The sequence below is a fragment of the Lottia gigantea genome (genome assembly GCF_000327385.1).
Source record: "Lottia gigantea unplaced genomic scaffold LOTGIsca_14, whole genome shotgun sequence".
NCBI classification, from domain to species: Eukaryota; Metazoa; Mollusca; class Gastropoda; family Lottiidae; genus Lottia; species Lottia gigantea.
The window spans coordinates 528,130-591,829 of NW_008707617.1; the positions used below are offsets into that span (position 1 = coordinate 528,130).

At 33.5% G+C, this 63,700-nt stretch overlaps 4 protein-coding genes across 4 annotated transcripts in view; 2 read left to right on the forward strand and 2 right to left on the reverse strand.

Moving 5' to 3' along the window:
- Window positions 1-22,883: 22,883 nt before the first annotated feature.
- Window positions 22,884-24,632, reverse strand: LOTGIDRAFT_186050 (hypothetical protein). Its single transcript, XM_009049615.1, has 2 exons — window positions 24,171-24,632; window positions 22,884-23,807 (listed from the first exon to the last, which is right to left on the reverse strand). Exons 1-2 carry the CDS (start codon window positions 24,618-24,620, stop codon window positions 23,070-23,072), a joined length of 1,188 nt encoding a protein of 395 aa, XP_009047863.1. The 5' UTR covers window positions 24,621-24,632; the 3' UTR covers window positions 22,884-23,069.
- Window positions 24,633-30,540: 5,908 nt separating this feature from the next.
- LOTGIDRAFT_157400 (hypothetical protein) lies at window positions 30,541-44,628 on the forward strand (the record flags this gene model as incomplete). Its single annotated transcript, XM_009049616.1, has 3 exons — window positions 30,541-30,600; window positions 36,549-36,649; window positions 44,289-44,628. 3 exons carry the CDS (start codon window positions 30,541-30,543, stop codon window positions 44,626-44,628), a joined length of 501 nt encoding a protein of 166 aa, XP_009047864.1.
- Window positions 44,629-49,160: 4,532 nt separating this feature from the next.
- On the forward strand, window positions 49,161-52,877 carry LOTGIDRAFT_186054 (hypothetical protein; the record flags this gene model as incomplete). Its single annotated transcript, XM_009049617.1, has 4 exons — window positions 49,161-49,392; window positions 50,368-50,472; window positions 51,796-51,913; window positions 52,323-52,877. Coding segments are annotated over 2 exons (240 nt in total), but the record flags the coding sequence as incomplete, so codon positions are not given.
- Window positions 52,878-61,942: 9,065 nt separating this feature from the next.
- The window catches only part of LOTGIDRAFT_157401 (hypothetical protein), a gene marked incomplete at both ends in the record, with an annotated part of 8,976 nt that continues 7,218 nt past the window's right edge, over window positions 61,943-63,700 (reverse strand). Inside the window, one exon of the mRNA XM_009049618.1 lies at window positions 61,943-63,602. Within this exon, the coding sequence (XP_009047866.1) occupies window positions 61,943-63,602 (1,660 nt within the window). The remainder of the gene's footprint in view (window positions 63,603-63,700) is intronic.

Consider the following 63,700-nt stretch of genomic DNA (forward strand, 5'->3'; position numbering starts at 1 on the left):
TACCTTAACAAGGATCCTCTTTACTAGTAGTTCTTGTCCAATTCTCTTGGAATTGCTTTTTATATTGATTACAGATAAGAAACTGTGACCACCAATTATTTGACATAACCAAGCAAATGAAGTCAAGACCTAGTTTTATCAATTTTGCTAACTAATTTGAACCATTTATATTTGCAATGAAGTAAGACAACTGCTCTGGATTATTTGCATTCAGATATTTCTCAGTTGACACATAAACTAGCATAGAATCAGCCTGAGGGTATTATGTTCATGAGATCTTGTTGCTATGCTATGCTAAATTTGTCAAACCTTATTACTTTTTAGGATTCTATTGTCCCTTCAATATGTCACCTCAACCGTGTCCTGAAGGAACCTATAACAATAAAACTAGTATGGAAGTTGTTAGTCAATGTACTAATTGTTCACCAGGGAAGTACTGTGAAGGTCCTGGAAATGTGGTCCCAACAGGTATATTTTCTTACTGTGATTTAAGTTATTAAAATTTTCTGGAACTCAGATAATGAAGTCACTATAAAAATTTAACTTGCTTGAGAGGTTTTGAAATAGTGAAGTGAGAACCAATAAACAGATGAAAAGTGAAAGTGGAAAAGGCCTGGTAGCATCTATAATTGTCTCTGATAAAAATAATCCATTGAGTCACTGTTTAATCACATATCAACAATGTTTTTCTTTATCTAGGTGATTGTGATGGAGGATATTTTTGTGAAGGAGGAGCAACAAGTAAAGCACCTACTCCAACAGCACAATATCCATCAAATGGATTATGTATAGTAGCTCACTATTGTCCTATTGGAACATCTAGAATGATCAAATGTCCTGCTGGTACTATTAGAAACAGCACAGGTTTGTACTCTTTGAGTTAAAAACCTCTTTTGGCAATTCAAAATGAAAAGCATGATTTGGAACTTTTTATCAGAAGCGAATCATGTGACTGCTTCAATTTTTTAAGTTTCTGAGATGAAAATCCATTTTTTCTATTTTAGGAGGAGCTGTATTGTCTGATTGTTACCAATGTCCAGGAGGTTATTATTGTGCTAATGATGGTCAAACAGAACCTACTGGTCTCTGTTCTGCTGGTTTTTACTGTCCAGATAATGAAACAACCACCTCACCAACACCTACTGGATTTGAGTGTTCAGTTGGCTACTACTGTCCAGAAGGGTCAGCCAGTCAATTACCATGTCCTGCTGGTCAATTTCAGATTAATCAGGGTCAATCATCATGTGACCCCTGTCCTGCTGGCTACTACTGTCAGAGTGCTGTATCTGCTGATCTGAAAGATTGTCCTCCTTACAACTACTGTCCAAATGGTGAGTTTGCTGAAATTTTTAATGCCAATGTACCAAAGATGACTCTTGAACTTGTGAACTTTTCACCTACAGTCCACAGAAGTAATGAAAATGCGAGATCCCAAATAAAATCCATTACTAGTTTGGGAATTGAGGCAAAAATATTGAATATATAGGCTCTTAATCGTTGTGAATATTATATATTTTAGGTACTGCCTATCCATTGACTTGTGAAGATGGTACATTTACATATCCCAATCAAACCAACTTAAAAGCATCTAGTGACTGTTTACCATGTGTTACTGGACAGTTCTGTCGGTTAGTAGTTTGCTTTGTTTGTACTTTTTTCTGATATAGTAAGATTGTCAAGCAAATGGGTTTAAATCTTTCCCAAAGCAAATAATATGAGAAATATTTTGAAGATAGTGTGTCATTACTTATCCCAAATGCACAGAACCATAGAAGAAATATATGGTATAGATATATTTATATCTTAAAGTAATCTAGCTTTACATTGGTGAACCATGTCATGGTCTTCAATCTCAATTGGTAGTTAAGGTCTAATCCATGACAAGAGGTTTGTCTGGTAGAAATGATCCTTTGAATGTAAGTTGTTATCTTATGGATTATTCTTTACTTTTCTCTGGTCAGTAACCTAAAAAATACTCTTTCATTTATTTCAGAAATGGACAATTGAATGGTGATTGTGTAGCTGGATATTATTGTAAATCAGGAGCTAAAGAAGATATGCCTAATAGAACTACTGAATATGATCAATGTGTTAGTGATATAGATTGTTCTGGATTCTGTCCCAGAGGTTTCTATTGTCCTATTGGTACCATCACACCCACACCATGTCCTGATGATACTTACAGAGATACTGTTGGTGCTGAACAAGAATCAGATTGTATCAGCTGTCCTGCTGGTTCTCTGTGTCCTGAAGGTATGTACTGAAGAAATCAAAATGAATTAGTTTACTTTAGTGCTTTTAGACAGCCCAAATTTTGGAACTAAAACATGTAATTAACTTCATTTGTGGAGAATTTAGATAACTGCTCTCTTTCTAGGTACTGCTGATCCTCAACCATGTCCTGCTGGTTTCTACTGTCTAGCTGGTAATGGTACTACAGCTTGTCCTAGATTAACCTATAGAAATGATACAGGGGGTGCTAGTATCTCTGATTGCTATAACTGTCATGCTGGTTATTGGTGTAATTATACAGGTAGGAATTGCTATTAATAATGTGTAAAATTAACCCTCTACAGCCCATCATATGGTACGTACTAAACTTTAAGACTTTTTTGTTGTGGGTATCCAAATTGCTACAGGTAGATATAGTAGTATACAATGGTTCAGTTATAACTTATTGTAAGAATTGGTTTTTTAAATGTGCTTTATTTAAATACATTTTATTCTAGGTATGACAACCTACGAAGATAACCTGTGTCCACCAGGATTCTTCTGTCTAGAGGGACAGGAGCCAGAGTTATGTCCAGCTGGTAGAATGAGAGATACACCAGGTGCTGCATCAGTAACAGATTGTCCAAGATGTCGACCAGGATACTACTGTCCTAATGATACTATTAATACTCAAGGCATACCGTGCAGAGAAACATATGAGTGCCCAGGAAGTGCTTCTATTGAGGTAGATTGTCGCCCAGGACATTTCTGTAAAGGAACCACAGGATTCCCACCAATCTGTCCAGGAGGATATTACTGTCCAAATGCCACAGATACTCCAATCCTATGTCTGTACCCTGAGTATTGTCCAGAAGGATCCAACATGACTCTTATCTGTCCATTAGGATATATGGCTAACTATCATGATGGAGTCAGAGACAGTATTGGCAAATCTTGTCGTATTTGTCCTGCTGGTACTTATGGAAACTACACAGACAGATCTAAATGTGACCTATGTCCCTCTGGTTACTATTGCCCGTTAGGAACAGGACATGGTGATTCTTATCCCTGTCCTATAGGATCTTATTGCCCAATGGGATCTGCTGCACCAAACAAATGTCCTGCTGGCATGTATGGAAAAATTTTCAGAGCTGATAACTTTGGTCAATGTGCTCCTTGTCCTGCAAATTACTACAACAATCTAGAAGGTCAGAAGGCATGTCGACCATGTGGAAGTTCTGCCTATTCCGATGCTGGTAGTCCACAATGTACTTGTGTTGGAAAGTTCAGGAACTTCCAGGAGTCTGATGGTTCATGTATATGTATGTCTGGTTATATCTTCTACAATGAAATTGATCAAGAGATCTCTTCTGGAAATGGTGATGAAGACTGCCAAGAGATTGTTGACACAAGGTGTACCCAACAAGAAACTAGGGTAGCTAGTGATCGATCATGTGCATTGGTAGAGAATTTTGACTGTTCTGATTCTTGTCCAGATGGAAATGGTGTATTGGATGTTAGTTTTGGAAGGTTTGTTTCTTATTTCAACTTATGAATACAAAGTCCTTAGATTTCAACAGGGAAGAATTTATCAGTCAAATCCTTAGACTTTCGAATATGTCCATGAGAGAGAAGATGTATTTGACTTGTCCAAAAAGTATAGGCATAAGACTGCACTTCATTAAAAGTGATAGAAAATAATATTGTGTTCTGTATTGAATTTTAGTGGTCTTTTAACTGAATTTGACTAAATAAATTTTAAAATCCTGCCTCTGACTCACTATAGCAACAGAGAAAACACTTAAAATTTAAAATATTATATTGGAAATAGTAACGTTTCTCTAATTGTTGTAGATGTCGTTGTAATCTGTATGTGGAAGCAGATGAGATATGTAATGCAGCATGTAGAGACACCATGCCGTCTGTTGGTCTTCAACTATTATCTGATGGTACTGTACAAATTAATATCCAAGATGCTAATGGTCAAATAGTGACCAAGGTATGTGTATAAAACGATTTTTTTAAGCATTGTAAAGAAAAAAAAAATTACAAACCGGGCTGGATTTTTCACAAAAAGTGGATAGATATTTTCATACTCAAGATCTGATTTTAGAAAAGCAGTAGTGTTCCAAATCTAATATATATGAAATTGATTTTGCAGACATTAACAGAGGTTTATGGTCCTCTAGAACAAACAACAGGAACTAAGAATGTACAAGTTGTTAGTTTTTATGATGATAGAGTAACAGCTAGTTTATATCCTAATGCCAATGATACTGATCAAATCCTCAGTGAGTATTATAAACTAATTTCTAGTCTTCACAAAGTGGAGAAAAAACAGGAAAGATAAATCAAGCAAAGATATTTATACCAATCTTGTTTGGATTGCTTATATTCCACGCCCAAAATTACACTTCAAAGCATATCACTGTGGAAACATTGAAAAATTCTTCCTAATAGACTCTCTGTGAAATTATATTTCAGCATCTGTACAAGAACAGTCAGGATCAGCACCATCAACTAGGCGACGTCTGCTTGCAACCACAGTCCCTAGCAACCAGATTACCAATCCTGCACTCTGTATTAATGTAGATGATCTGATACTGTTTAAGATTTGGTTGGATACTGTCAACAGGTCCAATAGTCACTATCCTATATACCAGAAAGATCATTTATACAGCACCAATCCTTCTTTCGATTATGGACCATTCACTCAGCTCCAGAATCTCATCCTCAACACCAATATAACTATTACAACTTTTGCTTATGTCTTTACTGAAGGTGGTACATATGTGTTTACTGATTCACAATCAAGTAATAGGTAAGTATTTATGGTCTAATTTTTTTCTATATATTTTCAGATCAGATCCATGCCACTTATGTACATTGATGTGTGCTCAGTTCTCTAGGTGAAAGTGATTGCAAGTCCTTTTGCCTCCAATTTTCTCAGTTGTAAGTGTAAATGGGTGCAGATGGTTTGCCAAGAACAGACTGAAAGAAGCATCCCCAGATACTTGTTTTCAACCTGCGTAAAATTTTGACATTACAGAGATGTGATAGTAACAGTAAAACCGGTTGGATCAACCTGTTCACCTGGTACTTCAGCTATAGTACCATCATCACCATCTAATCTGATACAACTGGGTATTAATAAAACTACAGTACAGAATGAAGAACCAGACTGGACTCTTATATATGGTAGGCAACCATGGTTCCCTTTGATAACAGTTTCAACTGTCAACCATTTAGAATCCGGTGGCAATCTTTTGGAGGGGTTAAAGGCTCTGATATGAACTTACAAAAACTGAGAACGTGTACTAGAGATTGGTTAGCCATCATATCTCAAGGTGGTTTGTCCCTGGACCAGCTCGTAAAAAAAGATCATTGGAAGTAAAATGTTTCTTTAAATAACATGAACCAATTAGTAACATTCATTGCATTGCCATTGTCCAATATAAATTATATCGTTTTATTTCAGCAATGTTGGCATTATTTTTATTGATAATACTGATATTGATCATAGCTGTCATTGCCTGGAAACCATCCGATTCCATGTTATATCCTGTCAAACACTGGAAACCTAAATACAGAGCTTTATCAAAATATACACCTTATGATAAAGATATCTTAGCTGAAATCAGGTTAGTTGCCTAGTCCTCTTTCTTTACCTGATAGCTTATCAGTGATGACAATTGTCAAGACTTTGGGCAAGGTGAAAAATAATTAGATATTAGTTTATAATGATAATTAATATTAAGAACATGATAGTATGTGTTTATATAACAATATTTATAATGTAGGTTATTTATAATTATATTTTGATCATGGATATATTTTTTTCAGTGGTAAAGAGCTGGGACCTAGAACTGTTGGAGATGGTGCTGAAATTTCTTCTGATCTCAAATCAGGTTTGTTAGTTAATTACTGTTTAAAACAATGCATAATATAAATATAGGTTATATATATAACATGGAGTGAATATTTTCTAGGTTGAAATTTTTTAGAATTTTTACTTTCCAGGTTGAAATAAGTCAGATTTTTTTTTATCATAAAATGAATTATTTTCTTGGTTTCAAAATATATTTACTACATGGTATAAATATTTTCTAGGTTGAGATAAATATTTTCTGGCTTGAAATAAATGTTTTCTAGGTTGACATAAATATTTTCTAGGTTGAGATAAATATTTTCTAGGTTAAGATAAATATTTTCTAGGTTAAGATAAATATTGTCTAGGTTGAGATGAATATTTTCTAGGTTGAAATAAATATTTTCTAGGTTGAGATAAATATTTTCTAGGTTAAGATAAATATTTTCTAGGTTGAGATCAATATTTTTTAGGTTGAGATCAATATTTTTTAGGTTGAGATCAATATTTTCAAGGTTGAGATCAATATTTTCTAGGTTAAGATCAATATTTTGTAGGTTGAGATCAATATTTTCTAGATTAAGATCAATATTTTCTAGGTTAAGATAAATATTTTGTAGGTTGAGATCAATATTTTCTAGATTAAGATCAATATTTTCTAGGTTGGAATAAAGAGGTTGAATTAGAAGGATTCAATGTAAGAGTATTATATGATAAACTAGAGGATCAGAATCAACACCTAGCTTCTCAACTAGCCAAACAGAAAGATGATCTACAGGGCTTCTATTCACGTATATGTGATCAGAATGAACAACTGAAGAAACTACTGAATGATATTGATCCTAACAAGTTGGCAGAAATGGAGGAACAGTTAAAAAATGGAGGAAAAACATCAGATACCTTACAAAGATCTTCTGCTACAGGACCTAAAGTTGTTAATGCTCATGTTAGATTTGGTGATGTTCATAAACATCAGTTTAATTTTGGTAAGATTTTAATATTATTTGGGACTGAAAAAAAAGTTTTTGTATTTATTACAGAAATGATTATCCTGGTTTCTTGAAAATCATTTAGATCTGCTTCGGTACTAAAATTTATTTCCATTCATTGACTATTTTAACAGAAGCTTTTTCAGAGGCACAGTTGTTTAGATGGTATTTTGTCCAGAAAAAGAGCAAGGCTTAATTTTTTCATAACAGATTCCAGTTGTTCAGTTTTTTTTTGAAGAAGAAGTCATCACTAAACTTTTTCTAATTCTGTCACTATGATAAATTTGTTCAATCATTTTCAATCTTTTATAGGTCAAGGAAGAGAAGTAGAATTAATGGCTGCCCTACAACTATTACTTGATAAACTCAATTCTGGTAATGTACCTCTATCACAAGATGTCTGGGATCAGATACATAATGGTACTACTGGAGAGAAATATACTTTACTTCAATCTGGTGGTTCTCAGGTATTACTTGGCTTTCCTTTCATACATTCAGTCACTCGGCTATATGTGTTAACAATCCACCAGGTGGCTTATGTTGTTTTCAAGCCAAAAGTTTTTTATTTTTTGGTCATAACTAATCCAGTCAATAGCAGAAATACAAGACCATTCAAAATTCTTTTGTGCCATACTTTCAGACACATACTCAAGGTCAAGGTGAACTGTTAGGTCATCATAAAGATGAGAGATTGAAGTTAGAAAAAGATCTAGAGAATGATGAAAGAGAAGCGTTTGGTAAATTATTGGATGATTTAGATGATGAACGCCAGAAGATAGTTAATGATATGACTGATGATCTAAAAATGAAACTTCAAGGTAAACTAAATATTTAATTTTTATGTTTACATCTGAACCAGGATTTCTCTAACCAAAATCTTAAAATTCTTTGTTGATAAAAGCTGTCTTGCATCCTTTGTATGTACTGTGGTGGCTTAATTTGTAATTCCTTGCTTACTGAAAAAGGTTAAGGAACTTCAAACCTTGATATCTTAATTATTGTCACAAAACACATATGGAGCTATGTTGCACAAGCTAAATCATTTCTCTTGAAAAATTTTCAGAGTTGGTTTGTGTTCAGTGACCCACCAATTTTTCTTTTCTTAATATTTGATGGACATGGTTGCATACCATAGTAGTCTTTCTGTGTTTACTCTGTCATGGCATAGAAACTGACCAAAAGTGATTTATTTTCAGGAGAGCTAACTGAAGCAGAAGTGAATAAGATTTTGGCCCAACATGATCAAGAACTTAGCTCTAATCTAGATAAAATAAGATCTGAGAAAGAGAGACAGATGAGTGAATTAAGACGTAAATTGGCGGAGAGAAGAAGAAACAGAGAGAAACTTCTGAAAGATAAACAAACAGCAGAAGTAAGTACATCAACTTCATCTTGCTTTGGAACTTCATTTTCCTAATTTTGAGTTAGTTCAATTACTCCAAGGCTGTAAAACAATCAAAGTTCAAATGAGGCAGAGGAGGGTTTGGTGGATTTAAAATGCATGATTGAAAAGGTTTTGTTGTCATTTGTCTCCCTTACACTACAGCCTTGTTCTTCCATGTCTAAATATTAAATATTTTAAACCATTTCCACTAAAACAGATGTATATTAATAGATGACTCAATAACAGTATTGTTATTTGTTCTATGAATGGTGTCCAAAAATGTCTGAAATCTTGACCTCAAGCACATAAATACCCTTTATCACTCAACAAACTAAATATTTTTCCAGTCTGAGAAAGCTGGTCTACCTGCTCCAGTAAGAGGTCTAGATGATACAGATATTATACTGAAACAAGAAGAAGACCTGTATAATACTATACATAATGAAGAATTACTAGGACAGACATCAGCTCAGATAGATATTGACCATGATTTAGCTGAGAAACAACGACAACAACTCTCAGAAAATATGGCCAGTCAAATAGTAAGAATGATTATTTACTTAGGATTGCAGGGTAACCTAGAAACTTGGGGATTTAGAATACCTCCTCTGTATTAATCAACCCTGTCGGCCTCCTGACAGTGATGCTGGCAGGGCAAAGCTAAAACGAAAAATCTTCAATAATCTGAGGTTTTGTGCAAGATTAAGAAATTTTCCCTCATCGCACACTGCATTGTGTTGTTCATCTTCATTAATCATATCAGGACATAAAACTCCATATCTGTTCATTATATTTAGAGCTCAACCCAAGACTGGTATTGTGACAGTTTCAACCAGAGTTGATCACCTTGGTGTGAACCTGCTGTTCATCCAAGGCTGACTCTTTTCCAATAGATTGCATTGAAATGTTTCAGACATCAAATGGTTTTTTGGCAGTTAAATTTTAATATTTGTCTCTTCAGGAAGCTTTATCAGATCATGATGTCATCAGTCAACAACAAGTTGCTGCTATCCTTGAAGATCAGAAACAACAGGAAGAAAAACTGAGTAGAAAACTAGCTCACCAGAAAGAACAACACCTAGATAAATTACGCCGTAGACTTGAAGATCGTAAACACAAACAGCTCATGAATTTACGAAATAAACAAGAAAAAGAAAAGGCAGAGGTAAATAATATAGATGGCATGACATTTATCAGTCTTATTGCCTCTTGCTCATTTTGAAATCCAGTTTTGTGCAGAAAAGTAGGACGTAAAAATCCAGTTTTAGTCATTATTTCTTTTTGATTTCCTGAGAATTAGAATTATTTTGAGATTCAACATCATTCCATTTCTAGCTGTCTTTAAGAAGATTGGAATCTGAGAATCAAGAAGATTATGACAGGCTATTGGATAGTTTGGACAAACAGCATCAAGCTGAGGAAGATAGCTTGATAACAGAATTGAATCTAGCTGAAACAGAACAGATTAAACAGGTTTCTGAGGCTATTGATAATGAACATACAGAAGATCTTAATATGATACATAGAAACTTAGTGGACAAGGTCAGTATTCTTTTTAGATAATGAATTTCTTAACTTGTTGAACCAAACACCATCTCAACTACCTGTACAAAGATTATTAGATCAATATAAACCTAGTTATATTTCTGTATTTTAGATCAGAGACCTAACACCAGATGAATCTCAGCTAGCTGTACAGAGATTAATAGATCAATATAAACCTAGTTATATTCCTGTATTTTAGATCAGAGAATTAACACCAGATGAATCTCAACTAGCTGTACAGAGATTAATAGATCAATATAAACCTAGTAATATTTCTGTATTTTAGATCAGAGAATTAACACCAGATGAATCTCAGCTAGCTGTACAGAGATTAATAGATCAATATAAACCTAGTAATATTTCTGTATTTTAGATCAGAGAATTAACACCAGATGAATCTCAACTAGCTGTACTGAGATTATTAGATCAATATAAACCTAGTTATATTTCTGTATTTTAGATCAGAGAATTAACACCAGATGAATCTCAACTAGCTGTACTGAGATTATTAGATCAATATAAACCTAGTTATATTTCTGTATTTTAGATCAGAGAATTAACACCAGATGAATCTCAACTAGCTGTACTGAGATTATTAGATCAATATAAACCTAGTTATATTTCTGTATTTTAGATCAGAGAATTAACACCAGATGAATCTCAACTAGCTGTACAGAGATTATTAGATCAATATAAACCTAGTTATATTTCTGTATTTTAGATCAGAGAATTAACACCAGATGAATCTCAGCTAGCTGTACAGAGATTAATAGATCAATATAAACCTAGTAATATTTCTGTATTTTAGATCAGAGAATTAACACCAGATGAATCTCAACTAGCTGTACAGAGATTATTAGATCAATTCAATCAAGACAAAGATATCTTAAATCAAGAATTACAGTTAGATAGAGACAGACAAATGGCTGATTTACAGGTAAAAGATTAGTTGAGATGAGCAGACTTTTATACTGGGAGAAGATCTCATTATCACCTTTTTACTTATATTTTTTTACTTATTACTCTATATTCCTAGTTCTCTAACAGACTCTCTCCTTTAGGAGATCCAAACACTTTTTTAGCCCGTGTCCCCATAGAAGCATTTTTTATTAGTTTCATTAAGAAACATTTGAATGTTATTTATTCAGGCTAAGTTAGCAGCTAGAAGATCACGTAAATTACTCAATGAACAAAGAAAAATGGAGGATGCAGCAGTGAAAAGATTTATTCAGGATCAAGCTAAACAGAGGAAACAAGATAGTGGAAGCCATGATGATATGATAGTTGATGTTAATTTACATCATATGCCACAAGTACAATATGGTGAAACTTCTGAAGAGAAAGCATTGAAGAAAGAACAGGTATGCCAACAATATTTCAACGTTAAATTTTTCTCTAGGTGATTCAATATGATGGAATGATGAAATTGCGTCATCTTTTCAAAGTCATTTATGTATTCAAATAAACAAGACAAGCAGTTTGTATTACGATTGGTATTGAAAGTCTATCAGTAGGGATGATAAAATTTCATTATTGCACCAATGCATCCATGTCTTCATTTAACATCCTTAGATAGGGTAAGCTAATTGGTGCTCAACCAAATATTCCTCGTTATTTCATCTCACTATTATACCCATTACATAATAAATAGGAAAGAATTAAAGAGGACTTGAAGAAGAGACAGAGAGAAGAGAGAGATGAAATATCAAACAAGTTAGATGATGAAGGTATAAATACTGAAAGCAACAAGAGGAAAGATTTAGATAAGGAAAAAGAGAAGCTGTTATATGAAATGAAGAATAAACAAGCAGCTGAATTAGCAGCTAGAACTGACTTAACTGAAGAGCAGCTTGCAGCTGTAAGTTAGCTTAACTTTATTAAATCAGAGCACTGCTTTAAATGGTGAATATTAAGGAATTTGACAATTAGATTTTGTATTTGCTCCATTCTTGTTTCTCATGAGTTTGAAATTAATATCCCAAAATCTCATCCAAAATTGGATCTCAAGTTCACCTTATTGAACTCCTCACTATTTCAAATTTTGATACTGTTTTCAGTTAATGGCATCTCATGCACAAGATTTAGAAAATCTATCAGAAAAACTAGAATCCCAACAGGCCAGACAACAGTTAGCTTTACGTGAGAGACTAGCTCAAAGACGTAAAAACAAAATGGCTGAATTACGCAGACGGCAAGAAGCAGAACTAACTAAAGAAATGTTGACACAGCAATCTGAACTAGATGAAGTCAAATTGAAGAAGGTAAAAAAAAATTTATGTAATAAAAATTCCAGTTTTGCTCACAATTTATTTCCTTGAGATACATTTTATGTGTTTACTTTCACTAGAATTAAAGAAATCCTACCGAAGGTTTGCTTAAGTGCAAAAATATGATTTATGTTGAGAAAGGTTTTTACCAGGACATCAGATATTTTGAAGTGTTGTGGGTTTGTCTGGCTTACAACTTTGAATTGGTATAGTTAAAACAAAGAAATATGCGTAGCTGGATACTATCAAAACTATCCACTTTATTTAGGTAGAATTAGTAGTTTTGCTTTATATAGTACTAATTACTAATTTTTCTACCCCAGATCTAAAAAGACAGTTGTAGTCTTGTGTTGGTACATGATTATCTGTTTTATTTATTTTATAGAAACTTGGAGCTCCAATCTTGACATGAGTTATAACAAGAGATATTTTATTAGAATGCAACGGTCCTGTCCTATGGTCCATTAAAGTAAATTGTTTAAACAAGTGATTTTCATTGTAATTGTATATTTGTATTGTAGGCTCATGAAATAGAGAAGAAAGCTATAGAAGAAGGTATCAGAGAAAATGGACAAGAAGATAGTGATAAAGTTATTCAAGCTGTTTTAGCTAAACGACATGCTCAGGTTTGATTGTTTCTGATTGAATAGTCTTCACAGCTCACTGTCCAAATTTCAGCCTTTAATTCTATATGTCCAGAATTATCTGTGTTAAAATGACGATTCATCTTTTCTTGAGACTATGCCATATAAAGAAATATAATGAAATTAAAAGTGAAATTTCTAGTTGGAGACATATTTGAAAGAATTAGCGATTCTCATTTTCTAGTACTTCTGAAGACTATTTAGATATATTCAAGACTAAAATCAACCACAGAAAATGGCAAATCTGTATCTTGAATGGACTTGTAATCTATATTTTAGGAATTAAAAGATCTTGAAAATAGATTTAACAGTAAAAAGAGAATATTGGTGGATGAAGAATTAAATAAATTATATAATAAACATGATCAGTTAAAAGACAATATGTTGAAACGACACCAACAAGAATTAGATGAACTGAAGGTAAATAATTCAAATAGGATTCAAATAGTAGATATTTTTTACTTTAGCTATGATTTAGCTCTTTAGTCAGAACTCAAAAGTAAAATATACATTGAAATTCCTAAAGTTTTCGTGTTGTCACTAACACAGCCAGAAAAATCTATCCCTACCTGAGAATCAAATTAATGCTAAACTCATGTGCCATTCTAATGAGCAAGTGTACTAGAATATATGGCAATGTAATTTTAACTCAAATGATGAATACTATATTTTTTGGATTCATTATAAACTGTGGATTAATTGTTCCAGACAAAGGGATTAAGTCCTAAAGATTATCAAGAAGAACAGAGTTTATTATTAAATAAACAACAGTTAGAATTAGGTAAACTAGATAAACAGTTAGTAGAAGATGAAAAACAAATTAAAGAAGTTGTACTCAGTGATTGTGAGGTGAATTTTGCTAGAGAGAAATTAAATATGAAAGAAAAACACTATAAGGTAATGTTCACAGCTATTCTTCAATTCCAAATTATACTGTGATTTGAGCAAACATGAAGTGGCAAACAAATCTTTTTTAAACATACAAATTCTGTCATCTGTCTTTAGTAAACTGCATAGTTCAGTAACTATTACCATCCATTCTAAGTAGCCTTTACACCATAGCTATCACCGTTTATAAGTCTCAAACGCAACTCTCATATAACTAAGTTGTGAGTTACATGCAGAATGACCACTTTCATTATTCGCAACTGTTTATCACTATGGTGTGAGGACACGTTAAGATATTTCGGCACTGACTATGAGCTTGAAAGGATTACGTTTTGAAAAGGGATATGTAGTGATAGTATACAGGCAAATTTTTCCCATTAATATTTGTCTTTGAAGTGAAAACATTTCATGTTGCCCTTTTTTGCCATATTTCCCTCCAAATTCTGTAAGGAAGCTTAAGATATAAGTTCATACAAATCATAATGACCATTATTAAGTATTCTTATGACTATTATGTGGAAAGGTCAAGTTTATTTGACCTTTCCAATTCTCTAACGTAATAAATTCATCTCTATTAACAGTAGACTAAAGTGTATTCAAAGTAGTAATCTTTGCAAAAAGGAAAACATGACATACGCAAAAGTATGACCATTGTTGCAAAATCTGTTATTTTGTTATTTAGGAATTTGCTGATGCTCTACGTGAATACAGTCCACAACATGAAAGAGTCAAACAGGCTGAGAATATGGCAGAAGAATTAGAAGAAGTGAAACAAAAACTTAAAAATCAAAGACAAGAAGAAGAGGCTAAACTTCAAGCTGAAAGATTAGGTAAGTAGTTTTCACGCTTGTCTTTCTTAATTCCCAGATAGATATTTCTCTTTATGTAGCCATGATCATGTACATTTCAAAATCAACCTGGTTTGATTTTATTTCTTTGGTTTTTTCATATATGATGTGATCACACTAAAATATAATAGTGTACTGCCTTGAAAAATGCATTATTTTGATTTGCTATTATGCTTTACAAAAGTTGCTCAAATGATTGGTATTTTTGTAAATAGAATTTGAAAGAGAAGAAAAAGAACGCCTTGAAAATGAAATGAAGATGTATGCTGGTAAACTGGAGGAAGAAACAGTCAGAGAAAAACACAGACACGAAGAATCTCTGAATAATTTAAGTAAACGTAAAGAAGAACTTGTCAAAGAAAAGAATGACAAAATAAAGGTAACATCTATTAAATTTATTGGTAAAGTGAATAAGCCTAAAGTTTTAGGTATACAAGTAACTTCAACTGGATCTATTGCAATTTGAAAGTCACAATAGTCTATTGGATTCAGACTACAAAAAGACTGACAGCATTAAAATCTGACCCCATGAAATTTATCTCAGATCCATGAAATTTAGTGCCCAATACGGTATCATAAGTAATAATGTTGAATACGGATCAATTCTGTCAATACTGGAACTATGAAATTTCGGTCAAATCTAAAAACAGGAATTGACTAAAGATAATGTTTATTTCCAGGAACAATTAGAGAAGTTAAAATCTAGTGGTGGAACTAAGGAAGAACAAGAAAGATTATTAAGAGAACATGAACGTGATCTACAAAATCTTACCAATAAAATTGAATCAGATAAATTACGCATGAATTCCAAACTTCAGGTAATATTGAGGAACATGATATAGCAGGATTATAATGATAAAACAACATGATATGATAGCACTTTAATAAGATGATGGTCTTACAATTTACCTTCAATTATGTTTTTAATGAATCTAAGGATATTCGAGAAACATCTGTATAGCTACAGCCACAAATAATACTGTATGGTTGTTAACCTGATGGCCAGCATTATTCCAGTCAATCCAGCTGTAAAAGCTATTGATAACCTGGGAAAGATCAATGCCAATGCCAAGAGGTTTTGGCAAGAATCAGCTGGTGGACAGGATTCTCAAGAAGGCCAGTTGTTATCCTTGTGAAATAAGGGTTCTTTCTTTCTTGGTGATTGTTTTATTGACAGCTCATGCTCTTGACCCCTTTCTTTGTATTGATCTGTATTATATGATCAAAGTCATCCTTCTGAAACACCTGATATAACAATTTGTGTGCTTAGTCTTGAGCTGATGATGCTTAGGTAGTACATGTATGTTTTTTATTCAGGAAAAATTAAAGAAAAGAAGAGAAGAAAAGTTGAAATCTAAAGAAAAAGAAGTAAAAGAGAATATTGAAGATAGTAAACGACAGCTAGAAGCTAAACAACAAAGTACTAGAGAGAAACTGCAAACAGACGAGGTAAAACTCTTGGTTTTGATTGCAATACCTTATTTTTGAGAAAAACTGGACATTGGAAACTAAGCCTGACATTGTCAAACCAGTCTGACATTGGAAAATAAGCCTGACATTGTCAAACCAGCCTGACATTGGAAAATAAGCCTGACATTGTCAAACCAGTCTGACAATTTTAAGCAGATTTTTTTGCCAAACAAGCTTGATATTGGCAAGGAATGTTGACTTTGGCAAACCAGTGTGACATTGGCAAACAATCTTGATGTTAAACAAGCTTGACAATGACAAACAAATCTGGCACCAAATAATCTGCATGCATTAATACAAGACTTTTTTTTACAGATGATGGCACTTCAAGAGACATTAAATGTTGGTACTTTACCTGCTAGACAAGAACCAGTTGGTAGACCAGGTACTCCTGAACTCCAGCCAACAACTAGTACACCTCGACCAGATGCTAATGCATTACCTAGTACTTATACTAATACACCACCATTAAATGAAGCCGAGATGATTAGCCTACTAATGGCTTCACCAATGTACAAAAAATTAGAAGAAATAAAGAAAACTGTAGCAAATGGTGGTTTCAAAACGAGCTCAAAATCAAAATCAGGTAAATCAAATTGAAATAAATGTATAACAAAGTGCCATCCTAATTTTCTGCTTGATCAAAGTTTGTCAACATGATAGCCCACTTTCTTCATTTAAGTTTAAAAATCCTGACATTTCATTCCAATTTCTTGGGTCATGGCTTCCCCCTTGGGTCTGTGATGGGTCTTATTTGAAGTGAAAATTATGCCTTCTTAATGCTCAAAATTCATCCCGACCATCTGAAATCTGTTGGCTTCTTGGGGGCCTCTAGCAGCCTCCAGACCTCTGGCCTATAGGAGCTTTGGCCCTTCAGACCTCACCTCAGACTCCGAGAGACACCTTATTTTTGGCCTCTCCTCAGGTATTTTCGAGATACACCCCTGTATCTGTACATTTTATATATTTTCAGGAAATCATGTTGATCCAAGAGAGTCAGAATGGGAATCAGATAAAGAACTGAAACCAGTAGATTTAAATAAAGTTGATGCTAGAAGTTTTGTCATCTATAAATTTGGTTGTTTTGTATTAGATCTACTGTCACTTCATTGTAACCACAGTCCTGTCACACTACTGTTAGCTGAACAGATTCCACCCAATAAACAGCTGAAGGGCAATATGTACTGTAACTCTTTCTATTATGATGGCAACAATCATATCCTGTACATTAGAACAGCTAGATTACAGACAGTTGGAGAATTTATCTCAGTCTTGGTTCATACCTTAGCTCATATAAAAGCAGGTACGTGTGTTAGTTTCATAAATCTATATGGGGGCACTCCGAAATTGATGCTTAGTTCACAAGTCTTACCGCACAGCATCATCCAGGCCCGTAACCAGCTCAATGTGCCATGGGGGCGGCCACATTGCGGTGCAATAGCTGATAGAGACTAATTTCAGCTTGGAGAATTTGTTTGAATTTTGCTGGGGGTGTGAATATAGAACACCCCATATGTTTCAGGGACACTTACCATCAATTTGCACCATTCCAATTTTCAATCAGACGTTTGTGATTTCTGCAATTTCACTAAACAATACGTGTTTGATGACATCACTAAAAGCGAAGAGCCTTCTATGACACTTATTGTTTGTGGAATTGCAGGAACCACAGATATCTGACTGAAAATTGGAATAGTGTAAATTTATGCTCCCCTTCAGATAAAAAAAATGAAGACAAACCTTTTTACAATCCCTTTAATACTATTATATTGTTTACTGTTATTTGCAGGTGACCTAACCAATGATAATGACCCAGATTTTACCAGAGAATATCAACGTGCTATTAGTGTCCTATGTAATGACTTATTCTTCGCTCGGTACCAACAAACTTCTACCACAGCTCAAAAATTAGCTGTAGCCCCAGTGCCAGGTGATATAGATGCAGCTAATAAACTGATACAATCTATATTTGGACAGAAAGACAATGAAACCATGAAAGCAAGTGTGGTGGATGATTTAGTAGATGTGAAGATACATACTGGAACTGATATAAAAGGAGCTAAATTCAATAAAGATAAATTAGAAGACAGGTAGGTGTGACTTAAATACAATGATACTTTTAATTTCTATTACCCTTTATATCCCCTCTATCACGGAGGAAAGAGACGATCATCTCTTACGATACAGGTCATACTTCGAAATCGAAAAAAATTAACAGCCAATTTTCTTTAGTTAAACCTTTCAGATACAATAAAGGACACATTTCTTTAGAGTTTGGTTCATAGTTTTCACAAAATTAAGCAAAAAATATTTGACCTATTAAAAAAAAGCTGAATGTCCCTTTAAAACTCATACAGTAAAAGTCGTCCAAATATTTGTTTCGAAAACCATTTGCAGCTGTACAGCTTTTCAAAATAAAAAATTGATGTCTGGTTTGCCCGCAAAGTCTTGATTTACCTGACCGTTTTCTCATATTAAAATGCCACCTGCTGTTTTGAATTTGTTGGATTCTGTCCTTTTGATTAAGAGCTAGTGATCATTCAGTACTGATACTCAAGTGTGGATTATTTTTTGCTATTTTAGATTAGAGAAATACTGTAACTATACCAAGAATAATAAGCTACATCAGAGTTTAGGTGATTTAGAAGATAAATTAAAACAGAGTACAGCTCAAGGTTCTACTTACTCTGTAGACAACCAAATAACACAGTTAACACAGAAATATACTCTTGAAGGTGGGTACAGTTAAGGGACACATTCGCCATCTGTTTCACCAATCATACCTTAGCCTTAGAAACTTAGGAATTTTTTTCGCTGAGCTAATCAGTAACAGTTTTCACTGCTCACTGACCAAAATCAACCTCCAAAAATGGTAAACTACGGTCTTTATATAGGATTTGCATCCCTAAGTGCAACAGTTGAGAATCAAAGCAATCTTTCATGGCTGTCCTTAATTGCACATAATGATGAAACTAATACTGTTTTGTAGATGTACCATCAAGTTCTAAAAGTAAACCAAGTTATATCATGTCTAACATGTCTGGTACAGCCTTGTGGAATTCCTATATAAACAATCAACAACATAGTGAACAGACTGATAGTCAAACAAGCTCTAGTGTATCACCTGAACAACAAAAACAGGTAAACAAATAAATAAATATCTTATCTATGTGGTCTCTAATTAGTAATTCTGTGTCTCTTTTCGTTCGTTTGTCCATGGGTAAAGACAATATTTTCCAACCAGGTTCCTCCTGTCAATGATGCACTTCAGAATGGCAGACAAGGAAATTGGCTTTTACTACATTTAAAAGTCAAAAGAATTGTGTGACTCACATGTTAAGACGTTGAATTGAAAAATTTAATGCACCTTTCTCCATTCATTCAGGCCTAGTGTATTGTATTAAAATTGACCTTTAAATGTCTGATTTTGATACCAATGTAATCTCTTGACCTTATCATGGCTTGAAGCTTTAAAAAATTTGTTTTTGTTATGTCAACTGCTTCAATGAAACTTCATTCAAGCCATCGTAACATTTGGAAATATACTTACTATCTGATCTATTCCTGTTAAAATTTGTAAATAAGTTGTACAAACTGATCTATTCCTGTTAAAATTTGTAAATAAGTTGTGCAAACTGATCTATTCCTGTTAAAATTTGTAAATAAGTTGTGCAAACTGATCTATTCCTGTTAAAATTTGTAAATAAGTTGTACAAACTGATCTATTCCTGTTCAAATTGATAAATAACTTGTACAAACTGATCTTTTCCTGTTAAAATTTGTAAATAAGTTGTGCAAACTGATCTATTCCTGTTAAAATTTGTAAATAAGTTGTGCAAACTGATCTATTCCTGTTAAAATTGATAAATAACTTGTACAAACTGATCTATTCCTGTTAAAATTTGTAAATAAGTTGTACAAGTTGTACAAACTGATCTGTACCTGTTCAAATTCATAAATTAAATGTACAAACTGATCTATACCTGTTCAAATTCATAAATTAAATGTACAAACTGATCTATTCCTGTTCAAATTGATAAATAACTTGTACAAACTGATCTTTTCCTGTTAAAATTCATAAATAACTTGTACAAACTGATCTATTCCTGTTCAAATTCGTAAATAAATTGTACAAACTGATCTATTCCTGTTCAAATTGATATATAACTTGTACAAACTGATCTATACCTGTTCAAATTGATAAATAACTTGTACAAACTGATCTTTTCCTGTTAAAATTCATAAATAACTTGTACAAACTGATCTATTCCTGTTCAAATTGATAAATAACTTGTACAAACTGATCTTTTCCTGTTAAAATTTGTAAATAAGTTGTACAAACTGATCTATACCTGTTCAAATTGATAAATAACTTGTACAAACTGATCTTTTCCTGTTAAAATTCATAAATAACTTGTACAAACTGATCTATTCCTGTTCAAATTGATAAATAACTTGTACAAACTGATCTTTTCCTGTTAAAATTCATAATTCACTTGTACAAACTGATCTATTCCTGTTCAAATTGATAAATAATTTGTACAAACTGATCTATATCTGTTCAAATTCATAAATAAAGTGTATCCATTGATCTATTCCTGTTCAATTTCAATATAAGATCCAGCACAATAATTTTAAATAAAACCAATGCACTATTATATTTACCAATAACAAAGAGTGTTATCAAATATTTCTGTATATTTTAGGATGACTATGATGATTTACTGGTTGATTTCTCCAATGTGACCCGACAAATTCTCGATACATCAGACCATATAAAGAAACTTGAGGAAGAAATCATATCAGAAATGGAATTAACTGACAAATCAAAAGGCAAAGAAAAGGAACACCATGTTGAACTTCATCACATTGCAGTTCAAAAATTGGCAGACAGCAAAAAATTACTAACCAAACTGGAAATGGAGAAATCCAAAATTTGTGAAAAATTCAAGGATTTGCAGTTCACTTCAACTGCTTTAGAAGATGTGTTGAAATCTAAGAAGTAAACAAAATTTAAATTGAACAGGCCAAAATAAACTGTAATTTTCCAAAATTACCAGTGCAATTAATTCTATGAAATAGAGTGATTTTTTTTGTTATTCCCACGCTACCATGCAATAATATCACAATTTATTTTATGGCCTTATTAATAAGAACCTGCTTGAAAAAACTAATTGAAGTATCCAACTGCAAACATTATTTATAGGATAAGTGCAGAATTTTTCAAAACAAGGCTAATGATATCATATGGCGAGCCATTTTGGCAAGATATGCATTTGTAAGCAACAACTTTAAATACCAGTATTTTTATGACAGTGATAAAAACTTGCTGTATGATTAAGTATTTGTCAGAAACTATAAGTTTCTTTTTAACTGTGATATATTTATGGACCCCTAATGAAAGTATTTATGAAATTTTATACCAATGATATATTTTCATATGCTATGTTTTATAAAAGATGTTATAAATCTTGTTATAAAATGTTGAAATTTTTGTTTATAAAAATGATTATATAAATTTGTATTATATAAATATATAAAATTTATAATTTAATTGTGTTCATCCGTCCAAAATCAAATATATTTGTGTTTTATTTTTGAATGTTTTTTATTCTAATTATTTTGAGGACTAAATTTTTTGTATATTGTCATTTTCCTTTCATTTCTTGTAAGTGCTCTTTTAAATACAAATGAATTTTCTTTTGGAACATTTTTCTCAGTTTTTCAATTTGCCTGTTTTCAAGTGGCACCAAAGAATATTTTTCCATTTTTTAAAAATATATATTAGTTTTGGTATTCATTTTATTTTCTATAAAATATTTGATTTTTGTGATGTACTGTGAATGCGCTGGTTGCATTTTATTTGTATTTTTCTAATGCTCAATATAATATACATTCCGTCCATTTATCTGTTTGTAATTGAGATTGTAAATCAATTTATATAATATATTTGTATCAGTTTGTAATTATGAGTGATTCTGTCCAACAATGTCTGCAATATTTTTTCTGCATTCTGAAGTGCAACTCTATTTTGTCCTTTTTTACTTTTTATATCTATGTGTTACTTATATAATATATAATGACTTTTATTTAATTAGTGATTTTTTTAAATGCCCTTATCCGTCTGTTGCTGTTAAATAATTTTTGTTTTTTATTTTTAGCTCAATAGAAGCTATAATTTTGATGAAACTTAGTATGTTTTGGAGATCTGAACCAAGTTGGAAGTTGATGATTTGAAGGTTAAAGAGTTTTGAGTTACCAATTTTGTCTTGATTTAGTAAGAACTCAAACTGAAGCGGTTAGAATTCTATTCAATTTAGATGAAACTTTATCAAAATGAGATCTGTTACAGCTTGATAATATTTTGTGGTATGTATTTTGTATTATTGCTCTTAGATTTTGTCTGACAATGTCATCATTTCAATGTGGTATATTTTTTGGAATCTTTGTCAAGGCATTTAATTTCCTTTTGATCTTGTTTGTAAACATATTTAGCAACTGACCTAGACTTCTGCTCCTAATGAGATATTAGAAGACAGGAAAGCCATGTAGTGTACAATGAGAGAAATTTGCAAAAACAGCTGCATCAGACTACTCTTTTCAATTTGCTGTCCATAGATCCTTAACCCACACAACACGTGACATATTGAAATTATTTATATAGAACACCATAATTGAGAGCAAACTGGAAATGACGGCCAAGGTTAAATTAGGGAGGTTAATAAAGTACCCGAACCTTCAGGTATCACATAATTCTAAAACAAGGATGCCATGCATAATGTACTTTTTATTGTATCTTCTGATATTAGTTTATTACGATTTTAAAAATCATTCATTTCTTTATATTTCGAAGATTGAGATCAGTTTATACATTAATAGACAAATAATTACAGATAAAAAAACACAACCAATATCCCCATAGGTTTGTGCTATAGATGATATTTATATCATGTAGTTAGGGGCAATGTTGAAGTTCATATCTTGTATAATGGTCTAGAGTAACGTTGGATTCGCTGCAACTACCAAATATCCTTGGAATTAATCCCGCAGCTTCTTTCCAAGATAAGATCCATTTCAATTCACAATCACAAGCGATGTTATTGTCGTACAGTATAACTTCACGGAGTTTGGGAGCAGACTGAATACCCCTTGGAACGTCTACTAGTCCACATCTGTCCATATAAATTGTCTCCGTAGATTCCAGTAATTCAAAAGCCTGTCTAGATATCGTACCCAGAAAGTTTCCCGTAAGATTTACAGTCCTGAGCTGTGTTAAGCTTGGAAATACCTGATCAGTTAAACTTCTAATTGTGTTGTGGGAAAGGTCGACAAATTCCAAACTTTTAGCTCTACCCAATGAACCGCCTGGTACGTTCCTCAGGGAGCAGCCCCTGAAAGAAATTCGAGCCAGTTTGTCACATCTTTCAAATGCTGAAGACTTAACATTAACTATTGGGTTATTGTCCAGCTTTATTTCCTGAACACTTTCCAACTGACTGAAGGCAAAATTATCCAGAAGTTGGAGACGATTGTTGGACATGTCAAGCTTATTGATGGACTTCTGATTAACGAAGGTTGCTATCGGGACGTTGATGAGACTACAGTTGCTAATATCGAGTTCTTGTATGGTCTCATTCATTCCAGCCAGTAAACCATCAGCAATAGTAACTATGTTATTGTTTCCCATGGACAACTTCGTTATACTTGTTAGGTCTTTAATTCCAGAAGGGGAAGCAGTCAAACCAGTATTGGATATATCGAGAACATTTAAAGATGCGACGAGATCAGCACCGAAAGATGAATCAGGAATAGATATCAAAGGATTTCCAGCTAAATTCAGCTCTTTGAGAACTTTCAGATCGTTTACAGCAGCTGGAAAGGTTGTTAAAGAACATTGTTCCAAATTAAGATATTCCAGAGTTGATGCCATTGCGCCAAAAGCACCATTTGGTATTTGTCCAAAGTGGTTGAAAGATATATCCAACTGCGTTAAAAATTTCATGTGCTGCATTCCTTGTGGCCATTGTGTCATTTGCGTATCTTGTAAATTGAGGACCTGTAAACTGTTTCCTATTCCTTGGAATACTTCATCTGGTATTGACGTAATTTGATTAAATCCAATATCTAGTCTATCTAGTTGTTGCAGATTTCCCATCGACTTTGGTAGACTCTTCAAAGTGGTATGAGATACCAACAACCGTTTCAGATAATGTTCCAGACCACCAAAACCACCTTCTTCAACAGTCGAAATGGGGTTATTTGTTATTTCCAACACGGAAATTTTCAGTCCCTTGAATGCATCTTGTTGAATTTGAGAGATGTTATTATGAGAAATGTCAAATACAGTGTATAGATTATCGGAAGCTGTTATTGGTGGTACTTGAGTCAGCTGAAGTCGGTTACAGTGTATGATGGCACCACAATAACATGGATGTTGCACTGGACATGCCTGAACAGCTGCTGCAAGGATCAGTACAAGGACTGATAATGGTGTACAACGGCTCATGACCAATGTCTGAAAGACAGAAATCCAGGCTTCAACCACAACGACCTCATCCAATGCACATCTGGGTAGTCAGATGAACTCATTGTCCATTAATCTTGCATAAATTTCTATTTGACTATTCAATCTAATACTTTACAAGGACACAAACTGCATTTACCTTTAATTTTACTTCTATTTTAATTCCTCTTATGAAATAGCCATTAACATAACCTACCTGTTCCTTGATACAAGTTATTCACGCTGGTGTTTTGACATGCATATTATGTCTTAAATAGATAAGATAAGGCTAAAACCTGTCAGTTCCCACCAAAACAATCTTGGTGTGGACTGGTACCCTTTATGTCATCCAGTACTCTCCGAAGATACTCATAAAAAAGAACGGAATTTGAACTATACGACCCAACTTACGGTCACAGACAGTAGCACAGTTTGTTGAGATATATAATTGTTAACTTCAAGGATGAAAGCCTAAATCAATTAGATCCATTTGAATATGTTAAACTTAAAATATATTAAAATATGTCAAGGATCTGTCTAGTAAAGACATCCGGTGTTGCGTACAAAACCAACAAAAATATATTAGACACCTACAAGGAATGAAAGCACAGGAAGTGAGTCATTCCTAGTACGGGCAATAACATGGTATATATTCTGCTCTTAAATATTGGTAACTGAAACGTTTTATTTTTATTTATTGTTAAACCTACGACTGTCTACATTTGAAGTCCTACTATGTACTTTAGGTTGTCTGTTTATAGTTTTGATTGTTCTCTTATTATTTTGTTTAAAAAAACCTGAATATTTATTTTAAGGCAAATTTAAAAAAGTAATTACTTTCGTTTCAATACAATCCGAAGGTGTTGTCTAGGATAGAAAAGTGGCCAACTCCCACTTCTAATAAGATAATCTTCATAGGGCATAGATCATTTAAGAAATGCCATCTTTAAGCTATCGAATAAAATGAAAAATTGGCATCCTAAACTACTGTATTGCATTGACCTCTGAAAAGACACAGAATATCTTTCTATGATAAAAGACTTCATCGAACTCTTTTGTATCATCACAGAAGACTACTGTATCATCACAGAAGACCAGTGTATCATCACTGAAGAATATTGTATCAGTCTACCATATCATCATCGAAGATCACTGTGTCACCACAGAAGAGTTCTGTATCATTACTGAAGAATATTGTATCATCACAAGAATCTAATCCAAAAAACCAAAATACTCCTTCCCTAGGGTCCAAATGACCATCGACACCATTCATCTTCCCTTCAGGCTGGACAATGTGGCCATATAGAAAAAGGTTTGTATGTGACAAATTTTACCCAAGGGTGCTATGAATTGTACTATAGGTGGGCGTATACTATGGACTGTAGTAATTTAGTTAGTCATAGTCATAGTATTATTTCAAAAGTTTAATCCGCTAATCTCCTGTTCCACAAACAGGATCAGTCAAGCTATCAATGACTGTTAAGAGATTAAATTCATGTCCCATTACTGGAACTATGTAGAGCAAAATATTTGTTTCAACCAAGTCAATTAGGTTGAGAATCCATTTTCATATATTTTGACTCAGTCGAGAGAGTTCATCGTAAAAAAAATTAATTCCTAACATATTATGAAATCACTTTCAACTTTCCCTAATGCTATTCTGTCAGCATCTGCGAAAGATGACAAAATATTGCAGCTGTCACCAAATTGTCTTTTTTCACGAGTCTTATCGTTGACTTTGGTAGTCTAAATTTGCGACCATCAAGTTGATCACAGTTACTGAAGTCGGTCAATCAGCGTCGGATCCAATCGCCAATTGACTCCTACTTCACAATACCACCTAAGTATTATTGAATTTCTGGAAACCATCAATAAATCATTTACATAAAAAAAAAACACAGTTATTCCACTGCTCCAATTTAGTGGATACGTCAAACTTACTAATCATTGTGTTATACGTCCATCATAGATATATATTATTTATATTACAAGAACTTGTAAAATAGGAATTTATTCAAATGCACGTGGGAGCTGTCACAACGTCATTTCACTTACAATATTAAAATACCCTTATCTGATTAATGTACTTTTAGGATCGGCAAGTCAGTCGCCGTATCCTATTTCTAGTAGCTTAATGAACGCCAATAGGAGAACAAACAAAACAATAGGCTAAATCAATGAAAATGATTTATATTCAATTCCAAAATATCAACACCCGCAAGATAAAATGTTTTATGTTTTTCATTGTATATAGTCTCTGATTAAGTTTGATCTTGTTGGTAAAATAAATGGTCGCTTTGAGCATGGCGATTAATCACTATCAATATTTCCACGAACTTATCAATAAACAAAAATATAAATGTAATGGGAGTATCAGAGGGTTATTATGACGTATATAAGCGATAATATCATTAGCGACAGGTAAATTTATCATTATCCACGTATTAAGAGGAAATTATGAGAATGTAATAAACACACCGTCTCTCATATAATATTTCTTTCAGATGTAGGAGTTTCTAAGCCTGAAATAATTGTCCATTAAAGGTGTTATAATCATTGCTCTGTATTAATTCACCATTAGCTGATTTTTAAAATGATCTGGGTGGGGGGGATGGGGTTAACCCTAACCATGCATTATCGTGTTCAAATTTAAGACATTTAGTAAATTTCTCGTCAAATGTAGATTACCAATATAACGGTATATAGTCATTGGTAGTGACACGCAATGATGTAAATAATAGTTTGCATTATTAAACATATTTTTTTCAGAAAAGTGTTATGAATAAAGGAAATTTGCAAGGCCGTAGCTCAAAAAAGTTCAAAAGTGAGGCATTTTGTGAAAAAAACGTTTCAAAAGTGAGGCATTTGCCTCCATTGAGCTATGACCTTAAATGTTTAACATCCGTTTGACCAATCGTACCTTGGTCTCAGAATTATATACTTGACCCAAATCAATCCCCGAAAATGTCCCTGTATCAAGAGTAAAGTCTGATAGCGATAATGTCTATGGACTTACACTTCGTTAACTGCGAGATATGAAGAAACATGAGAAATATTTGATAATAAAAGGACACCTGAATGTGAAAGGACACGTTTAATGATACTAAGATTAAAATAAACAATATTAAAATCCGGAAAGTCCGGATAATGGAAATTTGTATATGATATGATTAATAAACATATTCATAATTACATCCTTTAATTCTTGTTAATGTTACAGAAATAACCATTAATACATTATCAAGTGTCAAGCAAATCATCTCGTTTACACTAACATTTAGCCCGATTAGTTTACAGAACGTAAATACAACTCTGTTTCTGTCTGAATGTCAGGTGAATGACCATGTAAATTGTCGAAATGTTGCGTGTCTATCCCTTAATGTCGATTAAAGATGATTGTTTAGATATTGGGGTTATTTATATTACCTAGCACGTTTTAAGCAGGTTTTCGTGTTTTCTTTTAAGCACCTCTGTATATTCATCTTCAGCCCTTCAAACAGACTCTAGACACATCTATGGGTTAATTGCGTCGCAAATGTCTAAGTCCAAAATCAGATCTCATCACGATTCGGCGAATATTCCTTAAAAGCGGCATCTGTGTTTAAACTATAATCCTGATGCAAGTTACGGCTTGTCAATGTGTGCTTCGTTTGCTTAGTGATCAGAGAGAAAAAGATTTTGTTGGGCCAGACAGTATACCAGACATGTAAGGCACTCGTTGATACCCGTTTTGATATATTATTTCGTTTCATTAAACAATTAATTACCAAAATGAGGAAAAATTCGCTCTCCTCCATTCGAGGTAATTTTAGCTTAGCCTAAATGGCGCCACAGCAAAAGGTCTTCAACTTAAGTATATATATTTTTTTTCATTTTATGATAATTTACAACCAATGGATAGCTTTCAGTTCGATACTTTGACAGGCTAATTACCAAATGACAGCTACTCCATTGCCTAGACAGAATTTACGCTCAAAATCGATGAAAACTTGGCTCCATGAAGCATAACAAGCCGCTGGGCGCTGCAGTTCCCGTTCCTAAAAATTTCATTAGTAAAATAATGGCGCAAATCGCTGAATTACAAGAGTACATAGACGCTAAGTTATCAAACCTGGAACTGGTATAGCCGGGCTCGATGTTGAAACTAGTCCTACATAGCAGTTTAACTATAGCCTACACCCAAGCCCACGTCAGCAACTATGCTGATAGGGAAGATAGGCCTACCAAAGTTACATTAAAAATTCCAGAAGCCAAATGTGGTCATGCTGATAGTCAAAGGTTCCTGATAGGCCTAATGATGAGTTGTTGTTTTTTTTTTCAGAAATAATGCAGGCCTACACAAGATGTAATTCCAGGTCAGAAAAGACAAAAATATGGCTTTGACTTCGAATGTCAGGAGAACGTAAGTCAATTCTGTTTTATGGCCTCGGGCCTTTCTTTACCAGTGAAATAGCTCATATTGTCCGAAGAGTGTGAAGCTTTTCTAGATCGACAACAAGAAAGGCCAAAATTTGCAATTGCTGACGTGTGACGGAGACCTTACTCAAAATTTGTTTCTATGTTTACCCTTATACTTGATTGAACACGTGTTTTTGCAAGTTTCGACAGCGTAGGGAGCATGGTCGATGATAGCCAAGCGTTCGTAAATAAATTGTCAGCATTAGAAATCATTCGATAAACTCCAGAAGACTTGAGGAACAAAGATTCGTTTTATTCGTAGCCGACTCGGCTACCGAGCGTTGCCGAATGATAACTTATACAAAGTAGTGCAGGACAGAAAACACAAATTATGACCTTAAAAAGGATATCTTACGTGTCCCAAAATACATACTTGAACCCCAAAAAAATCAAATGCTCGGGCTTCGAGTTTAATAAGCACAAATCCTTTCCCGATTTTTTATCAGAATTTGTGTAACCCAAAAGGTTGCCCAAAGACTAGTGACTTCACTTTCTTTGTTCGCAAGGTTCAATTTAGATTGAAATATACGATTAGATATTTATCACACAAATTTCAGTTTTGGCTAATCAATTTCAATTTTGATTAGCTTTTGATAAAAAAAAATCTAAAGCAATTGAAAGTGTTCTGGCTCTAGACTCCGCAGGTCGAGTTGAATCTCAAATTGCTACTCGATACCGCTTAAATTGAACCGTGTTTATAATGGAGATTAGGTCAAAAACAGGCTGAATTGAGTTTCTGAAACACGTGTCATCAGCATGTGAATTATCAGACGGCAGCGATAGAAATTGCGGACAGACAGACCTAACTTATCCGGGTATTGCTTGCTAGGACTATTCTGATTGGCCGAGAATTTAAATCGCCAAGATGCTTATAGCAGCTGCTTCCGTCACTAGCATCCTAATCGCATACGAATTGCATTGAAAATTATTGAAGATATAATATCTATATGACTAATTTGACTGTTTGTGATATTATCACTAATAATGATTTGATAATACTAATTTGCTTATCAATAAATTTGTTACTAATTAGCAACTTTATTGTCATTTTTAGCAATTATACTACCTTGCTAAAAGCTAATCAAAAGACTGTTTGAACAATCGATACTATTCTACAGTAGATCTATACTCCCACTACTTTTATTTGCAGTCATAATATATAACAATCTATATACGTTTCCACTCTTTTCACAGACCAAGTGGGAAAATAATTTCACTGGTATGAAAGACAGTCCAAAGAGTTGGATCACGCGGAAATAACGAATTGGAATTTTGCAGTACTTGATCACATTTCAAACTTGACTCCTACGAGTAGATGTTACTAATCATATATGACGCTGCAAGAGTGTGCTCTTAACAATATGTCCATAAAATATCCACGTAGAAATAATACAATTTTTGAGTGTGAGACTTTTCAACCAAGGACGCCCACTTTTGATTACTTTTACGAAAAAAATCACATCAGATGGTAGTTTGTTGGAATACTGCCCATGAAGAAACTATGCGCATGTATTTATATTTAGGGGTAAGTTACTTCAATATTTTTTTTCCACTTCTTTTCTTCAACAAATGCAAATCATAACATCTGAAAATTACTATATTAGGCCTACTACTATAAATTTATCAGAAACTTTGTGAACTTTCTCATAGTTATATAACAGATTTCTGAACAGTTTCCACTGAGAGGTTAGGAACATTTTAGAAAGATAATTACAATCCAATTGACTATCCAACAAACGTTTGTTACATTTTGTTACTTATGATTTTCGAAATATTAAAAGTACGAACGTAATGATGCAAGGTTTCGAAAATCAATTGTTTTTTTACAAAGTTTTAAGAAAATGGAGCTTTTCTATACTTTATTGTGAAAGGGGAAAAGATTGCGAGTGGCAGTTTTCACTCAATTGTACAATGCATAGCGTCAGTCTGATTTAGGTCTACAGTACTTGTGACGTACAAACTTCATTTCATTCATTTATTATTTATCGAAATAAATATAATACAATTGTGAATATTATGCACACCCGTATCCATTTTTAGTTTGGAAAAATTGACGTTAACTCAAATGTTAAACGGGAAAACGCCCAAGGGATCTTGTGCATGAATGCCATCGGTTCATGGGTGTTAAACAAACTAAATAAATACTATTAGCCGCTTGGAATCTCTGAAAATAAAAAGCAATTAACACGAACACAGGGAAAGACAAATAAATATCACTCGAGCTATAACACAAAGTTCATTTTTTTCACAGAGTGATCACAAAGTAATTTACGTTTTCAAGATACATAAAACTTTTGTTAAGAAAAATCAGACACCTGCACCTGATAGACGCCTTAATGTTTTCCAAATTTTAAGAAATCTTGTTAGATAAGATCGGTTTGACTGGAAGCCTGTATTTTTTTAAATCTTCTTCAAGGCTACAGAATTTGATATTTTGTGAAAAGGAAAGATACTAGGTCCCTTTCCTTTCTATATTGTCTGGAGGCTGCGTTGATAGCTCTCTAGCAAGAAGTGGATTCGAGATTTTGCTGGTTGCTGAATCATTGTGAAAAAAAGCACTAGCAACGACATTAGAAACAATTGTGTTCTGTTGTTATATATTTATCTTATACTTTGTGGAAGTATTTTAGACGTCTAGAATCTAATTTCCGCTGTATCTGTATTATTTATCAGTATATATAGGTTTCCAGATTTTGTATAGTAACATAACGAAATACCTGAAGTGACTTTAAGTTAAATTGTTTTAAAAATTGTTTCTTTTCCTGATGAAGTCAAAACTTTTTTGACGAAACGTGATGTCTAGTTTTATTATTTGATTTAAATTGAAATTGATCTGAATTTCGAAATATTGAATTAAACTAGATAAGACTGTAACGTTATTTACAGAAATATAGTAGTCCTAGTCTTTCTTATTATTCCTTACTGCCTTCCGTATCAGTTTTCAGTCATTTTCAGTTGTGCACGATAAAGATCGCTCTGTATAGTTCGAAATCGTAGGCCAATGTGGTTATGCACATACCTTGCAAGGCGTTCAGAGACGAATGCATTGGAAAGACAGTTCTTACTCTTACCAGCTGGCTTTGTCATTCCATGCCTTCTTGAATGATCAAGTTGGCTTCATCTCGAGACTACACAGTGCCGTTTCGATGAATCATTGAATAAGATGGGGGTGAGATAGTGGATAAGTATTTGTATGTGTGGGGAAGAGGGGAACGTAGGTTTGTGCTATGGGGAATATTCAGAGTTTGCTTTTGTTATGTACACGGTATATAATATATACCAGTATTAAAATATTTCCGAATGCTCCGCATATATAGGTTTCTTAACAGACGTTGTTAGCACCTGAGACGTAACTTCAACGTAACTTCAGACTTCTATTCATTCTGTTTAGCGGGCTTTTTACACGATAGGTAAATGAGCAGTAGCTAATTGTATTGTTTTCTTTCAGCTGTGAATATTATATCAGTAATAAACAGTCCGCTAGACTTGATAAATAAAATAATAATTGATAAAGAGAATAATGTGTATTGAGAAATGTCTTTTAATTGTTGGTCAAAAGAACTACGCGTTATTGTGTCTGCTAATATTTGCCTCGAGCGGTATCAGTGAGGAATAAATAAATAATTTGAAAGGGGGCGAGTGACTTTGATATGTTTTAACTATGGAAAGCGACTGGCTATTGTTTGAATCAAATCTTCAAGTTGCTTCACGCAAATCGTCATAACACTTTCAATACTTTGCACAAAACGGTGGAGATTGAATTTAAAATGCGACAGCTATGTAGAAGCGCCATAGGTGCAGGCATCTAATGGAGAGTCTGGGAGAATTTCTCCAAGAAAGTTTTTGTAAAGTGGAATAACTTTGGTGCAGTCTGACACATATTTGTAGTCAATGACTTATTGAAAGCTTCTTTTTTGTTGAAAATGAAGGGTTAAATTGAAGGTACAGTCTATTCCCTAAAATCAACCAGCCCCACCGCCCTGTATCATAACTGGCACCGCCACTGCGTATAGAAAGTTATGAGTAGCAGAAATTCTTTGACTATTATATATCCATATAACTGTATGAATTTGTCAGTAATGTTTACATTAATTGGATTTAAGAGATGTAAATATTACGTTTATGAACAAGTGTCAGATTCTCTTTATTATCATAGCCTATATCATAATGAACTTAACAAGTACTTCAAACTGTAAAAAACATTAAAAATAACATTTAAAACGACAAAAATCTCATAAATATTTAATTGTTTCCGTGGGAGTTTATTATGATCGCATCGTTTACACCGTCTAGTCCATTATAATATTATTATACCCAAGCAAATTTCATAACGTTATACTCCCACATCTTTCTTTGTGGACGCAAATTTTCGGCATGTTATGATCTATCTGTCCGTTTATTTTCGCTTTCGGTCTCCCACGATTCGTAATTGTCACCAAGAAACGGTCTTTCATTACACGCTTTGATTGGTCAAAATATAACGTTATTAGAACGGAAGTAGAAAACTTGTAAGATTACAGTTGAGGCAATAATATTTGAAAAAAGAAATAAATTTCAATTAGATTGCATTCTTTATGTTAAGGGTGGAAATCAAATATCTAATTTGAATATATTTTGCGACAAATCTTATCTTTGCGTCGTAAAACAAAGCAACATTAAAATGGATGTTATATCTTACAAGAGAAATTGTCCAAAACTTTATCGGTTTTAACTAATAACAAATTGGTTTAAATTCTTCATTTACTTTATAAATGTTTGTTTTATTTCGAAGTAGTTTTGATTTCACTCGGGAAAGATTCCCAATATAGAACAATAGTTTATAATTAGCTTACCATTCTCAACCTTTCCTTAACAAGTAACAAGTGCACTTTTCCATTTTGTCTCTAAATATTTCTGATGAACGCAATTGAACACAATTGCAGACGAAACACACGGATATGCAATGTGAAAAATGATACAGGAGAGCTATAAATATATAGAATGAACGCAATATTTCGCTTTCGAGATATAAACGATAAGTACTCAAGTTTCATGAGCAAAGCAAATTTACGATGTAATGTGAAACACATGCCGTCTTTGAAGTGACAGGCGAATTTGAAATTATTGAAGAATTTTCAGGTTATAATCTCATTGACAAAGAGCTTCAATTTAATTGAAAAATTTAAGAGCAAAGGGAGTTAATTACAGATTATTACAGTATATTCATATTGATGATATCTTCCCTTCAAGCTAGTCTCGTTAATGAATTGGTTGGATTATATGCCAGCGAATACATCCAGTCAGAACCCTCGAGTGAAAGGTGTAAACATTATGGCTTATTATTTACAGACGTTCTGTCTATTGTTTTTTATACGCTCATATGAATTGGGGGTGGGGCGTATATTGTCGTCACCCATGTCCGTCCGTCCACTAGAAGCCACAATTCTTGACCGATTTTGAGGAAACTTTGTAAGATTGTTTGTAATCAATCAAGGATGAACCGAGTTATTGCTCTTGTTCTTGAAATTCTCATAAATTTATATCACCCATGGATGAACCCTATTGAAATTCAGAAAAATATTTAGTATGAATTATTTTGCTTGTTTTTGAAAATGCATTCAATTTCTAGCTCGTCAACAATCTAGATTGCACAATTCTTGACAGATTTTGACAGATATTATTCAATATCGGAGTGTAAAACTGAAGGTTGAATATATCATACTGGTGATTGTTACTGTACTGCCAAATATTTTTATTCAAAGTCAAAGCTGTCAGTGAGCATATATTACCTTGCCTGGAGAGATATCTTGTCCGTAATATTTTAGTTATATACATTGTCACCTTCTGTTTAACGCGGTTGATTGAAAAAATCGACTCTATGTTTTATCATCCATATGAAAACGTATCTTTGTTGTGACTAATGAAGCTTATTAATTTATTATATAAAATGTATATAGGTATACATTATAGATGCTTTACGTAAACTATAGGCGTAACCTTTAAGAATTTAACCTATGGCTTGAGAAAAATTGGTCTATATGGGTTTAAATGAAGCGATAATATAATTAATTGTTGTTAAGATGTTATCATAAGTACATTATTATTTACCTCTTTCACGCGCTTTAACATTCTCCGACACATAGTTGTCTATTAGTAATAAGTAAATCAACTCAAATGTCAAAGGGGTTCAAAAGAGGTTTTCTATAGCCTTAGTATTTGTATCTGGTACACCTTTAAGGTTGGCGTAATTAAAAACAAATGTTACCATATTATGTATATTATTCTGTAAATTAGAATATTTAGAGGAAAGAATTTCACAAATAGTCTTATCCATTTAATGCACTTTTAATTGCCTAATATATTCAAAAAATCTTAAAAATGTTCATCGGCGACAAACCAATGCAATGATAACAAGCGCTGAATCTTATCAGGTACCCATTAAAATTCAAAATTTTAGATGTTGAGATGTGATTAAAGTCGTATCGCTGCTAAAAGAAAAGATATATAGTTATGATAGGCCTTCTATGTCTCGTGCTCGCACCCCAGTGGCTTCGTGGATGGAATTGTCAGGTGGGAGGGGGTTTGACTGGCAATTATTTCCATAGATACATGAAATTTGAAACTTTGGTTGGTTGATAGATGACAAGTTAATGTCCACGGACCACACAATTTGGTATTGTAAAGGCATATACCATTGTAATACTTCTGCAAAGTATAGGAACGAACCACCTCGGTTTACCATCAGGCTTCTTGTGTCTGCTTTCGGTTTTGCTCTGCTCCGAGGAATTTTTTCAACATGACCAATGATAAAACATAAACTTCTTTTGAGTATCGGTATGTGAGGTCTGAATAGGCTAACTGAAATTCACAACTTTTAACTGTTTCCTATATCAACACAACGCCCTTTAACATAGACGTTTTGATGATGATTATCATTTTAATGTAACAATTATCATGTCTATATATAGATAATTATTGTATCACCTTATCTTATATAAAATATAAAGTACGCGGTGAGAGGCATAATAAAGGGGCGTGAAATATTTGAGACAGGAATTTCCAGAAGGTTACAAATTACTGAACCATAGTCCTTGCTTCAAACTTTCCAAATATGTCATTTTATTGCTTAGTTTATATTTTGGAGAGATTGATTTCAATTTCTTTTTTCAAAAAACCTTTTAAAAGTGCCTAATTATCTAAATTGGTTTGTAACAAGGCTTCATCATTTTAATTGTGCAAAGATATTTGCCTGGACCGTTAGATCTTCGTTAAATGGGATTCTTGTTCAACCATACGTATCCACACATTTACGCTTGTATGATTTTTTTATCCAGAAAAGAACAAATATAGATTTTGTGTTTATTTATGTTTATAATAAAAACGGAAAAGAAAAGGAAAAAACAAAGTTAAATGAGTAGAAGACATTTTAAAAGATGTGTTATATGAGCAATAAGGAACATGTTATTATATTGAGTTATGTATTACATTTTTCAGATATTATTGATTATTTTAATGCCTAATGTGATTCGAGCTCAATTATCAAAGAAGGACAAAATGAGGAACAGAATGTTGACAGAATTACTACGTGTTGAAAGGTAAGACAAATACTTTTAATATATCCCTTGATTGATTTGTTTTTATTTATGCACAAAATAAATGATGGAAGACGTCATATTTTAATCTCACTCGTTTCTTACTTAAATAGCCTTCATCCTCAGGGTTAAGTATACATTGAAATAGTCTAGCCTTCTACTTATACAACAATTTCAGATTTTCATGAAAAATTCAAAGAAATTGTACACTCTTGAGCATTGTTATTTTGAAGTGAACGCATATACATAAAGATATATATAGATATAATGGAAAAATTAGAAAATAGAAACATAAATCTGAAATATGAGTCTGATATGTTGTAATTCCAAATGAGAAAAAATTTGATGAAATTTCAACATTGTCATTCAAAGATATCGTTCAAAAATCGTACAGGAAAATATTTCGATTAGTATTCAAATGTCCCGGATCGTTTCAAAAGATTTACCTTACCAACAAAGTCACGATTTTAAGGCGTTAATCACTTTATATCAATGATTGAAATCATTCTAAATCTTGCAAGACAGGTTATAATTAGAATTGTAAAATAAAGTGAATAACCCTCATCTAATCATACTTATGTTTTAAAACGGCGCAGTCCTGATGGATTGCAAGTTTACAAAATCAATGCCAGGAAAAATCAAATTTTAAAAATGATCTTCGTTCAAAAGGCGACTGATTGTCGGATTTTACCAATTCTAAAAAAAATGTCCACAATGCGAATGATGGTAGGTGGTTCTAGACTAAAAGTTTTTGAAATATTGAACGGAACGGCGACATCTGTTTCTATCTTATACAAATTATTATGATGATAAAGTTTTATGTTTCTGGATAGATCATATCTCATAATAGCAAAATCTAACAAACATGCATTATCCATCAAAGACAGTCATATAATGTACGTCAGCACCTTAATTACTACAATGACTATAGTAATTCAGTGTCTTGTTTTTCGTGTGGTAGGAAATGGCATGTCCAATCGTTTCCGTACGTGTACTTGAAATAGTTCGACAGGTCAAAGAGAATTCAGTTCATTAAAGCAGAAATTAGTTCCATGTTAATGATGGGAAAATGACCTTCAATATAACATCGTATCAATGAATGGCTGCTCATTCTCAAAACAAATAGTGGTAATGGAACCTGGCGAAATTCCAGGTATCTTCGATGAGCTCGTGTGAAATTAACATGTCCAACGAGCTAAGAGCTATAGCAGATTGTGGTCCGATAACAGTAATCAACCATTGCTCTCAAATGAAGTAAGAATATCAGAAATCAACTGAAGCCATTTTGGTTGTGTTGATATATCATGGGTCAGTTAATTCATAAATCTTAAAAGTTCAAAAGGGAACTGGATATCCTTTTAACTCTTTGTGTCTGACGTATTACGATGCCATCCGTAAGATCTACTACCCACGAGTGATGCGTAGTGAGGGATTTTATGATATGAGTCCTTCGTATGAAATTTGAGTATCTTTAACACATCTTAACTTAATCTGATTAGGTCGTCCGTCGGATATGCTTTATATTTCTTTGATGAAATCTTTTTGTTTAAAAGTCCCTTGTACTTAACATATCCTGTATCAAAAGGAAGTCAGACACACGTATAGGTATTGTCTTGTGCGTCATAATTTCAAATCAAATGACAATTGGGAGTGTTACATCCTACCTTGTCATTGTAAATGTTAAGTGAACATAGTGCATAAATGGCAACCATAATAATCAGCCCGTCCATCGATTCCCAAACGCAACTAGCATGTCAAGACTGACACGACATCAGAGTAAACATGCCATGTCTACAGAAAATCCACAGACAGGAATTCCTTTAACATCTTATTTCAGATACATGTATGTAATCCTTTAGCGACATTTAGGGGTAGAGATCACATTAAATAACGGACACAATTTTTAGGAGTAGTATACCATAAAATTGTGTCCGTTATTTAATAAGATACATGTATATGATTTTGATAAGGGCAGTCGGTCTTTCATCTTCTCAAAATCAACCGAACTGGGTCCAATTCATCGGGTTCATTGTTTTGTGGAATACATCGATTTGATTGGATTCTACGTTAGAGCCAATAAGAATCATCGACATAAAGACTTAAACATTATGATTTTATGGTTTTACACACTTTTTGTCGAGGGCCTTGATTAGCTGAATTCGCTATCGTACGATCCAATCAAATTGCTGTGATAGTTTCGTGGTACGAAAAAGAGCCTAATGATGGCAGGATATTAGACGTAGTTCGTAATTGTGAAGATGTTGGTCTTGCAGACAATTTAATACTTATTATTTCGTTCCATGTGTTTTTTACACCTTCCATAATTTAAATTCCATATTCTGTCCTGAAAACTGAAACGAAACTACAAGAATAATATGAAGAACGACTGATATCCTGTCTATGTTGAGAGTTTCCGATTATATTTGCATAGTGATCTATAAAGTTTGACTTTTAAAAGCGGTTCTCTCTAAGACAATCTAATCACTTTATTTTCATATACAAATTTTTAACTGACATACGTCTACACAACGTCTCAGAGGAGAATCTAGAAAATGGGTTTAATGTACATGAAGTGTTAAAGATTTAAATACAATTCCCCATGTATATATTAGTAAGCAGGTTACATACGCTGGAAAAGTACATGCGTTGATCAGGAAGCTCGAAGATTTGAAAATCCATACTTTGATTGAAAGGGCTTTTTTCGGGGTCCAATAAATAAAGGTTGTCCTCCTGTCTCATTAGTCGCACATTGTTATCTGAAATATGACCCACAGCCCCTTTCGTCTCATTGGTCTTTTTTTACATTTGAAATGCACATTTCATTTTGTCTTCTTGGTCGAACTTTATTATATGATATATGACCCACAGTCTCTTCGGTCTCATTAGTCGAACCTTGTTATCTGAAATATTGCACACAGTACATTTTGTCTCTTTGCTCGAACCTTGTTATCTGAAATATTGCCCACAGTTCATTTTGTCTCATTGGTCGAACCATGTTATCTGAAATATTGCCCACAGTTCATTTTGTCTCATTAGTCGAACCTTGTTATCTGAAATATTGCCCACACTTCATTTTGTCTCATTGGTCGAACCATGTTATCTGAAATATTGCCCACAGTTCATTTTGTCTCATTGGTCGAACCATGTTATCTGAAATATTGCCAACACTTCATTTTATCTCATTGGTCGAACCATGTTATCTGAAATATTGCCCACACTTCATTTTGTCTCATTGGTCGAACCTTGTAATTTGAAATATTGCCTACACTTCATTTTGTCTCATTGGTCGAACCTCGTTATCTGAAATATTCCCCACAGTTCATTTTGTCTCATTTGTCGAACCTTGTTATCTGAAACATTGCCCACAGTTCATTTTGTCTCATTGGTCGAACCATGTTATCTGAAATATTGCCCACAGTTCATTTTGTCTCATTGGTCGAACTATGTTATATGAAATATTGCCCACAGTTCATTTTGTCTCATTGGTCGAACCATGTTATCTGAAACATTGCCCATCGTTCATTTTGTCTCATAGGTCGAACCATGTTATCTGAAATATTGCCCACAGTTCATTTTGTCTCATTGGTCGAACTTTGTTATCTGAAATATTGCCTACAGATCATTTTTTCTCTTAGGTCGAAGCTTGTTATCTGACATATGGCCTTCAGTATCATTGATAGAACCTGTTTACATGAAATATGACCTTCAGTCTCATTGGTCGAGCATTGTATGAAATATGAGCTACAGTCCCTTTATTGGTCGAACCTATTTACATGAAATATGAAATATAACCCTCGATTTTTGGCTATTAAAATCAGATATCGCAATATGAAATATGACCAACTGATTTTGTAAGTTCAAAAACTGAATCGTGTTGTATTTTAAACGTGAATCGTGAAGTTTTATCATTGACTGACCCTTTAATTTTATTTCCTGAATTTTCTAACATGAAAGTTGACCTACACCCCCACTGATTTCATTAACTACATGCAAATCTTGATTTATTTGATTTTATTTGATTTAGAGTATTCAGGGTTATTTCTGTCATTTGTTATTGATTTATTTGGAAGGAATTAATCATATTGATCTGACCTGGCCTCTGATCCTGTGGACGAATGAGATGTATATAGCAATTGATTTCCAAATTTAAATAGGCAAGACAAACTACGAATATGCAAAGAAGACATTACCTGACTGGGGATAAGGAAAAGCGATGAATACTAGAGTCGATAATTTGTTCTTAAAACAAACTCTTGTATATATGCCTGAGGGGAGTTATATATGTGGAGTGGAAAGTAAGAGCAGATAATGCTTTAACATGAACTGATGACTAAAAGGCTTTGGTGGTAATGATATTAGGTGGATTAAAGTCGTTGAAAAGGATGTGGGTGTTTTGAAGCTGATGACACAAACTTCATTTATATTGAATTGACTTTTACTTGTCTCGGCGATAAATGAAGTTTTACGTCCTACAGCCCCGATATGCAGAAATTCTCAAACTGTTATTTATATTCTGAGAAAATAGTAATTGCCATTGAATGGACTTTAACTCGTTATCTTGCTTGCATTCTTAGTTATTTAAAGGGCATAGTTATGTAAATATTGGCTTAATTTGGGGATTCAAACTGTGAATGTCACTTTCCGAAATGGAAATACAACTTGTAGCTCGTCTTTAATTAAAGAAAGGCATACCCGATGGAAGGGATAGTCTACGGAATCAGTCTGTTATTAATGTAGCACATGGGACCTCGTTTTACTAGACGCTTTTTGTCAGCCCCTCCGACCTGCGTCGCTGACCCATGCCGATATTGAATATTAGACCTTCAGGTTTGCGATCAAGCTACTGAGCCACCGCGGCTCCCAAAAGAAATTCAGACAATGTATAAGTATCTTATTTAGATTATCAAATTTAATTGTTTAGTGTTAAAAAATGTAGTCAATGTAAGTAGAACGGTAACGGATATAGTAATGAGAAATAGAAAGGTGTTTAATAATTAATCTTCATGACTCTATGTCCGTTTTAAATGAATAATTCCAAGCTCTGTTTTAGGGTTAATATTTATAGACGTATATAGAACAGCACAATAAACATGCGTCTTAAACACGCTATGTTGACGTTTATTCTCTTTTAAATAACAATGGGGAACATTTTAAGTGTGGGTGAGAGGTATTTCAGGAAACGTCCAGTCATTATAAGCATTTCTTTTGATTAATAACGTTTACATTTTAAAGAAATGTAAAATGTTAGCACAATTCTTTTAGAACGTTGACATTGACATTGATATATTAGAAAACAAATAGATTTAAACTTAAGGGAAGTTATGTATCGGCTTTCTTCTGATATATATGATTTGGTTTTGTAGATCATAGAAAGAACAGAAATGGGAATCTGACCCTATTCTTGCTCAAATACATGTGCTAAACACCTTCATGATAAGATAACTTACCTAACCAGCTACCGTACATGATAAGGTAACATGTATTTGACAGCATACCTACATAACGAGATATAACCTACATGACCACAGTGGCGCCCTCTAAATGCTCAAAATTCATCTCAGGTCATCTGAAATCCGTTGGCTTCTAGATCTCGACCGCTTTTCGCCTCGGTGAGACACCTAATTTTTGACCCCTCCCCTGCTAGATACGCCTTAGTACGCCCATGTAGGTAACTGCATAACAAGATACCATATATGACTAGGTAACTTACCTCTAAGTAACGTACACGTCACGCACATAATAACGTAACATACATGCATACCAAAAAAGAAAATGAATGGAGTTTTACGTCCTACTTTTCTGTACCTTGTCGGCTAATGAAGACGGGCAACGCCGTGCAGGGTGTCATGATGGAAATTTTGCCAGGACAGCGGCATAAGCCTGCTCTTTTTCGATTTCCAACTGTCCAGGGATCTTTAACGTGCACAGCCTGTAGCACACGGGGCCTCGGTTTATTGTCCCATCCGAACGACTACATGCTTTTTCCATGTCAGCCCCTCTTACCTGCATCACTGACAGGGGGAAACCGGGTTGAAAAATCCGAAGGTATTATTTCGATTTATGCCGGGATTGAAATATACATACCACAATAATGACTAGGAAACATGCATAATAAGGTAACCTCCCAAACCAGATACCATACTTAACAAGGTAGCATACATTACAAGGTTACATATATATTGCGGTTACATGCATGGCCAGGAAACATGCATATCAAGGTTGCATATGTAGGCCCTATCAAGGAACATGCATGGCAAAGTATGCCGATTATTAACTGACGAATAAAATATTCAGATATTGATAGACAGTTACTAACAAATTTTCAGATATTGACAGCAACACCAAGAAGATTCCATACAGTATTTTCTTAAACATGGCAAATGGCATAGTTTGCTGTCTAGCCGCTTAGTCGAGATGCGACTCGCAAACTCTTTAAGAAGAGCAAATTGTGTGAATGTGTCTTTAAAATGGAAAAGGAAATGAAATAAAGAAGACAATTGTGTGATAACTAGACGACTCCAAGTATTTGATATATATAGACTTGAAGCTATTCTTATTGAATCTTTTATTCCACCCACAACCTAAATTACAATTAGAGAAATCAACTAGACATCGAAGCACTATTGATCATTGATCGCCTGCTATATACACATTTAATATAAGAAATTTTCTACCAATTCTTCTGCTTAACACAGTTAACTAACTGTCGGCCGAGTATGTCGCAAGAGATAATAGGGCATTTACGTTAACCCGTAACAAAATATACAAATCATATAAGTTATTTTAAAGGAAAGGTTTGGGTAGAAGAATTCTGTTTTGTGAATACATAGCAGACAAAGATACCATGCCGTTGGCTCTGTTTCAGTAATCCAAACTTAATTGACATGCTATAGTGGTTTCCCAGCTTTGGAGACATATTGCAAAGAATACGTTTATTAGACAACCAAACAATCTCTCCTGCTATGATTATATTGCACTTGGCAATCCCTCCTTCTATGATTATATTGCACTGGGAAAGCCCAACTGCTATGATTAAATTGCAGAAGGCAATCTGTACTGCAATGATTTAAATTGCACAAGTTCTCCTGATATTATTTAACTGCACTAGGTAATCTCTCCTGCTATGATAAAATCTCTCTAGACACTCTCATTCTATGATTAAATTTGTCTAGGCAATATCTTCTATGATAAAATTACACTAGGCACTCTCTCTTGCTATGGGCAATTGCGCTGGGCAATCTCTCCTGCTATGATAAAATCGCACTAGCAAGCCCTCCTGTTATGATTAAATTGCACTAGGCAATCTCTCTTGCTATGATAAAATCGCACTAGGCAAGCCCTCCTGCTATGATTTAATTGCACTGGGCAATGCTATGATTAAATTGCACTGGGCAATCTCTCCTGTTATGATTAATTGCACTAGGCAATTTCTCTTGCTATGCCTAAATTGCACTAGGCAATCTCTCCTATGATTGAATTGCACTAGGCAAGCTCTCTGGTTATGATTACGGTATGAAAGAGTAAAATGTCGATCAGCATATTATCCAATCACAAACTGAAGCTGAAGTTACATTTTTTTAGTGTATTTATACATGAACAATTTGTTTCCATTTGAATAAATTTTCATTATTTCTCTTTTCAGGAAGAAGGAACTGAGGATAGGAGAATGTTGCCCTTCAATAACAGAGAAAATCCATCCGCGTGGTGGTTTATCTAGAAACAATGAATTATTAGAATTGTATAGAGATCACAAGACTATACAGGCTTTTTACCAAACTAAATGTTTACCCGGTGTGGCTAAAAATACATGTCAATTTTTGGACAAAAAATATCAAGCAATTTCGCGGTGTGTTCAAAAGTATACTTATATGTACGCCATAGTACGGGATTTCAATATCTCCCAACCGTATAGGGTAGATTACATTCGAATCAAGACGGGTTGTTCTTGTGAGTTAGTGACAGATCTTGAAGAGTTTTCTTAGTAAAATTTGATTTCTATATTATTAGAAAGAGAACTGTGTATTGTGTAAAAAGTATTCCAACCATATAACTGTGTTTAACGAATCTCTTGCTTTCGTGATATTTTTCCATGTAATACACACACTGACAGAAAACAATTTAATGAGTGGGATTTTAATCATTGCCCATAGATTCCATTCATGATACAAACACAATGTATGGTCTCCAAATGTTAGGCCTATATATTGCCTTTATCTTCTGTATGCGTACGCCACTCCAGGTAGCCTAGGTCTATCTGACTGTGCATTGATATTCCTACAGAATTCAAATATATTCGTATATGGCAGTGGTATGAAATCCTTCATTGTGATAACTCCGCTGGGAATACTGTGAATACATTACATGCAGAACGCATTACTTACAGGTCATTAACCAACAGCTTGGAAATAATGCCCCAAGTGCACTCAGTAGAAAGACAAGATTGGAAGTTATCACGATTATCATGCAAGGGCTTGATAATTAAATAGAAAAGAAATGGTGTTGCGTCATAATCATTGTACTCTCATTGTACAATAAGGCATATTAATATCATGACCCTTGCTCAGCATATTCTTTTTCGTATTTGAAGTGCCCAGCCTGTAGCCATAGCACACGGGGCCTCGATTAGACGCCAGCCCTCCCAACATGCATCTGTTATTCAATTACAAACATTGGTAATAATGAAGACTGTCTAACAGTGTGCAGTTTTTGCTAGTTGTATCACTTTTATGGTTTCCCAGTATCTTAAAATGATTTAAACTTCGTGTAAGCGATTTTGCTAAACGGTTTTGCTATCATATACAGGGAGAAAGTATTAACATCGTGAGTTTCTGTGACACATTGCGTATAACACATGACATTGAAGTTTTTTCTCACCTTCTCCACTAGCGCCATTTTCATGTCGCATCAAGAACAGTTTGATTAATGTGCGATGTCAGCTATTCTAGTTACAACTGTCATAATCACATTTCAAAATGCAAATTTTACGTTCGAGTACCAAGAACTGGTAAGGAAGTTAACAAAAGCCTTGAAACTTAGACTGTCGTCTCTTCCCGCGAGTGTAGAAGAATTATTGGTCTGAATAGTGTTTTGAAAAGTGACCTGTATGGTTGAAATCAAACCGTATCTGATGTAGAGCATATGCTTAGCAGATTATTAGGGTTGATCAAATCGGCATCCCTTTCAGCGAGTCGATATAGCTGATATCGATTATAATGTGATATAGTTGTTAAGTCAGCATTTCTTACATAAGAAGAATCACGATATATGATTTCAACTCTTTTGTTTAAGACTTTTGTCCTTATAGTCTAATTAGAGACTTTCACAATAGGACCATAATTAATTAAGTAAATTAAGCGTCTGAACTTCAAAGAAATTCTATGGTTGTTCATATTCTTTGTGTTGTCATTTAGGTAATTTTTTCTAATGCCAATATTTAATGTTTTTAGATGTATGAATCTAAAAATATTATTGGTGCCGAATAATTACTTAGATATCTGATTGCAAATAATATCTGATTCAGTTTTATCTATTTGTTAGATGTCTAATTCTGAAACTTTTGATATGGTTTCGGAATATCTGAATGGATTATTATCTGATTAAATATTCTCTTGGATGTCTGATTTTTCTTATCTTGGATGTGTGATTTCAAATATCTCATTATCTTACATATCTGATTAGTATTATCTTGAATGTCTGATATAATCATTATCTGATTCTAGATATTTGTTTTATTGTCTTGGATATCTTATTGTAATTTTTTTTTTTAAATGTTTGAGATTATTAGCTTGGATGTCAGGCTTCAGATATTTTATTCTAGGTGTCTGATTTAATGTTATTATCTGATCTAATTATATTCTAAATATCTGATTTGACAATTATCATGGATATCTGGTTTCAATTATTTGATATGAATATTATAGCAGATACTGATTCTATAGATGTCTTAATCAAGGTATCTGATTTTATTATTATCATGGATACCTGATTTTAATATTATCTTGGATATCTGATTTCGAATATCTGATTTGAATATTGCCCTAGATATCATATTTCAAATATAAGATCTAATCATTACCTATCTATCTAATTCTAAATCTGTAATAAGCTATAGGAGACAGCCGGTGAACATCCCACACACCCGGCGTCAGTTTCTTCCGCTTGGTGCTTGTGCTTGGGGTCAATGTCAAATTGATTACACGAGGGGGAGCTGAAAAGTTCATGGCCTCACAGTGATGTTATGGTGCAATATAACCATAAATAGTTTTCAACATAGTTTCCCATTTCTTCCAGCGATGTGGTAGAGCTTGGATACCTGTGGCATAGAAGCCTTCATTCTGATGTCCCAAAAAAGACCTTACCAGCAGATATGACCTCATTATCAGTCCGGTACCGCTTTCCAACCCCAGTGACTTTTAAAGAAAATATTGGGATGGTGCCAAATCAGGAGAATATGGTTTGTGATCAACCAGTTCAAACCACCGATTTGTGAGCCGGAGTATTGTCCCGATGAAACAGGGCCCCTTTTTGCCAGTTTACCTTTCGCAGCTGCATCAGCAAGTTGGCGTACGGTACTATCCCCGTTGATAGTTTGTCCTCTCTGAAGACAATCAATGAACACAATGTCCTTTGCATACCAGAAGACGGAGACCCTCACCTTCTTTGCCGACGTCACAATATTTGCCTTCTTTGAGGGGAGTGTTTCCACCACATCGACTGCTGTTTGGTCTCTGGCTCGGAGAGGTCGGTCCATCACTCATCTTGGCTGAGGAAACGTTCAAGGAAAGTGGCTGAATCTGCTTCAAAAACTGCTGTCTGACATGACCACTCTGGTGTGCTTTCGACCAGGCTGGCGTCAATCTGAGCGAAAAGCTTTGATATGCAAAGTTCTTTGTGCAGAATATTCTCTACTCATTCACGGGAGATGGTTAAGGTATTAAATGTAGTTAAACGTCTGTCATCCATCACCATGTGTTTAAGGCGGTCGTTTTCTTGGATGGTTGCTGTGGATGGACGTCCGGACCTTGGGTCATCTCAAGGCTCTCCACACCCCTCTTGCTATTGCTTTGATATGTATTTTGAAAAGTGACCTGTATAGTTGAAATCAAAGTATATCTGTATTATCTGTTTGGTAGATTATTAGGGTTACCAAAGTCCTCTCTTCGCTGTTACACGACCAAGATCCTGATTAGAAAGCCAATTTGCATCATGATATTGTGAAACTTGCTGACTATTAATAGCTTCTGGTAGATTTTGATTTTTGATTTTTGACGCATCGAGAGTGGGAGATTTATAGACATATTTAAAACATATATTGATGAAAGAATTTGTAGTTTATCAGATGAAACAATAAGCAGAATGAACAATCACACCCTACTTCATTGGTTTATTTACTGTTATAATTAATGTATTGTGTAAATTTCAAAATATAAATATTATTTATAAATGTTTATGCAGAAGTTTTAATCTCAGTTCTTATCCGAGAGACTACCCTTAAAATCATGTCTCTCTCCCGGGTGTCGCAGCTCTAGCCTTGGAGTCGCGGTTACGCTTGCTCGCTAACCTGAAGGTCCAGGGTTCAATGCCAGCATAAGCCGAGATAACACTTTTTTCAACCCACAAAAAAGTTCAGGCTTTATTTAAAAGATAGGTTGCCAAGCAAGGTAATATATGTCCATTGACGATTTGATTTTGAATGAAATTATTTGGCAGTAGGCTGCAGTAACAATCACAGTATGAAATAGTCTTCTTCTGAGCTTTTTGGGGGGATCAATATTGACCAAATTTTGTCACAAAAAAACGACAGTAATCATGCCTTTTGTTGCGTATGAGCTAAAAATTGAAAGCGTTTTCAAGAAACGAGGTAAATAACTCATCCATTGGTGATAATATAGGCTTACAATTTTGCTAAGTTTCGTAAAAATCGGTGGAGAATAGTACCTTCTAGAATGTTTACAGGCTAAAAAATAAACACATTTTCAAGGACACGTGCAAGTTCTCATGTATTTATCGATTTTTTAACTTTCAATAGAGTTCATCCTTTGGTGATTACAAACACTCAAACCAAGTTTTGTCAAAGTCCGTCGAAAATTTAGCCTTCTAGAGTGTTTTCGAGCTTGTCGACCGACCGACAGACATGGGTGTTACGGCTATTTTTCTTCGTTTCTTTGATACTGCATTCGTGATTCCATACTTTTAACGTTATCTTATCAGTGAAGCTTAACATCAGTATTGTTTCGTTTTGTGGTCATCGTCTAGTCTTAATTATTAGTCCCTTGACGTGCCAGAATTTTCATGGCATGCTTTCCTTGTCAAGTAAAAGCATTTTCAGCCTGTTGACAGTTATTTCATTTATCTAATAACACGGTATTTGATATTTCTTTATTTTTCACGTTCTTGTCAGTTGTCATTGTAATTTGTGGAAGTAAATATGAGGGTACGGAACCGTCATATCTGGCATTACTCGGACCACAATTCATTTCCCCATGTTGAGCTCAATGAGTTATCTCCCATATGGTCTTTATTTACGTTCTCTTGTAGTAAAGACTTCACACAGTATTTGCAGTTCTTAGGCCTATATCATTACGTATTGTCATCTTATTATTTACATAGTATTAGCAGTACATCATTATGTATTGTCATTATAGTATGGTGTCATCCATTAATTGATTTATGCTTGTACTTTGACAGAAATTTGTATTTGTATATTTCAGTTTATGGTACAACACAGCATGGCAGTTCAGCTTCAGGTATTACCCTTCTTTACTGTTATTAGTTCTGTTTGTGCAGCTCAATTTAATTTGAATAAACTTCATAGAATTCATTGAAATTCCTGTGTGCATTAACATTGTAAGACCCTGAACTTTTGCAGTTATAATGGGTGACACCAATATACGGTCCCCATTTGGCATATAAAGAAAACTGAAAAAGATTGCTTATGAAACTTAACAGGTTTCTATTGTAAATATTGTGTAACATTGTGTATCCATTTCCTTCAGCAAGCGGGCACATTGGGAGGTCTAAATTAATAAGACTAAACCTGAGGAAGTTTAAGATCAGTCTATAGTCCAGCTGATAGTTTCAAGGGTCAGGGTTCAAATTTCAGTTCTGACTAATCATGTTAAATTTTCATTCTCATTTTAAAAAAAAAAATCAGTAGAATATTTAAATGTTTCAGTTGTTGGCTTTGTTTTCTTTTCCTTTGGGCCTCTCTAGAATATTCCATCTATCAAACATCTGCTGTTTATTTTGGACTGATGAAACAACTTGCAATGACATTTTTAGAGCCTTTTTTACGGGTCTATACGTTTTGGAATTCTTCCTTGTGCTACATCTCCAGCACAGTTGTTGCGTAAAGAAAGGTTTCCAATTGCTTTTGAGTTTGGACTTGATATGGAAATTCTTTTAAGTTTCTCTGAGATCTGCAAACTTATTTAAAAGCTTGGCTTGTATTTCTTTAGCCTAAACTACAGAGAAAAATCTTGAGATGGTGCGCTTGTAGTCAAGTTAAGTTGTAAAAGTGAAAACGTTGTCATTTGCTTGTGGATAAATATATTTGTATAATATTTGGTCAGGATGCCCCAGATACATTATAGAACAAATTAAAACAATGGAAATAATTTCTGCTCAAAAATTATTTCTACAGTGTTTGATTTGGTTTGATTGTACTACAAATTTCTCTTCGTCTTGTTTTGGAATAAGTTTTGATCTGTAATTTCTTTCAGGATTTTGAAATACGAAGAGCCTGTAATATTTATAAAGTTTATTCGACAAAGATTTTGGTAAGAACATTTAGAAACAAAATAGTGCCAACAAAGTACATCGTTCAGGTAACAATTTTTTTTGCTGAATTTTTTTTTTTCCCAGGTTTTACTTTTTACAGAACTAATTCAACTAAAGAAATAAGAAAGTTATAGTAATTTCACATGTTGCAATATTGTAGCCTGTATAGCCATTTTTATACGCCCACATGAAATGGGGGGCGTATATTGTCGTCACCTCTTTCCATCGGTCAGTCCGTCCGTCCATAATTGCTCGTTAACAATCTACAAGGCACAATTCTTGACTGATTTCGATGAAACTTAGTGTGGTTGTTTGTAATCACCCAAGGATGAACCTTATTGAAAATCAGACGAATCGAAAAATATTTACTATGAGTTATTGCCCTTGTTCTGGAAACGCTTGTAAACACTCTTGAAGGTGCAATTCATGACAGGTTTTGATAAAACTTGGTATGAGTGTTCGTTATCGCCCGAGGATGAACCCTATTGAAAATCAGAAAAATTGAAAAATATTTAGTATGAGTTATTGCCCTTGTTCTTGAAAACGCGTTCAATTTTTAGCTTGTAAACACTCTAGAAGGCACAATTCTTGATGGATTTTGAATTAACATGGTATGAGTGTTCATAATCACCCATGGATGAACTCTATTGAAAATAAGAAAAATTGAAAAATATTTAGTATGAGTTATAGCCCTTGTTCTTGAAAACACGTTCAAATTTTAGCTTGTAAACACTCTAGAAGGGACAATTCTTGACGGATTTTAATGAAATTTGGCTTGAGTGTTGGTTATCACCCAAGGATGAACCCTATTGAAAATCAGAAGAATCTAAAAATATTGAGTATGAGTTATTGCCCTTATTCTTGAAAACGCGTTCAATTTTTAGCTTGTAAACACTCTAGAAGGCACAATTCTTCACAGATTTTAAAGAAATTTGGCTTGAGAGTTTGTTATCACCCATGGATAAAGCCTATTGAAAATGAGAGAAATCGAAAAAATATTTAGTATGAGTTATTGCCCTTGATCTTGAAAACTCGTTCAATTTGTAGCTCATAAAAACTCTAGAAGGCCTGATTCTTGCTGAATTTTGACAAAACTTGGTTTTATTATTCATTACCGCACTGAAGATTGAATATTTGTCTTCTAGAATTTTCACGAGCTAAAGATTGAACACGTTTTCAAGAACTAGGGCAATAACTCATACTCAATATTATTCATTATCGCCCTAAAGAGTTCAAAAGAAGTGTATGACTGGTGACTGTTACTGTACTGCTAAATATTTTTGTTCAAAATCAAAGCTGCCAGTGGGCGTATATTACCTTGCCTGGCAAGCTATCTTTATATCTTGTATAATAATTGTAATTCCTTTCAGGCTTTGGGAAATATGAAGAACCTGTAATATCTGTAAAGTTTTCAAGTTACTTGACAAAGATTATTTTGAAGGTTTTACTTAAATCAGAAACAAGATAGTGTCAACAAAGTACAGTCAGGTAACAGCTTTTTTTACGTTCTGTTTTCCAGGTTTTTGTTAGAATGACAAAACTTAAAACTTTTTACAGAACTAATTTATCTAAAGAAATAAGAAAGTTATAGTTAATTTAGAATTTTACACATTTTACACGTATAAAAATTGTTTCCTGCATCAAGCTTTTATGAGAAATGACTATAAAAGTCAAAACTTTGTCACTTGCTTATAAATGAATTTATTTGTATAATTTTTGGACAGGATATTCCAGATACATAATAGAAAAAAATACAATTAAATAAAAACAAAAGCTTGAACAGAAATTATTTCCACAGTGTTTAATTTTGTACGAAAGCCATTTTGATTTTTTTTTTTTATGCCTAAATTAAGATGTAAATTAAGGTTTTATTATTTGAAATTGTAATTTCTTTCAGAGTTTGAGTTATCTTATCTTATGACCACATCCCGCAGGCTTCTAGCTCGGCATTACCAGCCAATGAATAAGGCTTCTAGCCAGTGAAGAAAGCTTCCAGCCCAGCATTACCAGCCAGTGAAGAAGGATTTGAGCCAATGCTAAGTATAACTATTGGACCAGCTGATAAGGAACACCTTTCTATGGATATTATCTATATTTCCTGACTTTATGTTCCTCTCAATTCCTTGAAAACTGATGTGGCACAATGAGTTAGACGCTAACTTGCTTACCTGAAGGTCTAGGTTTAGATGATATTTTTAAAATTTTCAACCCGGTTTGTCCCCTGTCAGTAATGCAAGCCAAAGGAGCTAACATGGAAAAAACGTCCAGTCGTTTGGATGGGACAATTAAAGGAGGCCCTGTGTTCTACAGGCTGTCCCTAAACAGTTGGAATTTGAATTAGAGTAGGCTAATGCCGCTGTCCTGGAATTCCCTCATTGTACAATATATATTCAGTTTGATCAAGTAGATACATAGATGAAAAAAGCATTAAGGAATATTTTCAAGTATAATTTACAACGTTTTTGATAATGAAAATTTTGCATACTGCCCCTTTAAATCTTGTAATTCTATTTAAAGGTGTACATCATGTTTATAGTTTTGGTTGTTTTTTAATATTGTATATTGTAAATTCTATTTATACATGTAATACCAAGGTGTACTATTATGTTTATAGTTTTAGTTGTTAAAATGGTGGTTTTTAATATTGAAATTTCTATTTATAATACCATACCTGGTGTACAAGGTTATATTTTCTGTATTTATTGTTATCTTTATTGTATGTTGTTGTATTTTGAATCTGTTTCTTCGATTTGGACTGACAGTCTTGTTACCTTTATATTAATTTACAGGTATGTCTAAGATGAAAATGTTAAAATATTACACTGTCTTTTTTTCTGTTTAGTCAACTTGATACACCTCTAGATATTTTGTATCATTTATTTTCTATGGGTTACTTCACTATTGCACTAATTGTTATACAGCCATTGATATTTTGTTTGTGTATTTTCTGTTGGTAACAGCACTCAATCTAATGAGAATACAGCTCTAGATATTTTGTTTCTTTGTTTTCTGTGGGTAACAGCAATCTTTGTAGTTAAAATACAGCTGTATATATTTTGTTTCTGTATTTTCTGTGTGTTACTTCACTCAATCTGATTAGAATATATCTGTATATATTTTGTTTCTGTATTTTTTGTGTGTACAGCACTATTTGTAATTAAAATACAGAGCTAGGAACATATGAAACAATATTATAAGTAGTATAACAGTATACCGGTAATACTATAAGAAGGGACACAAACAGAAATAGGTCAGTTGCCTGATGACCGTATTCATATTGTATCATAACTTTCAAGATAATGTAGTTGACATTCTGTATTTTCTGTGTTATGTGTTTATCTATTGTACAATCTTCAATATGAATAAATTCTATCAGAATAAACCATTGTTTTATATCCTTTAAGGTGTTATTTGTCAGTCCAAATCCAATCGCCTAGTTATTGTCTTTGTCCTGATATGGATCATTACTCCAAAAATTTAAACACAGGGATGTGAGAGTAGTTGAAATCTATCTCTATTTTCCAGGCATGTTTTATTATTTCCTTTTGGAGGAAAAAATGACTGGAAAATCAGATTAATTTCAACTGGTATCACAATAATATAGATCAGCTTCCATAAACTCCTTCATTGTGGTCTGAAAGGACAACAAGTTATTTCCCTTTAATTATTTGTGCCATATATTAACATGCATGTGCAGGCTTACATTTGGATGAATTTTACAGGAAATGTCACACTAGAAAAAAGGGAAATGTGAAAATAGACTAGAACCAGAAAATTCAGTCTGTGGTTTAGAAATTTGACATAAATCATTAAGTTTGGCTCCTTTCCAATATTAAGTGAACTTTGACCTAGAGGTCAACTTCACCTGTATTCTATATTGAAGAGTTGTTTTGATAGGACAATATTCAACTGGTTTCTTCAAGTTAAAATAAATCAAATAAATATTTCTTGTATTTGTTCTTTCTCTTTCACACCCTCTAACTTTGACTTTGTCTTTTAAAAGTCTACATTTCAAATAGATATAAAAGAGCATAATTTTGACCAATCAGAAATTAAAGGTCAAATTACAACTGGACAGAGATCAGCCTCTCTTTCACTTGGGTTGTTTCATGTTTCTTGGTCACAGGGCTATTTTCATGTGCTGCAGTGTATTTCTTACACCTAGAGCACTAGAATTTAGTCTAATATTGTGTCTTTATATAGAAACACTGAAAATAAGCTCAAAACATGCAAATAATGCATACTTCAGCAGAAATTGCTGTAAAACCAAAATAAAACATAGCTATCCCCCCTTGCCAAAATCCAGTGGAAAACCCCGTGTCCTACTTATTTGACCTTTTTGCACTAAATTTGACCCAGGTTTGACCTAGGGCGTGGGAAAATTCGAAAATCCAAAAATGGCCATTTTGTTTCGAAAACCACTCATACCTGTCCACCCCTATAAATCAAAATGGACTCTTCCATGGTTATAATGGACTATTCCAGTTTTTCGTTTTAAATGTGAAATCAGGAAATCCTTCCTGTACACCCCTTAAAAACCTAATGGACTCTTCAAAAACAGTTTGGACTCTTCCACTTTTCGGAAATTCTATTTTAACTCCATTTCCTTCCTATCCACCCTCAAAACAATTATAATGGACTCTTCCATGTGAAATTGACCCTTCTCAGGCCCCTACAACACTGTAAAAATATTTATTGATGGAAAATGTAGCCGACAGAAGACAATTCTGTTTATAATGGCTTTTTGTGTCCTTTTTCAATGATCACAGCAAATGGTGTTTAGCAGGAGATGTCTTCTCAATTCAGAGGGGGTGGTTATTGAGAAAAATCATGTAGTTCAATGCAATATTTTATTTTTGAATAAAAACAGAAAAATAAAACAAAAATCATAGATGAAATAAACTGGGTTTCGCTTTTTTTCATTTCAAACGGTTCGCCTTCTTCTCTCACTTTCCTCCTTCATCAATGTCTTGATCTCATCCTGAAAGAATTAAATCACAACATAAATCTTACAAGTAGAGTGTGACAGGCTCATCACTACACTAGTAAACTTAGTAAAACTTAAATAAAGAATTGTCCTGAGTGTTTATGGCAGAATCAAGAGAAACAACACTAGCTAGCTTACAATTACATAAATATTGGATGACAAGTCAGACAATAAAATAGTAAAATGGTATATATCATCCTACATGTTTGCACCATCAGATTACCATTGAAGCAACAATTACTGTCCTTTTCTTGTCAGGGATTATGCCGTTCAAGTCAATTTTTTATTAGGTAATCAGGGCAACGGAGACCATACTCTAACAGGGTGAAGGTTGTTAGTCGGCACTCAGAAGCACTGGCCCAAGAATCATTTTCTAAACTTCAAAATGATTCAAATCCATAGCACCCTATAGCCTTGCAACAATCCAACTCATTACCGATTATACCACTTTATCAGAAAATATGGTGGTATTCAATGAATGAAGTCTCATCATTGACTATAGAGAGTACAAGTTCTGGACACTGGAATGATTGTAGTGTGTTTAACCTGCAGTCAAAACACGTGACAACACACAAAAAACTTGCCTAGATAGTTGATCAACTTGCAGGAAGGTAAAAATAAAGCAGTTCTTCGTGTATTCGCTTTTACAGTCAGAAATTCAGAATTATTTCTGAAAATGTGCTCGATGTCGGCCATGTTTGTTTACATCCAACAGTCTCGAACTAAAGGTTGTAATGGGCTATAGACGTTTGAGTCTGGTTAATCAAATATGTCATGTGTTTCCGGTTAAGATTTACGGAAATTACTTGAGAGCCGAATGTATTATGCGGCACCACTCGTTGATTTCCGTACATCTTCAAGTGCCTCGGATTCGAATGTTGTCCCCCTTAGACCGAAATTCACAAAGGTCGTAGCCTTGATTGTCCAATAAGCAAAACAATTGTTCTTGTATCATAGTCTCAATTATCAAGCAAAATTCATATTGAGTTCTTGAATTTTTTATTTTTAATAGATTCAATACTTGGAATTCACCAATTTCACCAGGTTGTGTAAAATTCCATTGACAATCGTGCTTTTTAGAGCGTTTACAAGCTTAAACATGAACATGTTTTCAGGAACAAGGGTAAAGAATCACTTGCCTAAATATTTTTCGATTTATCTGATTTTCTATTGGGTTAATCCTTGGGTGATAACAAATACTCATTCCAAGTTTTGTTAAAATCCTTCAAGAGTGACATTAAAATCTTTCAAGAGTGACGTCAAGCCTTCAACAGTATTTACGAGCAATTAAAGAGGAACGGACATGTGTGACGCCAATTTATGCTCCCAATTTCATGTTGGCATACAAACAGAGTTAAAAATTCTTTTACATTGAATAAAATTTATTCACAATTACAATGTAGTCAACAGGACACTACAAAAAATGATGACATAAATATGTACAAATATACAATGGACTTGAATTAATTTACATTGTGTAGGCATCGGTTAAAACATTCAACATATAATAAAACAATGGATAAAATTTATATATCTCTCAATACAAACTTATGAGATAACCAGATTCAAAGACCATTTTTTTAAATTCCATTTTTAAGTACACACTTCAGGATCAGTATACCGAAAACTATGGAATAACTTAACAAAAAAAAATACATGTTTGCTTTATTGGAATAGAATTGATCTCTTTGAAATACACCTATGTCATATTGAAATGCTAGTAGACCACATAGAAACAAATCAATTTGAATGCAGGCCTGTTTTAAATAGGCCTACATGTATTTCAAAAAGATTTGAATATATGTTTTTTAATTTCAATGATATATTTTTGATATATCAACCTAACTGAAATACATTAGACCAGGTGGATATCAACTTAAATTACAATAAGTGTCTATCAACCTAACTGAAATTCGTTTCAATAGGTGTATATCAACCAAAATGAAACAGAGAACAATAGGTTTATATTTGAAATACAACAGATGTGTGTCAACCTTACTTAAATACATCGCAATAGGTGTATATCAACCTTACTGAAATACATTACAATAGATGTATATCAACCTAACTGAAATACGTTACAATAGGTGTATATCAACCTAACTGAAATACATTAGACCAGGTCGATATCAACTTAATTGAAATAATTTAGAACAAGTGTACATCAACTTAACTGAAATATATTACAATAGGTGTATATCAACCTAACTGAAATACATTAGACCAGGTGGACATCAACTTAATTGAAATAATTTAGAACAAGTGTACATCAACCTAACTGAAATACATTAGACCAGGTGGATATCAACTTAAATTACAATAAGTGTCTATCAACCTAACTGAAATTCGTTTCAATAGGTGTATATCAACCAAAATGAACAGAGAACAATAGGTTTATATCTGAAATACAACAGATGTGTGTCAACCTTACTGAAATACATCGCAATAGGTGTATATCAACCTTACTGAAATACATTACAATAGATGTATATCAACCTAACTGAAATACACTGCAACAGTTCTATATCAACCCAACTGACGTACATTACAATAAATGTTTATCTACCTTACTGAAATGCATTACAATAAATGTTTATCAAACTAACTGAAATTCGTCACAATCAGTGCATGTCAACCTCACTGAAATATATTACAATACGATTATACCAATTTAATCAATTTCTGAAAATTCAAAGAAAATGCATTGGAATTGCCAGGTGAAGAGGTAAAATATGAGAGTTATTCAGCATGTTAAAATAACTATTTTTATCAAAAGAGGATATTCATCTGCTTCTTATTATTAAGATGAATATCAACTACTGTAATACAATTTTTGGGGTTTTTTTTTCATATATTTTTTTAATAATAAAATTATGCTAATATAAATGGAAGCGTGAATAAGTTATGAATCAAGCAGCCAATCATCATACATGCACATTTGTGGGATTAATTTTACGATAAAGGACATATCAAGGTTTGGAAAAAACACTTGTTGTCTGAAGCAGCAAAAGCATTTAAGTACAATGAGAAACAACTCTATATAAGTCAGGCAAAACAACCGTGTCAATTTCAACTGCATCATTATATACAATGCAACCATTTGTTGGACATTTCTTGTTAACACAGAATCTTAACATAGATCAGACAGATTATATTACAAATTTAGTCTTAAAGGGGCATTCTGCTTTTTTCAATCAGTTTTTGTGGTTTGGAGCATGAGATACACCATGCATGCCAACAAATAGAGGAGGAAGCATTAAGTCACAAACAGCTACAATAGTCTTAACTGGTTAGGTAAGTATTGTGAATCCCCCAGAATCTATTTTAACTGTATTAGCCTTTATTTGATAATGAGAAATGAATTCTGATTGGACCACTGATTGTTAATAACCAATCAGCAGCGATTTCACTAATGTACCTCCGAAAGTAAAGAGTAGTCAGTAGTTCAAAATACTCTGTCCATGTATTTTATAACACAGCAATTCTAAAATTTGTCGCCAGGTCGACGGATAAAAACTATACAAAGGACATACATATACTATCACACATAATAAGCCCAGTTTACACGTTGAAATTCAAGCAGAATGCCCCTTTAAGCTCTATATAATGCAAATTCCAAATTGGAAATATTTGATTTTAACTACTTGCATGTCCTTACAGCATTCATCAGTTTTCACCAAACCAGGGACTATAGTCCAAGTTTAATTCAATTCCTTATTAATACAAAGGCCTCCAATAAATGAATATGTACGAATTCACCTAAACCAAATCCAAATTGGAAAGAAAATATACAAAGTGCTTTTGGGTGCATACTACATTATAAGTGTGGTCAAGAAAGTTATATTTTTGCTCATCCTGGTCATTTCAAATCATAGCCATAAGCAGTCTTAGAAGAATAAATAAGAATTGTTATCATATTCTTCCTGATCATTATAATTTAAACTACCTAAAATGGAATGCACATGTTTATGCTTTGTATCTGACCAGGATGTGTAAAAATATATTAATTAGGACTACACAATCAAATATCAACAGTTGAAGGGAGGTAACTCTTGTACATATTTTTTTTTTGCCCAACCTTATTAAAGAAGTGTGTTATATTCCATAATATTGTCTTGTGTTTTTGTTTTTTGTTATATAAACTATATTCACCTAGTAAAGCATCCACAAAATGCCCATAAATTTGTCCTTGCTTTGCACTTTTCAAATCAAACTCATCCAAAAAGAAATAATGCACAATGTAGAAAATATTAGATCAGTTAATATTTATTCTATGATTTTGTCTACTTCTTTTGAAAAATGTGGGCGATACTGAACATTATTACCAAGCTTTGTCGAAATCCGGCAAAAAATCCTTCCTTTTAGTGTTTCAAGCTAAAAATTGAAAACATTTTCAAGAATCAGGTCAAAAACTCATATAAAATATTTTTATATATATATTTTTTTACTTTCAATAAGGTTCATCCAATTTTGTCAAAACTGAAGAATTTTGCCTTCTCGAGTATTTAAAGGCTAAAACTTGAACACATTTCAAGAGTTAGGGAAATAATTCCTACTAAATATTTTCAGATTTTCCTGATTTTCAATGGGGTTCATCCTTGGGTGATTACAAACTCTCACACCAAGTTTCATCAAAATCCATCAAGAAGTGTTAACGTGCTAAAAATTGAATTCCAAGATAAAGGGCAATAATTCATATCAAATATTGGTTGATTACAAACACTCACACCAAGTTTCGTCGAAAATTGTGCCTTCTAAAGTGATACCGAGGTAAAAAGTTTTCAAGAACAACTTTTCTGCGTTTATCCTTGGGTGATAACAAACACTCACACCATGCTTTGTCAAATATGTCAAGAATTGTGCCTTACATGTGTTTACTAATAATTGCGGATGGACGGACAGACGTATGTGATGCCAATATACACCCCCATTTCATGTGAACGTATAAAAATTAGCAAAATCAAATTCAATTTACAAATAAATAAAAATATATCATTATCAAATGTTAGGATTTTCTATCAAATTGAAATCATTTCAATATTTGTTGTAAAACAGATTTCATAATTTCAAATATAAACCATATAACCTTACAGACTGAAAAACCACAGTTCAGTTAAAGAAAAAGCCACAAAAAATAAGATCTCGATCTCAAAATATAATAATGTCTAATTGTTTGTTCCATCACGTAAGCATTATTTCAGCAATTCATATCACATTTCAGAACCATGATTCAAAAATTCCATGGATTCAAAAACTAAAAACATTCTAACAATTTGAATATCATTATCTTTAAAGGGACATTCTGCTTTTTTGTAGATCGAAAAAACTCTTGGCTCAAATCTGGGAAAACTATACACCAAAATCAGATTTTTATATAGATATAAATAGCATACTTAAGAAATATTTCACGTATAATTTACGACATTTTTGACAATGAAAAATAAAAAGCGGAATACCCCTTGCAAATAATGATATGGCTGAAATTGAGGACTACCAGGCCACTTAAGCAAGAAAAAAAAAAGGATGCAGATTATTTAATATCCTTTAAACAAACGTAAGCGTCTACATTGATTTTAAATTATTTTTTTAAAGTATTCAATTAGGGATGTCTACAATAATAAATAATGCAAATAATTTATAAAATAATATTTGTTCAAGGGTACCTTAGCATGAAGTACGTAATAAAAAACAATGGCCCTAATTAATGAACATAATCTCAAATATAGTGTTTCCAAGAGTTAGCCAATTGTCAGCTTTCACCCCCTAATACCTCCCATAAAATTTCTGTTTGTAGTTCACAAAGGGTTCAGCCCTGTTTGTATGGTATACAAATCTGGTGTACAGTGCTATAAACAAGCAGACAATTGTGCACATGTGATTCAAGACATGATCACGTGAAGATCAAATTATTTTTGGGTAAAAGTCAAGACTTAAATTATTAGTACAAATACTTATGATACCAGTATCTAAAAATAAAGTATGAATGTGCAAATATCGTTGCTGTATCTATATATATTTCTTGAAATACCGGAGTACCAGTAGCCATTTGCATGTATATCTTACATTTTCAGCTATTTTTACCAAAACTATATACATATAGCTTTAATCTAAGCTTGAAAAAATTTCCAATGTTAAAATGTGAAATGAATGGAGTTTTACGTCCTACTTTTCTGCACCATGTGGGCTAATGAAGACGGGCAACACCATGCAGGGTGCAATGAAGGAAATTTTGCCAGGACAGCGGCATTAGCCTGCTCTTTTTCGATTCAAAACTGTCGAGGGATCTTTAACGTACACAGCCTGTAGCACACAGGGCCTCGGTTTATTGTCCCATCCGAACGACTAGACGCTTTTTCCTTGTCAGTCCCTCTTACCTGCATCACTGACAGGGGGAAACCGGGTTGTCAATTTCAGCCCATAACAGTTGATCACCTTCATTAGATAAGTTTAACAAAAACAAATAAAAGAAGACAAATGAAAAAGACAAGATTGAAAAAATTAGATGAAATGGACATTATAAGCATATATATTCAACAATTGCTGGATAATAATTTATCTAAAAATAATTCAAGATCCTTTGTTGTAGATAAATATCCATCCAAACTCACAACTAAAGACGGTAACAACAACTGTAACAACTTAACAACTTTATCACGAAATATGGAAAAACACCTTTCTGGATTCTGGCACAATATCACATCTGGTTGAAACACTGGAATAGTTTGACACTCATTCTGAATGTCCATTTCTTGTAATAAATTAATAACATCAACAGTATTTACAGTTAATTGTTCTTTCTCTGCAGATTGAAGACACTCTAACATTTCATTAATAAAAAGATAAAATCCTTGAGATTCTGGTGTCATTGAATGTAAGATGGGCACAAGTTTAGGAAACACAGAACAGAAAAACAAATAAAGTTTACTTTTTACATTTGACTGTTGAATCGAATGGTAAATAAAATTTTGATTCGGTTTTGATAAATGTTCATATATTGATGTATTGCACCTTAAAGTTTGAGTCCTCGAAAACTGAACGCTTTTATTGATACAACATTGGCAGGAATTGTTATGTTTCAGACGGGACCGTTTTCTGCGATCAACAACTGGTTCCTCTATTACACTGTGAGCCTCAGTATTATCAACTTCAAAATCAGGATCAGAATTATATCCTGAATAACGTCTCTTTTTTTTGTTCAAATTCACAGAGTTTCTTGGTTTTCTTTTAGTTTTTGAACATTTGTTATTTTTGTCATTTGATTGGCATGGCATATCACTTGCATTTTGTAAATCTTTTGAGCTTGCAGGATGTTGACTAGAAGTATAACATTGCCTAATATATTTCTCATTCCCTACAAGGGTAGATTGTTTTTTACTATTTTTACCGGTGTTGATGTTCTGTTGAAGGTGTGTTGCAGTATTGGTTTTCACAGAAGTCTGTTTTACTTGATCGTTATGTTCATGAGTGACAAGGTTATCAATACCAGGGTCATAGAGAGGAGAAATACAAGGATCAGTTATAGAATTTTCCCCAACAGACGCATTAGCTGGAGAAGAAATGACACTTTTAGCTGCCTCTGGACTGTTTCTTGACAGCCCTTCACCTTGTTGACAGAAATAATGACTATCACATTCTGTCTTTGGGACACTACTATTCAATCTGTCCTCGGTCAATAAAGGACTCAGACCACTAATATTGTTGGTAATGTTTGGTGGAGATGTTTTAGTGTGTTTTAAGTTATTTTTATTTTTACGTCCAGGAAACAACAATCCATATTTCTTTAACACAATTTGTTTTTGATAAGTACATTTAACTTTGGAATTGTCTGTTGTTTTCCCATCCTTTTGTATCATCTTTAATAAAATCTTTTTAGGAGGTGGTTTCTTTTTAACATGATTTTTTGCAGCATCTTTTGACTTGTCACTCCTTAAGTACTGTCTTGTCTGAGAAGGACTATGTTTTACATGGTTGATAGCACTAGATGTTTTGTGGTTGCCACGATCATAAGATATCACTTTCACGTCTGTAGGTGGACTCTTAATATAATGTTTTAATGAAAAGGGAGAATAACCCTTATCAGCTGTGAAATCGGGATGAACTTTGAGTTTCAGTTTTGGTATACTTTCAACAGTTGGTTTGACAATGGAACTGGTTATATGTTTAGTTGATCCCTCATCTGATTCACTGGAACTAGAATAAGAGTCGTCATTTGACTCATCTTCATCATCAGTGTTGTTATTTTCATCTAATAATGGTTGATTACTTTGCTGGTGCTCTACAAAGGCTTT

Excerpts from the sequence above, each read along its gene's own strand:
- LOTGIDRAFT_186050 (XM_009049615.1), bottom strand. The coding sequence starts at position 24,620 with ATGAGCCGTTGTACACCATTATCAGTCCTTGTACTGATCCTTGCAGCA. Across the intron at positions 23,808-24,170 it reads GAATAGGAAACAGTTTACAG|TTGTCCATGGGAAACAATAA; the intron begins GTCCTCAATTTA and ends AGTATAACGAAG.